The sequence below is a fragment of the Pinus tabuliformis genome, chromosome 6 (genome assembly GCF_031772625.1).
Source record: "Pinus tabuliformis cultivar Carrire ecotype Pingquan chromosome 6, CPIR1, whole genome shotgun sequence".
Taxonomy (NCBI): Eukaryota; Viridiplantae; Streptophyta; class Pinopsida; order Pinales; family Pinaceae; genus Pinus; species Pinus tabuliformis.
Window position 1 is genome coordinate 1,927,434,515 of NC_142292.1, and position 72,089 is coordinate 1,927,506,603.

The following is a 72,089-nucleotide window of genomic DNA, read 5'->3' on the forward strand; positions in this document are numbered from 1 at the left end:
CTGTTTCTTGTTGCAGAGTTCTGGGTTCTGGTTACTATATTCTAGTGACACTGAATGATCAAATTGATGGGTTGTCAAAGTGATTGATTTATTCGGATGTGGTTTGTTCAGAAAGTGATTGGTTGATGCAGATTTATTTGATGATTGAATTATAGTTATGATGTTTTTGGTGGATCCAGTCTGAAAATTTATGAAACATTGTCCTTGGAGGAAGAAAGAAGGTCGTAGACTTCTGTCGGTTGCAGCCTATGTACTAGTAAACATATTAGCTAGTACAAGAGTTAGGGGGTTGTAGCTCCCTTCCAGGAGAAGCTGGATAACGAGAGAATATTGTAACCTTCTACAGGTAGAAGCCTGCGTACTGGTATAAGTCTGCACTAGTACAAAATTGTACACAGATTTTCTTATTATTAAAAGAAGACAAAGATGAAAACAACAGGTGGTTTTCACCCACAGTGGGTTTCCACCTTATATCTTGGTGTTCATGTGTGTTTCTTATGTGTGATGCTTTATTCTTCTTTTACTGCAATGTCTAATAAATCTCTAATATACTAGTTAAAGTTCAATGCATGATAAATTGGGTAAATCAAAAGTTCTCTGCATATACGCTGGTTGCCATAAGTACAGTCGCGTATACACGCTAGTTCACTTAGCTGAAGTACCATATACAAAACTGTTTGAAAAATTAAATTATTGATCTGATAATACTGATTCACCCCCCCTCTTAGTATTATTTCCAACACAAACAATGGAAAGGATGGTTGACCGGTTGTCCATCACAGACAGACCTGAACCACAGATATGGAACCCAAACTTAGAGGGCAGTAGCAACCCCAATTCCGAAGCAAGCAAAGAGAGAAAAAAGCACCGAAACAACTAGTGGAACAACAACAACAGATCCAAACTCCATTACAGTAGAATTATGTTCAAGGAGTGGAAGAAGAAGAGGAGGAAGATCTAGTAATTGAACAAATCATTTCTTCACTGCAGATGGTATGCCTATATTTCTAACCGAAGATGAGGAATATGAAGAAAGTTCCGACATTCTAAAGGATGAGGACTACATTTTAGCAAATGATGTTGTTCTGGAGACCGAATCTGATGATTATCAGCATGGTTATATGAATGCTTTGAGCGCATAGTAGAAACAATATTCCTTGAGGAGCAGAGATATACTGATCAGTCCTATTCAGAAGAGGAAGGATGTTCATTCAAAAAATGATCTCTCAAACAATAAAAAAAAAGGAAAGGAGCATGCCTATCAGAATCCTAGCAGGGTAAATCAGCCATCAAAAAGTACAGCTACAAAAGAGAAAGACAATAAGAAAAAGGATAGTGCAACGAAGGATAAAACAGATAAAAGGGACATCGGTGTCAAAGAGGTAGAAAAAGTCACATCTTTTAATTTAGAAAGTGAAATTGCAAAATTGAAAGTGTCCATTCCTTTAATCGAGCTTGTTAAGAATAGCCATTACAAACACCATGTGTCTAGAATACTACAAATTGATCCTTTGTCCAACATGGTGAATGTTGAGTATGATCATCCTGAACTTATTTTTGGTCCAGCTATAGAAGGTTAGCTAGGAGATAGTGAAGTATGGACCTTTTGTTCAAGTCTTAAACTGCATGAGTATATTCTTCATAATGCTATGCTTGATTCTGGAGCTTCCCACAATTTGATGCCCAAGGCTATCATGGAAAAGCTGGGCCTAGATATCACCCAGAAATATCATGATTTTTATTCATTTGATTATGGTAGAGTTCGTTGCATTGGTCTCATCAAAGATTTGGTGGTTTCCTTAGATCAAATCCCAGCCATGAATGTTTTGATGGACATGGTAGTAGCTGATATACCACCTCGATTTGGTATGCTGTTGTATAGATCATGGGGAACCAAACTCAAAGGCACTTTACAACTTGACTTCTCTTCTGATACAATTCCTGTTTTCGGTCAATTGAGGAAGTTGTACTAGGAAAAGAAGATGAAATATATGATCACTAGTAAATAGAAGCCCATCAATCATCTGATAAATGTTGTACATACATATTTAGAATCTTTTGTTTTGTACACTGATAGTGGATTGAATGGTGTAGATATTCAACTCGTTGAAATAGATGATGTACCAAAAATTTCCAAAGGTTTTAGAGCAGTTCTTAATCAAGAAAAGAAAAAAGTGGCAATTCCTTTTGAGCAGCCTGCACAAGAGCAGAAATTCAGTGAAGAATAGAAAAATGAAGCAAACAACAAAGGTAAGATTGAAACAAAAGAAGAATTGCAACATCTGGAAGATGAAGACAGCCTGTGGAGAATGGACTTCAATGGTGATTTGGGTAAAGATGCTGCGGGTATTGGAATTTGGATTCGAATTCTTGTTTTTCAACCAGAAAAAATTCCAAGTAATGTTAGAGTGTGTTCCTATAAATTAGCTTTCGATTGCTATAACAATGAAGTGGAGTATGAGGCATTGATTACAGGTCTAAAGATTTTGAAGAAGCTAGGTGCAAAAAGGATTTCTATTTATGGTGATTTAGAACTAGTGATTAAACAAGTCACAGGAGAATATCAAGCGAAGCATCCGCAGATGAGAGCTTATAGGAAAGCAGTCTTGGATATCTTGAAAATGTTTCCAGAATACACATTGACAGCGGTGCCAAGAAGTCAAAACATCATTGCCGATTCACTTGCTACAGCAGCAAGCAATCTGAAAATTCCAATGAATTCTAGCAATAAATTTGAAATTCATGTCAAACATAGGCCTACTATTCCCGATAATTTGAGATATTGGAAAGTTTTCTGGAATGACAATGAAATTAATTCATTTTTGCAGAATGAAGGGAAGTTCAAGGATGCTTACATTGACGATGTTTGTGATTCTGATGAACAAGACATTGAGGTAAATCAGATGGATGTTTTACAGCTGAAGTATAATGTTATTCCTAGAGGTCTTATACCTTTAGAGGATTTGTTTGTTCAATATGATGTGGCGAGAAAACAAACCCTGGTTCCTACTAACAAAGGAGTTGAAGATGTAAACATTGGGACAGTGGAACAACGCAATCTTGTTAATTTATCAGAAACATTATCTCCCTTGTCAAAGGCTAAGTATGTTAAGTTGCTTTCTAAATTTTCTGATGTTTTTCAGTGGGATTACTTAGATTTGAAGGTGTATGACAAGAACATCATTCAACACACCTTTCCTATCAAGCCAAATCAAAAACCATTTAGACAAAATTTCAGGAGGATCAACCCAAAGCTACTGCCATCCATCGAGAAGGAGGCAAATAGATTGTTTAAAGCTAGTATCATTGTTCCAATTATATTCTTTGATTGGGTTTCAAATTTGGTCTCGGTACGAAAAAATACTGGAGAGATAAGGTTGTGCATTGATTTCTAGAACCTGAATAAAGTATCCCTGAAAGATAACTATCCTCTTCCTAAGATGGACCACATTCTGCAAAGAGTAGTTGGAGCATCATGGATGTCACTACTAGATGGCTACTCAAGTTACAATCATATTTTGGTGCATGAAAAAGACCAAGAAAAAAATACCTTCACAACACCATGAGGGACTTTTCAGTATGCTAGGATGCCATTTGGGCTGAAGAATGTCGGGGCCACTTTTCAGTGGGCCATTGATATAGCTTTCACTAATGAAAAGGATGTTTTCTTAGTGGTTTACTTAGGTGACTTGACAACGTTTTCTGGTTTTGATGATGAGCATTTACACCACCTGAGGATTGTTTTTCAGAAATGCAGAGAGTTAGGGATTTCTTTAAATCCAAAGAAGAGGCTTTTTCCCATGGAGGAAGGTAAGCTCCTCGGTCATATAATTTCAAAAGATGGTATTCACATTGATCCTTCTAGGGTGGAGGCAATTCAACAAATAGACTTTCCGCACAACAAAAGGGAGATCTATGCCTTCAACGATAAGATGAACTTCTTACACAGATTTATACCAAATTTGGCTGAGCATTTATGTGAGTTAACTAATATGTTGAAGAAGGAAAGCACTATGAAATGGACCAAGGATGCCATGAAATATTTCAGTTTGGTAAAACTTGCTTTGACCACAGCCCCTGTTTTGATCAATCTCGATTATACTCATTATTTTATTATATTTTCATTTGCATCTAAGCTCACTTTAGCTGCGGTGTTGATGCAAAATAAGGATCAGGTGGAGCAACCCATTGCATTTTTCAGCCGGACTATCAGATATGCTTCTCTTCACTATAACATCATTGAGAAACAAGCTTTGGCTCTTATAAAGGCATTGAAGGATTTTTGAGTTTACATTCTGCATTCGCATACCAAAGCATATGTTCCCAAAGTAGTTGTCAAAGATGTCCTCATGCAAACTGATCCAGAAGGAAGAAGAGGTAAGTGGATAGCAGCGATGTTAGAGTATGATCTTGAGATTAAGCCCACGAAACTAATCAAAGGTCAAGGCTTGGCAAAACTCATGGCTGAGTCGAATATTCATGCTCTGGACGTAAATATTATTGCACCAATGTCAGATGACGAAGATGGTGGTACACTCATTCAGGTCTCATATATGTTTCTCAATTCACCTTGGTATTCTGATATAGTATATGTTCTTCAACATCTTTCTCCTCCTCCTGGAATGTCGAAAAGTAAAGGTAGATCACTAAACCTAAAGTCTGCAAAATTTTGCATTTTAGATAGTGCTCTCTATTAGAGAGATCTAGGAGGGGTTGTTCTTAATTGTTTGGTTGAAAATGAAGCTCAGCAGGTAATGAACCATTTTCATAAAGGAGATTGTGGGGGTCACTTGTTTTGGAAAACAACAGCTAATAAAATATTGAGAGCAGGGTATTATTGGCCATCTTTGTTTAGAGGTTTATATAAAACAGTCATGAGCTGCCACGAATGTCAAGTTTTTCAGGGAAAAAGGAAGTTGCTTCCTCTTCCTTTGAAGCCAGTTGTAGTCAATTCACCTTTCCAGTAGTGGGGGCTTGATTTCATTGGTGAAATTCATCCTACATCATCAACATAGCACGGATGAATTTTGATAGCTACCGATTACTTCACGAAATGGATGGAAGCCATTCCGACAAGGCAAACTATGGACACAGAAATTATTCAATTTTTAGAGTCCAATATCTTGTCTCGTTTTGGTTTCCCTCACAAGATTATTTCAGATAATGCAACAACATTTAAGTTGATGAAAATGGTTTAGTTTTGCAACAAATACAACATCACATTAGGTCATTCCACAACATACTATTTGCAGGGAAATGGACTAGATGAGTCCTCAAATTAATCCTTGGTAAACATTATTAAGAAGATGTTGGAGGCAAATAAAAAGAATTGGCATCGAAAGCTTATCAATGCTTTGTGGACCGACAAAGTGAGAAGTAAGAAATCAATAGGTATGTCTCCTTTTGAATTGGTTTATGGTACTGATACAGTGTTTCCTACATCCCTTGCAGTCCCGGTCATGAGATTATTGCAAGAAGCCGGCAGTGAAGAATATGATATTCAATGCTAGATCAATCAAATGATTCACCTTCAACAAACAAGGGAAGAGGTTTCTTAAAATACTTTCCGGCTGCAAGAGAAGATAAAGAAAATTTATGACCACAAAACCAAGGCAGAAAACTTTCAGCTGGAAGATGTAGTGTTGCGATGCGATACATGAAATGAAGAAAAAGGGAAACATGGTAAGTTTGACAATCCGTGGAAAGGAACTTATAAAATATCAGCCTATCGAGGACAAAATGAAATTTTACTAGAGGAAATGGATGGTCGAGAATGCTCTGGAGGACCAGTGAATGGTAGGCTCTTGAAACACTATTATTTCTTATGCAGCTTGCTGAAGTTTTTTCATTGTCATTGTATATACCAGCTTAATTTCCTTGCAAGATTTGAAGTACAATGTCATTTGAGCTTAGGGCCCAAAGTGAAGGCTATAAAGCTTAAATGCTTGGTGCTACTTTTAATTGGTTTTCAAGTCAGTCTAGAGTTGGTTGTGAGTTAGTTTTTAGTTTGTATCGAGTCAATTTTCAACAATTTCAAAAAGTTTTCAGTATTTCATTTGTTTGACCATATTGGCCCAATAAGTTAGGCACTTGGTCTATGGTGTTCTTGACACCTCCAAGGAGATGCCATCCCAAATAAGGCCAACGTTAGTGTTAGTTTATGCATACTTCCATCAGAGATCAAATCTGATCTTTGCATTTTCATTGTAGGTGTCTCCTACTGAAATTTTTTAATCATTCCACTAGGTCGTGCCAAAATGGTCCACTAATGGTTGTCTTCTTCTCAGAAAATCAAATTTTCCCTCATGAGATATATTTTCTGACCCATCTCCATGTTGCATTCAATTATGGTTTCAGTTATGTTATTTTTAGAGTCAAAGCAATCATGTTTCCATTAAGTCTTAGGTTTCATTTCCAAGGTCAAAAGCATAGTATTAGTGCAAATAAAGGGTAGTAAAGGTATGAGAAAGACCAATAAACAAAGAGTGATTGGTAGCAAGTCATGGTTATTGTACAAAGTTCTTATTTCACTGATGTAATTTTCATCTCAAAAACAAGTTTTTGAGATGAAACCAGATTATTTTAGTTTGTTTATATTTTTTTGATGTAATCCAAGTCATTATATGTAATAATTGTTCCCATAAGCTGCCCAAGCCTTTCTTCTTGCTTCAATAAATGAGCCATTGAAGAAATCAACTCAGTCTAAGAATCATCCACCTGAAAAAAGACAGAGGAAGAGAAGCATCAGACAGAGATTTGAAAACAAAATAAAAGTTGCAAATAAACATTATGAAATGGGTTTTTATCTAAAGAAAAATAAAAAATAATCCTCTATATAAAATTTCAAAAGCATTTTTCAAACTTCATTAGCTCTTTTTCACCCTAAGCTCTCCTTGGCAAAGAGGAAATTGAGTGAAGGTTTGAAGAAATTAGAGGGGCGCATTTGCTGAGGATGCTACGCGCTAGGTAAAGTCGTTACACACCTGTGTAGTGAGGGGCGTGTTTGCCTGAACAAGCCAAAGTAAATTTCAACGGCGTTGTGTGCCTATGCGTGGAAGGGCGCATTTGTTGAGGACTTTGCGCACTGGCACTTTGTGATGTGAGTTTGGCCAAAGGAGCCTAACAAACCCTAGGAGCACTAGAACACCATTTACCTCATTTTCTTAAGCCACAAAAGCTTCAAGTACTTGCAGACATCAAGTAAGTGGCCAAATATCTCTTTTTCTCCATCAATTAAGCAAATTGGCACCCTAAATTTTAAAAACCTAGCAAAGATCTCTTGTATGTTTCCAAAATCACCTATTTGATCAGAGTTATAACACTTTGTCACCTTCCAAATCATCCTAACTGTATTTCACTCCACCTCCTCATTTTTTCACTCAACTTGACATATATATTAGTCCCTCAAATTTTGACCTAAAAAGCATGGCAGAAAACAATAGTTCAGAAGAAGGTGAAAGACAGCCAAGGAGGCTAGCCATGAAAGGAGGGAGAATTATTAGATTTGAACCCAATGATACTACAAAAATTATGGCATCACCACTTGCAGTATCATGTTTCAAGTAGATGGGTTGTTTTGAGTTTTGGCAAAGGGTTGAAAGGGTGAATTTTCATCAGCAGTTAACCAAGTAGTTCATCCTCAATTTGCAAAACAATCGGGTCACTTTAGTCGGGGTCACATTCACTATATCTCCTGCCATCATATCACAGGCCACTAGAATTCCAAATGCAAGAGAGAAATGGTTCAAGAAAAGAAATCTGCATCATAGTTTTTATGAGCTATATCTTAAGACAAGGTTCAAAAATGATAAGAAAAGAATTTTCCCTTTCTCTTATCTTTTGGACAAATATGTTCCATTAATGAACATCATCATGAGGTATTTCACATGTGAGGGTAGGTTTTCCAGACTATACTCATATCATATCAGGTTTCTCATGCACTTCACCAGGGTAAGAATGCTCAGTTTTCCATATTACCTTTTCAGAAGTATTGACAAGATGACATATATTGATCAAAAAAGGGATCCAACTCATCAGATACAGAGTATTTTCCATCATTATCTTATCAAAATGATAGTCTTCCATCGCTTAGATCAACTAAGCATTGCTTGGGAGACCTTCATAGCTAATGAAATATTTAATGAACCACCTACTCAGCCAGCTCCCCGCATTCCTCCGTCATCCTCCACATCCTTTTACTTCTTCTCATTCACCAAGACTTACTTATCACTCATCCTCAACAGATCATTCTTCACTAGCCACCTCCAAACCATCTATATCACCATTTCATGTAGCCATTCATTCACCCAATATAGATGATGACAGTTATGAGGAACATGATGAGCATGACGGCACTGAGGGACATGATGTACACAATGAGCATGGTCAGAGCAGTGTACCACAGAGGAACAATTTTCATCCATTTAATTTCACCTATCAGAGGGAAAGAGGTAGGATTTTACCCCACGGAGAGTGGGAGGGGCCTTGCCTTCGTCATCAAAATTACAGGTTAAAGGGAAAGAGAAAATGTTGGAGAAAGCAGAGGTCAAACAATAGCATGAAGAACATGACATTGACAAGGAGTTTCTCCTTGTGGACACTAGGAATGAGGAGGGAAACAAATATTCTCAAGGTGCCTTGAGAGAAAAGGATGCCAAATTTAGGGAGCTTGAGGTCAATTTACAGAGAGCCCAATATGTTATCTCCTTTTCTGAACAAGAGAACAAGCAACTAGAGGTTAAGCAGGAACTGATGCAATCCAAGTACATCAAGGCAAAGATGGAGGCTCAGAAAGCCAAGTTTAAGCTTGATGAGGATTATGGAGATTATGGAGAGCCTAATGATGAACAGGGACAAAGAAAAAGGCCAAGAACAAGAGGATTGAAGATATCCTTAGAGCTTGAAAGGAAAAAGGAGGAAGAATTGGAGGAGTAGCTCACTTTAAATGAGAAATTGGTCAAGGAGACAGCTGAGAATAGAGAGTCTTGGCTTGACAAGGTGAACACACACATGGAGACCCTCTTGGACAAAGAAAATAGAGATGTTGAGATACAAAGGAAGATGGCCAAGTATTATGCACGAAGGGACCAAGTGGCAAGGAGCAAGCTCAAAAGAGCTCATGAGAAAATTGAGAAATTGACCAAGCAAGAGGAGAAGTGGAGACTTGACCTACCTGATGAAGCATACCTACATGCCTCTAACCTTTAATTAGTCATAAAAACACATTTTTGGGCATGATGGACCATTTTTGAGCTTGAATGAAGTTGTTGTGTTTTTCAGTCCATTTTTTGCACAATCACGGAAGGCAAACATGCAGTGCCTTGGGCATTGCACTCTTTTTTGGGGAATCCAATGAGGAAATGGTAAGAGTTTTTGGATTCACAATGATGAGTACATGCACCATGTGTATTTGCTAAGGTTTTGGAGCAGAAATTGTTGACCAAAAGGGCCAACAACCCTCAAAAATGACCTTTCTTCCCTCTTTTTGGCCTGGGCATTGTGCGCTGTCAAGTGTTGGGAGAATTGACTTTTGACAGGGCAAATGAACTCCAAATGAACAAATTCAAGATGTTCTAGAAAGTACACTTGAAGAGATTTCCAACAAGCTATTTTGGCTATAATTTGGACACTGGGAAGCAATTCAAAAGTTCACCTGAAGATGAAGGTCACGCCTGGCATTGGCATTGCACGCCTAGCACTAGCACTGCGCATTTGACATTTTGTCCAGATTTTCACCATTTTGTCCCAGTTTTCACTTTCACCTTGGAAGATCATAATTTTATCCATGTAAATGATGAGTTGAATGTAATTATCATGTTTCTAGTGCTTACTAGGTTAAATAGAGTAGTAAATCAAGTTCATGAGTTGTAATGCATTAGTTTGTTTGGATTAGGGATGAGTCACTTTGACAGCCCTATTTTCTTGTTAACAGTTTAGATTTTGTTAGGAACAGCTCCTCCTCTCATGGATTCAACTCCCTAAGCTTGGGATGAGTTTTTTGGGGTCTATATGATGCTTTTCCTCAGTCATTGTAATGGTTGGACTCAGTTGGAGGATTATGCTTTGAGTAGACGTCATTTTGTATCAGTTTCAGTAGGAGATTAATGAAAAGTTGCAGCTATTTCTTCGGGATCCATGTGGTATGATTTTCAATTCAGTTTTCTCTATTGTGATCATATGTTAGAATGTATTATGTACTTCATCAATAATTTCATTGCTTTTAAGTGGATGTTTTCAAGTTGATAGGCAAAACCCATAACTTTTATTCTCTGTTTTGGGAAAAATTTCACAGTCTATGTTTTCTTCAGTTTAGGAAGAATCCATGTTGTTTACGTGCTCTTTCTAGCTCCTCACCTCTCTTTAATCACCTCACCCATGAAACCCTAGAGTGTTGAACCTTGCACCTACCTTGCCCCTTCGAACACCCTTCAGTTTTGACCTAATTTCCTTGTCCTAACTGTTTGGCACCCCCAACTCTAGCAAAACCATTCAAAATCAAATCAAAACTTGTGCTACTATACCTAACCTAATATCACTTTCTAGATCCAGTCAATTTGGTTGAGATCCTTATAGAGAGAGCCCTCTCCTGGCCCAATAAGGATAGCTACTTGGCTAAGCGTGGTTTGTGGTTACTCTGACATTTCCTTCCTTCAGCATGAGGTTCAATCCAGGTGCTAAAATAGTGGCGACCATACTGGGGAACGAAAGATCAGAAATTAATCACCCCAGTAAGATGTTTTATTTGAATTCTTAAGCTTGTGGATGATGAGTTTTAGAATTTAATCATAGGCTGAATTGGAAAGTTGTAAAGCAATATCTTAATTTTCAAAATTAGACATACTGGCTTCCCGAAAGTACACCAGATCTAATCCAGATCCGAATCCTCCAACCATTGTCAGTGATCCTCATAAAATTGGGCGAAAATATAAGAAAGTTGTAGAGAAATCTAGTTTAGTTGGAGAACAATCAAGTGAGGATTTCATTCCTTGGGTTAATTCACTCCCAGGAAGGTTAGACACTTCACAAGATATTGACTTTGATATTAATTTTGAGCAGAGTTTATTTCATAGTAAATCTTTAAGTTGGATTGATCAGACAGTTGTTGATTCCTATATATCTTTTCATCACCCCTTTGAAGACTTGTTTTCACACAATAAATCAGGGTCACAACTGATTCACACTCTTGATCATTTGCAGAGCCTCTATTCAAACTTAAAGACTTGGGTGCAAAATAATATTCATAGGAAATCTTTCGATTTTCGAAATACTTCCATTGTCTCTACTACTGCTCAAACTATGTCTCATCCTCTGCCTTCTTCTTCACAGATTCTTCACACCACTCAAGCTATCGTTAATCCCCCTTTGATTATACCGAATATCCCAATCCTTGTTTTAAATCCATCATATCCCCCACCTCTAGTTATGGCTGCCTAATATGCACCCCTTGTTTGGCCTCAAAATCCCGGTGCTATGCCCCCTGGTTATCAAACCAAAATACATTTCTTCGATGGCACCCAAACTATTACAGCTCAACAGCATGTAGAGAGGATGAATGATTTCTTTGACCTCCATGAAGTTGAAATCGAAGATGCGATGATGAGGCTATTTGTACAAAGTTTTGGAGGAGAAGTTCGGAAATGGTTCAGAGCCCTACCAACATATTCTATCACTACTCTACCTGCCCTTCAGAGGTAGTTCCTAGATTGGTGAGAGGTGAAGAAGAATCTGCTTCAGATTTTGTCTGAATATGAGAACATCAAAAGAAATGTTGGCGAAAGTGTGCAAGACTATTGTGTGAGATTTAATGCAGTGTACAATGCTATCCTTGCAAATATCAAACCACCAGAGGGATTGGATTTGCTTAAGTTTCGAGATGGTTTTGATGACGATATGGCATATCAGTTGTGTGAATGTGATCCTACAACTCTAGGAGACATGCAAAAGAATACTGTGAGCGTAGAAGCGAACTTGCTGGCCAAAAGAGCAAGAATGAGATCAAAGAAGAGAGTGACAATGAAAGAAGAAGCATCTACTTCATATGTAAAAATGGATACATTGATTCGAGCAATGGAAAGGATGGTTGACTGATTGTCCATCAAAGACAGACCTAAACCGCAGATTCAGAACCCAAACTTTAGAGGGTAGCATCATCCCCAATTCTGAATCAAGAAAAGAGAGAAAAAAGCACCAGAACAACTAGTGCAACAACAACAATAGATCAAAACTCCATTACAGTAGAATTATGTTCAAGGAGTGGAAGAAGAAGAGGAGGAAGATCTGGTAATTGAAACAAATCATTTCTTCACTGCAGATGGTATGCCCATATTTCTGACTGAAGACGAGGAGTATGCATAAAGTTCCAGCATTCTAAGGGATGAGGACTACATTTTAGCAAATGATGTTGTTCTGGAGACCGAATCTGATGATTATCAGCGTGGTTATATGAATGCTTTGAGCACACAGCAGAAACAATATTCTTTGAGGAGAAGAGATGTACTGACCAATCCTATCTAGATGAGGAAGGATGTTCAGTCAAAAAATGATCTCTCAAAAAATCAGAAAAAAGTAAAGGAGCATGTTGATCAGAATCCTAGCAAGGTAAATTAGCCATCAACAAGTACAACTACAAAAGAGAAAGACAATCAGAAAAAGGATAGTGCAACGAAGGATCAAATAGATAAAAGGGACATCGGTGTCAAAGAGGTAGAAAAAGTCACATATTTTAATTTAGAAAGTGAAATTGCTAAATTTAAAGTGTCCATTCCTTTGACCAAGCTTGTTAAGAATAGCCATTACAAACACCATGTGTCTAGAATACTGCAAATTGGTCCTTTCTCCGACATGGTGAATGTTGAGGATGATCATCCTGAACTTATTTTTGGTCCAGTTATAGAAGGTCAGCTAGAAGATAGTGAAGTCCTGCCCTTTTATTTGAGTCTTAGGCTACATGAGTATATTCTTCATAATGCTATGCTTGATTCCGGAGCTTGCCACAATTTTATGCCCAAGGCTATCATGGAAATGTTGGGCCTGGATATCACCCGAAAATATCATGATTTGTATTCATTTGATTCTGGTAGAGTTCATTGCATTGGTCTCATCAAAGATTTGGTGGTTTCCTTAGATCAAATCCCAGCCAAGAATGTTTTGATGGACGTGGTAGTAGTTGATATACCACCTCGATTTGGTATGTTGTTGTCTAGATCGTGGGGAGCCAAACTCAAAGGCACTTTACAAATTGACTTCTCTTATGCTACAATTCCCATTTTCGGTCAATTGAGGAAGTTGTACCAGGAAAAGAAGATGAAATATATGATCACTAGTAAAGAGAAGCCCATCAATCATCTGCTAAATGATGTACATACAGATTTAAAATCTTTTGTTTTGTACACTGATAGTGGATTGAATGACGTAGATATTCAACTTGTTGAAATAGATGATGTACCAAAAATTTCCAAAGGTTTTACAGAAGTTCTTAACCGAGAAAAGAAAAAAGTGGCAATTCCTTCTGAGCAGCCTCCAAAGGAGCAGAAAGTCAATGAAGAATAGAAAAATGAAGCAACCAGCAAAAGTAAGATTGAAAAAAAGGTAGAATTCCAACATCTGGAAGATGAAGACAGCCTATGGAGCATGGACTTCGATGGTGATTTGGGTAAAGATGCTGCAGGTATTGGAATTTCGATTCGAAGTCCTATTTTTCAGCTAGACAAAGTTCCAAGTAATGTTAGAGTGTGTTCCTATAAATTAGCTTTTGATTTCTCTAACAATGAAGTGAAGCATGAGGCACTATTTACAGGTCTAAATATTCTGAAGAAGCTGGGTACGAAAAGGATTTCTATTTATGGTGACTCAAAGCTAGTGATTAAACAAGTCAAAGGAGAATATCAAGTGAAGCATCCGCAGATGACAGCTTATAGGAACACAGTCCTGGATATCTTGAAAATGTTTCCAGAATACACATTGATAGTGGTGCCGAGAAGTCAAAACATCATTACTGATTCACTTGCTATAGCAATGAGAAATCTAAAAATTCCAATGAATTCTAGCAATAAATTTGAAATTCATGTCAAACATAGGCCTACTGTTCACGATAATTTGATATATTGGGAAGTTTTCTAGGATGACAATGAAATTAATTCCTTTTTGCAGAATGAAGGGAAGTTTAACGATGCTTACATTGATGATTTTTGTGATTCTGATGAACAAGGCATTGAGGTAAATTAGATGGATGTTTTACAACTGAAGGATAATGTTATTCATAGAGGTCTTATACCTTTAGAGGAGTTCTTTGATCGAGATGATGTGGCAAGAAAACCAACCTTGGCTCCTACTGACAAAGGAGTTGAAGATGTAAGCATTAGGACAACAGACCAACCCAAGCTTGTTAAGCTATCAAAAACATTATCTCCCGAGTCAAAGGCTAAGTATGTTAAGTTTCTTTTTGAATTTTTTGATGTTTTTTTGTGGGATTACTTAGATTTGAAAGTGTATGACAAGAACATCATTCAACATACAATTCCTATCAAGCCGGATCAGAAACCCTTTAGACAAAAGTTGAGGAGGATCAACCCAAAGCTGCTGCCATCCATTGAGAAGGAGGTAAATAGATTGTTTAAAGCTGGTACCATTGTTCCAATTAGATTCTCTGATTGGGTTTCAAATTTGGTCCCGGTACAAAAAAATACCGAAGAGATAAGGTTGTGCATTGATTTTCGGAACCTACATAATGTATCCCTGAAAGATAATTATCCTCTTCCTAAGATGGACCACATTCTACAAAGATTAGTTGGAGCATCATGGATGTCATTACTAGATGCCTACTCAGGTTACAATCAGATTTTGGTGCATGAAAAATTCCAAGACAAAACTGCCTTCACAACACCATGGGGGACTTTTCAGTATGCCAAGATGCCATTTGGGCTAAAGAATGTCAATGCCACTTTTCAGTGAGGCATCGATATATCTTTCGCTAATGAGAAGGATACTTTCTTGGTGGTGTACTTAGATGACTTGACAATGTTTTCTGGTTCTAATGATGAGCATTTACCCCACCTAAGGATTGTTTTTCAGAAATGCAGGGAGTTCAGGATTTCTTTAAATCAAAAGAAGAGTCTTTTTTCCATGGAGGAAGGTAAGCTCCTCAGTCATATAATTTCCAAATATGGTATTCACATTAATCCTTCTAGGGTGGAGGCAATTCCACAAATAGACTTTCCACGCAACAAATAGGAGATCCAAGCCTTCAAAGGTAAGATGAACTTCTTACACAGATTTATACCAAATTTGGTTAAGCATTTGTGTCAGTTAACTAATATGTTGAAGAAGGACAACACTGTGAAATGGACCAAGGATGCCATGAAATCTTTTAGCTTGGTAAAAATTTCTTTGACCATAGCCCCTTGTTTTGATCAGTCTTGATTATACTCATGATTTTATTATATTTTCATTTGCATCTGAGCACACTTTGGCTGTAGTGTTGATGCAAAAGAAGGATCATGTTGAGCAGCCCATTACATTTTTCACTCAGAGTATCAAAGATGGTGCTCTTTGCTATAACATCATTGAGAAACAAGTTTTGGCTCTTATAAAGGCATTGAAGTATTTTCGAGTTTACATTCTGCATTCGAATACCATAGCATATGTTCCCAACATGGCTATCAAATATGTCCTCCTGAAAACTAATCCGAAAGGAAGAAGAGGTAAGTGGATAGTAGCGATGTTAGAGTATGATCTTGAGATTAAGCCCACGAAACTGATCAAAGGTCAAGGCTTGGAAAAACTCATGGCTAAGTCAAATCTTCATGCTCTGGACATAAATCTTATTGCACCAATGTCAGATGACGAAGATGGTGTCACACTCATTCAGGTATAAAATATGTTTCTCAATTCACCTTAGTATTCCAATATAGTATATGTTCTTCAACACCTTTCTCCTCCTCTTGGAATGTCAAAAAGTAAAGGTAGGTCACTAAACCTGAAGTCTGCAAAATTCTGCATTTTAGATAGTGCTCTCTATTAGAAAGATCCAGGAGGGGTTGTTCTTAATTGTTTGGGTGAAAATGAAGCTCAGCGGGGAATGAAAGAATTTCATAGAGGATATTGTTGGGGTCACTTGTTTTGGAAAACAACAACTAATAAAATCTTGAGAGCAGGGTGTTATTGGCCATCTTTGTTTTTAGATTTATATAAAATATTCATGAGCTGCCACGAATGTCAAGTTTTTCATGGAAAAAGGAAGCTGCTTCCTCTTCCTTTGAAGCCAATTGTAGTCAATGCACCTTTCCAATAGTGGGGGCTTGATTTCATAGGCGAAATTCATCTTACATCATCAACATAGCACAGATGGATTTCGACAGCAAGTAATTACTTCACCAAATGGATCGAAGCCATTCTGACAAGGCAAGCTACAAACACAGTAATTATTCAGTTCTTAGAGTCCAATATCTTGTCTCATTTTGTTTTCCCTCACAAGATTATTATAGACAATGCAGTAGTGTTTAAGTCGAAGAAAATGGTTGAGTTTTGCAACAAATACAACATCATATTGGGTCATTCCATGACATACTATCCGCAGGGAAATGGACTAGCTGAGTCCTCAAATAAATCCTTGGTGAATATTATTAAGAAGATGTTGGAGGCAAGTAAAAAGAATTGGCATTGAAAGCTTGTCAATGCTATATGGGCTGACAGAGTGAGCAATAAAAAATCAATAGGTATGTCACCTTTTGAATTGGTTTATGGTACTGCTATAGTGTTTCTTGCATCCCTTGTAGTCTCAATCATGAGATTATTACAAGAAGCCGACAGTGAAGAAGATGATATTCAGCGCCGGATAAATCAAATGATTCACCTTCAAATAACAAGGGAAGAGGTTTCTCAAAATACTTTCCACCTGCAAGAGAAGATAAATAAAATTTATGACCACAAAACCAAGGCATAAAAGTTTCAGCTGGAAGATGTAGTGTTGTGATGCAATGCATGAAATGAAGAAAAAGGGAGACGTGGTAAGTTTGACAATCCATGGAAAGGACCTTATAAAATCTCAGCTATTGAGGATAGAATCCATTTTTATTAAAGGAAATGGATGGTTGAGAATGCTCAGGAGGGCTAGTGAATGATAGGCTCCTGAAACACTATTATTTCTGATGCATCTTGCTGAAGTTATTTCACTGTCATTGTATATACCAACTTAATTTCCTTGCAATATTTGAAGTATAATGTCATTTGATATTGGGGCCTGAAGTGAAGGCTATAAAGCTTAAATTCTTGGTGTTGCTTTTACTTCATTTTCAAGTCAGTCTAGAGTCGGTTGTGATACATTTTTCATTTTGTATCGAGTCAATTTTCAACAATTTCAAAAAGTTTTCAGTATTTCATTTGTTTGACTGTATTGGCCCAATCAGTTAGGCAATTGGTCTACTGTGCTCTTGACACCTCCAAGGAGCTGCCATCCCCAATAAGGCCAATTTTAGTGTCAGTATATGCATACTTCCATTAGGGATCAAATCTGCTCTTTGAATTTTCATTATAGGTGTCTCATACTGAAATTTTTTAATAATTCCACTATGTCATGACAAAATGGTCCACTGATCGTTGTCTTCTTCTCAGAAAATCAAATTTTCCCTCACAAAGTATATTTGCTGACCCATCTCCATGTTGCATTCAGTTATGGTTTCAGTTATGTTATTTTTATAGTCAAAGCAGTCATGTTTCCATTAGGTCTTAGGGTTCATTTCCAAGGTCAAAAGCATAGTTTCAGTGCAAATAAAGGGCAACAAAGGTATGAGGAAGACCAATAAAAAAATAGTGATTGGTAGCAAGTCATGGTTATTGTACAAAGTTCTTATTTCACTGATGTAATTTTGATGAAATCAGCTCAATCTAAGAATCGTCCACCTAAAAAAAGACAAGGGAAGAGAAGCATCAGACAGAGATTTGAAAACAAAATAAAAGTTCCAAACAAACATTATAAAGTGGGTTTTTTCTAAAGAAAAATCAAAATCATCCTCTATATAAAATTTCAAAAGAATTTTTCTAACTTCATTAGCTCTTTTCCACCCTAAGCTCTCCTTGGCAAAGAGGAAATTGAGTGAAGTTTTGAAGGAATCAGAAGGGCATGTTTGTCGAGGATGTTGCGCACTAGGTAGAGTCGTTGTGCACCTGTGCAATGAAGGGCACGTTTTCCAAAGCAAGCCAGAGTAAATTTCAACAGCCCTGTGGGCCTGTGCGTGGAAGGGCGCGTTTGTTGAGGACGCTGCAACTAGAACCTGGTGTTGTGTGTTTGGTCAAAGGAGCCTAGAAAACCCTAGGAGTGCCAAAACACCATTTCCCTCATTTTCGCAAGCCACAAAAGCTTCAAGTACTTGCATACATCAAATAAGTGGCCAAATACCTCTTTTTCTCCATCAATTAAGCAAATTGGCACCCTAAATTTTGAAACCCTAGCAAAGCTCTCTTGTATGTTTCCAAAATCACCTATTTGATGATAGCTACAGCACTTTGTCACCTTCCAAATCATCTTGACTATATTTCACTCCACCTCCTCACTATTTCACTCACCTTGACATATATATTAGTCCCTCAAATTTTCACCTAAAAAGCATGGCAGAAAACAGTAGTTTAGAAGAAGGGGAAAGACAGCCAAGGAGGCCAACCAAGAAAGGAGGGAGAATTATCATATTTGAACCCACTGATACTACAGAACTTATGGCATTACCACTTGCAATATCATGTTTTGGGTACATGGGTTGTTTTTTGTTTTGCCAAAGGGTTGAAAGGGTGAATTCATAAGTAGTTAACCAAGCAGTTCATCCTCAATTTGTAAAACAACCAAGTCACTTTAGCTAGTGTCACATTCACTATATCTCTGGCCATCATATCACAGGCCACTAGAATTCCAAATGTAAGAGAGAAATGGTTCAAGCAAAGAAATATGCATCATAGTTTTCATGAGCCATATCTTAAGACAAGGTTCAAGAATGATAAGACTATACTATACACATATCATATCAGGCTTCTCATGCACTTTACCAGGGTAAGAATGCTTAGTTTTCCATATTACCTTTTCAGAAGTATTGACAAGATGACATATATTGCTCAGAAAAGGGATGCAGCTCATCAGATGCACAATATTTTCCATCATTCTCTTATCAAAATGATAGTCCTCCATCACTTAGATCAACTAGGCATTGCTTGGGAGACCTTCATAGCTAATGAGATATTCAATGAACCATCTACTCAGCCAACTCCCCGCATTCCTTCATCATTGTCCACTCATCCATTTACTTCTTCTCATTCACCACAACTTACTTATCACTCATCCTCAACAGATCATTCTTCACCAACCACCTCCACACCATCTACATCACCATTTCATGTAGCCAATCGTTTAGCCAATAGAGATGATGACAGTGATGAGGAACATGATGAGCATGATGGCAGTGAGGGACATGATGTACACACTGAGCATGGTCAGAGAAGTGTACCACAGAGGAACAGTTTGTAGCCATTTTCTTTCACCTATCAGAAGGGAAAGAGGCATGTGTTTACCCCACGGAAAGTGGGAGGGGCCTTGCCTTCATCATCAACATTATAGGGCAAAGGAAAACAGAAAATGGTGGAGGAAGTAGAGGTCAAACAGTAGCATGAAATACACGACATTGACAAGGATTTTCTACTTGTGGACACTAGGGATGAGGAGGGAAACAAATCTTCCCAAGCTGCTTTGAGAGAAAAGGATGCCAAAATCAGGGAGCTTGAGGTCAATTTATAGAGAGCCCAATATGTTATCTCCTTTTATGAGCAAGAGAACAAGCAGCTAGAGGTTAAGCAGGAGTTGGTGCAATCCAAGTACATCAAGGAAAAGAGGGAGGCTAAGAAAGCCAAGTTTCAGCTTGATGAGGCTTATGGAGATTATGGAGAGCTAGATGATGAACAGGGACAAAGAAAAAGGCCAAGAACAAGAGGATTGAATAGAGCCTTAGAGCTAGAAAGGCAAAGGGAGGCAGAATTGGAGGAGCAGCTCACTTTAAATGAGCAATTAGTGAAGGACATAACTAAGAACAAAGAGTCTTGGCTTGAGAAGGTGAACACACACTTGGAGACCCTCTTGGACAAAGAAAACAGAGATTTTTAGATACAAAGGAAGATGGCCAAGTATTATGCACGGAGGAACCAAGTGGCAAGGAGCAAGCTCAAAAGAGCTCATGAGAAAATTGATAAATTGACCAAGAAAGAGGAGAAGAGGAGACTTGACCTACTTGCTGAGGAATCCCTACATGCCTCTAACCTTTGACCATTCATAAAAGCACATTTTTGGTCATGATGGACCATTTTTGAGCTTGAAGGAAGCTACTATGTTTTTCAGTCAATTTTTTGCATAGTAATGGAAGGAAAACGCAAAACACCTTGGGCGTTGCGCTATTTTTTGGGGCATACAATGAGGAAATTGTCAACACTTTTGGATTCACAATGATGAGTACATGCACCCTGTGCATTTTCTAAGGTTTTGGAGCAGAACTAGTTGACCAAAAGGGTAAAAAACACTCAAAACATGACCTTTCTGCCCTCTTTTTGGCCTGGGCACTACGTGTTGAGCAGTGTTGGGAGAATTGACATTTGCAGAGCAAATGAACTCCAAATGAAAAAATTCAAGATGTTCTGGAATGTAGACTTGAATAGATTTCCAACAAGCTATTTTTCGCCTAATTTGGACACCGGGAAGGCACTCAAAAGTTCTCCCGAAGATGAAGGGTGCGCCTGGAATTGGCACTGCGCGCCTAGCACTGGCGCTGTGCGTTTGTCAATTTGTCCAGATTTTCATTGTTTCTTCCCAGTTTTCACTTTCACCTTGGAAAATCATAATTTTATCCATGTAAATGATGAGTTGAATGTGCCGCACGCAGCATCCATTTCAACGCATCGAACTGCTTTTGTTCCGGTACTGCGCTTTCAAACTTGTCCAAGAATTCATCCACTGCTATCAATCCATCATAAGTTGGCAAATCTCGGGCCTGGGTTGTTACACAATGCAGTGATCTAATCATCATGTTGCAATTTAGTGTTGTCACTTTGTTCAACCGATTGTGCCATCGTTCGTCTTCTTCGTCTGAGTCCGTGGTGTAAGAACTCGCGCGCTCCCACGAGATCCTTCCAACTACGGTGGGATTCAGAAAATCTTCATCTCGCGCAGTTATCTTGTAGATACAATCCAGCTCATCGTCGCTTCCATGATCGTGCACTAGTTCGGTGTAGCATGCTCCTTCGGTTGGGTCTAGCAGAACTACTACACGTAGGGACTCTTTCTCGAATATCATCTTCCGCTTCTTCAGGTTAATGAATCCATTCATATCAGTGGCCCAGTCTATTCCTAGCAACACGGGATAAGGATTGATGTCATAAAAAATCTCTATTAATTCAAAGTATGTATGTGTGCTCATGCCTTTGATATCAATGGTTACCCCCTGCAACCTCCCCATGGGCAAAATCTTCTGTTGGTTTGCCATTCGTAATTGAATAGGGGACCACTATAACACGAGCTTGCCCATACATTCCCATGTCTATTTTGGTAACACATTCACATCGGACCCTAGGTCTAGGATTACCTAGTCCATTTAATATTCACCAATCGGCGTTGTCAATCTCATTTCCCTCCTAGTGCGCAATGCATGCTTTCCCAATTTCCGGACCACACACAATTCCCCTGATCTCGCGCACTTGGTGATCAACTCTTGTAGTCCCTTAATTGCCTTATTATCGTGCAACAATTTCATGCATGTCTCTAAAATAGTAGTAAGCATACAAGGATCCATCCCTGGCTCTGGCTGATCCTTACTACCTGAAGTAGAGGCCTCTGCGAAGCTCTTCTTAGCTTTCATGAATGTCTCTTTTGCACGTTCTAGGTCAAACTCAGGTTCCTTTGTAGGAGCTTTGCAAACCCATGCATCTTCCTCGAGCTACTTCCCCTTATCCTCCCCTATGGTCGCACCGCTTCTAAGCACCATATTCACATTTTGGTCTTCTTCGTGCGGTTCAGATCTCATCATTTGGATATTTTGAGTCAGAGTAGGCTAGAGTACTCCTTTCTCGCACATCTATGCGATCAACATAGAACAATCTATCATTTTATGATTAAACTGATCGGAATATGAACAAGAAATTCTCATTGGATTAGTACAATCGTGAGTGTAGTGCCCTATTCCTTCGCAATTGAAACAAATAAACTGTCCGCGGCCCCTTCTTGGGCCCATCCCTCCTTGTCCTCGACCTTGCCCTTAAAATCCAGCGTGCGCCATCCCCATGGTTGGGTCAAGGCCTCGCGTTTCTGTCTGCATTCTATAAGATGGGGTCTGCTCCATCATCAACTCGTAGTTGCAACACGTATGCTCATCATGGCCCACCGACCTAAAAAATTTACAAAGCAGCTATCGTGGAGTCTGTGTATACTTCTATAACAGATGACAATTGTCCATTATGTGTTTTCTTCCAATCTAATAGATCGCGCACCATAGTGGGGGTGTCGCACTTGGCCCTGCTTATGCCTCTGGTCTCAATGGTATGGGCCCCCCTCCTGCCAAGTAGTTCGCAAATACCAGATAGTGATCCTTATCGTGGCCTTGGCCTTTCCATTTTATACACCACACTTCCTTGCGCGCCTCCAGCCACGGTTCCCTATCCTACTTCAAGCTCTACATTTCGAGGAAGAGATTCTATAGCTGCATGTGAATCTGTTGACCTCCTAGCCCTAGATCTTGTATCAGTGTTTCATGCAACCTCATCGCCATTTCCAATGCTTTAGTCTGGGTTGAAAGCTTTTGGTGTGACAACGCCATCCTTAGGTGGAGTGTTAAAGACTTCTCAAAACACGCATGGTGTTGCGCATCCGTTAGCATCATATTAGCCTCATGGATCGTACTCTTCAGCTACTAATCCAGATCCCATGGGGTCTCACCTAGAAGCATCGCAATCTCCCTCAATCTGATGATTGAATATGTCTCTGATTTCGACTGACTAAATTCTCTTTTCAGCGCATTCTGGATCTTTGCTATTCCTGCATTTGGGTGATCACTTGAGTGCTTAATATACCACGTCAATGCGCAATCCTGCAACGTTCTTACCAATGTAGCCTTCTTAATGTTATCGTCTGTAACCCCTTGTGCTTCCCACACTTCTCTGACCATGAAACAAAACTGATCCGGGTCCTCATTTGCTACTCCTCTGAATACGATTAGCTTAATCACGCTCGCCATACTGAACTACTGGTTTGGTGCAAGTGGTGTGGGAAAAGATGGAGGTGAAGGAGGTGACATGAATGGTGGCATAAGTGGAGATGGTAAATGCAGAATGCATTGCCTTATAAAACTGACTGCACTCCTTGGAGAGACCCAAGTGAGCTCTTCCTCGCTCTCTTGTGAAGGTGAAATTAAGGGACTGTTTCCTAATTCCCCACTACCTCTGTAGACCTTTCTGCTCCGAGTCGTTCCAAACATTAATGTATTTTCATCACCCGTTTTTCACATAACAACATCCTAATCCAGGTATTCAAAGATTTGATGTACTTACCTCACAGTCCCTTGAGAAAACGCCTTTCTGCCTCGCTACAGCTCACATTCGTGTCTATCACAAATTTAGTGATAAACCCCCCTATTACCCGGTCGAGCCAATGGTCCATAGCTCACACGATCTTATCTTCTAATGCCTCTAGTCTATGCACTAACTCTGGAGTCCACACTATTGGTTGATCGAGCTTGTACCTCCCTTGGCTATCGGCTAACCTCGCGATCTAGTTATACAGTTTAGATGGGAAGGACGCGAAGAAGATCTCATGGATTTCCGTATATATGTATCGATCCAGCCACCTCTTCTTGAATATCTGCAGGGTTATGTTTTCCTATGTCACGAACTTGTGAAGCTTCTTGTCCAACCACTCTTCAATTTCTTCCTTCATAGGGTTCCAATGGCATGACATTAGACATCGCTTAGGTAGATCCCAGTCCCGGCAACAAAACCATTTGTTGGCTTGACGGGGCCTAACCCAAGTTCAGAAGTGATTTAGCTAAACAAATCCCAAAACTACCCACCCTTTTGGCAACAGTCCACAGTGCATAGACTGAGGTCTCACTTGAGGTAGTGTGGGAGGGTCTTGGAACTAGGTTTCCACACCCTAGGGATGTCTTGATGAGGTTTTAGGAAGTTCTCGAGCCCAACTTGTGCACCTGCGCTGCTCCGCACAATCGTCTAACCTTTGCAACTAGTGCGACTGCTTCCGCGCAGCTCTGTAAAGAGCACGAAGAAGTGCTACCTAGATCATTGATCTTCACTATGCTATTATTGTATATCTTAACTTAATTGTGTGTACCCCATATTCTTATTAACCATTCAAAATTCATAACAAGTGCACGCAATCATAAAACTATAAAGCGATGAATAAACATAACAGAAGCATGAACACACATATCTATGAGCAAATGCACAATATTCTAGAATCAACTTCTCTTTTATTAATCCTTTGTTGAGATACAATCCCAACTCCGCCCTATGCACTCAGCTGCAGGGGTCCGTGCACACAGTTGTAGACTCTACCAGGCCTCTGCGCACATAGTTGTAGAGCCTCTTCCTACTACTACAACCCAAGACTCGGACTTACAGACTCAGAGCTTAATCTCTTAATCAAAACCCATATTACTTCTCAGAGCTAAAAACTGCCTTCTACATTTAGAGCCTCGCTCTATTTATACATTCCCATGGTCCGTGGACTATGGGTAGGCCGAAACTTTCTATATTAAATTACATTATTTTAGGGCAGACAATCCTAGACTCTCGCGCTCTGCGCTCGCATTTTGCAGGGTCTTTACATTACATTGACCAAACTCGGGCTTTAAGCCCGAAAAGCCAGTTATGGGGGGATCTGCTGCCTAACAAGAGGAGACTTGACCTACTTGTTGAGGCATCCCTACATGCCTCTAACCTTTTATCATTCATAAAAAGACATTTTTGGGCATGATGGACCATTTTTGAGCTTGAATGAAGTTGTTGTGTTCTTCAGTCCATTTTTTGCACAGTCATGGAAGGAAAATGTGCATGTGCTCTTTTTTGGGGCATACAACGAGGAAATGGTCAGCACTTTTGGATTCACAATTATGAAAACATGCACCTTGTGCATTTTCTAAGGTTTTGGAGTAGAACTAGTTGACCAAAAGGGTCAAAAAACCTAAAAAAATGACCTTTCTACCCTCTTTTTGGCTTGGGCGCTACGTGTTGAGCAGTGTTGGGAGAATTGACTTTTGCAGAGAAAATGAACTCCAAATGCAAAAATTCAAGATGTTCTGGAATGTAGCCTTGAATAGATTTCCAACAAGCTATTTTCTTCCAATTTGGAAACCGAGAAGGCACTCAAAAGTTCTCCTGAAGATGAAGGGCGCACCTGGCATTGGCACTGCGTGCCTAGCACTGGTGCTGCGTGTTTGATAGTTTTTCCATATTTTCACTGTTTCTTCCTAGTTTTCACTTTCACCTTGGCAAATCATAATTTTATCCAGGTCAATGATGAGTTGAATGTAATTATCATGTTTCTAGTACTTACTAGGGTAAATACAGTAGGTAAATCAAGTTCATGAGATGTAATGTATCAGTTTGTTTAATTTAGGGATGAGTCACTTTGACCACCCTATTTTCTTGTTAGTAGTTCACAGTATGGTAGAAACAAATCCTCCTCTCATGGATTCGACTCCCTGAGCTTAAGATGAATTTTTTTGTGTCTATATGATGCTTTGCCTTAGCCATTGTAATGGTTGGACACAATTGGAGACTTTTGTATCAGTTTCAATAGGAGATTAATGAAAAGTTGCGGCTATTTCTTTGGGATCCATGTGGTATGATGTTTAGTTCATTTTTCTCTATTGTGATCATATGTTGGAATGTTTTTTGTACTTCATCAATGCTTTCATTGCTTTTAAGTGGATATTTTCAAGTTGATAGGTAGAACCCATAACTTTTATGCTTTGTTTTGGGAAAATATTCACAGCATATGTTTTCTTCAGTTTAGAAAGAATCCATGTTGTTTACATGCTCTTTCTAGCTCCTCACCTGTCTTTAATCACCTCACCCATCAAACCTTAGAGCACTGATCCTTGTGCCTACCTTGCCCCATTGAACACCCTACAGTTTTGACCTAATTTCCTTGCCCTAACTATTTGGCTCCTCCTGATCTAGCAAAACTCTTCAAAATCAAATCAAACCTTGTGCTACTATACCTAGCCTAATATCAATTTCTAGATCCATTTAATTTGGCTGAGATCCTTACAGAGAGAGCCCTCTCCTGGCCTAGTAGGGCTAGCTACTTGGCTAAGCGTGATTTGTGGTTACCCTGGCATTGCTTTCCTTTAGGATGAGGTTCAATCCAGGTGCTAACAAGGACAACATTGCCATATAGGGAGCACCAGTATTTCCAAAAGAAGGAAAAGGACTAGGATTCCGATCCGAGGTGTTTCCTTGACTGGTAGACTCTAAAAATGTTTTGATTGGTATCAACCTAAGACTACTAAGGAGTATTTCCACAAGAAGGATGTTGTTCTGCATCAATTAATTAATTTCAGAACATTAAGAAAAATAAGTAAAAATGGGGTAATCTAGGCAAAATGGTTTATTAAGTATTTGTAAACCATTATATACACCTTAGCCGAAACCAAGGACTTAACATATGGTGGCCAATCTCCCTGAATGTTGAGTTTGGTGTATAACATTTACAAGGCAGTTGACTTGGTTACCTATGGCTAAAGGATAGCAACCTAATGGGGTCTCCCAATACATACACGACATTAAGGGGAGCACAAGTACGTGTTAGCGTTGTCTAATGAAAAACTGTTTGATGAGAGAATCCCTATATACTTATCATATTAAAGTGCCTTGGATATATCTGAAAGTACTAGAGAACCTTCTATATACTTCCACACTGGGACGAGATTTCACCATCGGGATACACTGCAGGAAGTTAACAACAACTGCTGTGTTTAAAGATGTTGGAACACGTCTCTAGCCTAGACCTCTAGATATTTGTGTTAAGTTCCAAATGATCCTTAGGTCCATTGAGGTAAATTTTAGTGTTTATCTTCAATTAAGTTTTGGTTTTAAGGCTCAAAATGATGTCACCTGAACACCTATGATGCAAGTATATGAGAAAAGGAAAACTTTCAGTTACAATGAAATCTAGACTAATCAAGGGGAGAGATTTCAAACGATGGCGAAAAAAGCAAAATGCATCATGCAAAATGCCTTCCACTAACTTTCACTTTCATCTTCCAAATGCAATGCCAAAAGTAAAAAATATTTTCACTTTTCACCATCCTAAATGAAACTTTTCGAAAGAAAAATGATTTGAACTTCACTAAGATGCACTTATAAGAATTATGCTTTTCTTTTTGTTTTGAATGATTTGATGCACCCAATACATATTTTAGCTTTCAATCACTGAAAAATGTAATCTATTTTCAATGATGAATCTCAAAAAATAACTTTTCAATGCAACTAATCTAATGCATTTTCACGAAAGGTAAATTTCTGAATACAAGCTAAAATAAATGAAAAATGATGTTTTCAATTATTTCTACAGAAAACAACGCTCAATGAATCAACAAAACAAACATCTCAATGACATCAACAAGAAGCAAGCAATGACCAATTGACCAGAAACCCTAGAACTCAGTAGTATTTCATTTTGAAGCAAATGAGACAAATGTTGCAAACTAATCAAGACAATCAATCAAAAAACTAACAAATCCAAGCATATAGGATGGGAAAAGACCTATAGGGCCAAGACACACTAGATTATAAAGAAGAAACCCTAAAAATTCTCACATTCAAGGATCATCGCTACTTTATATACCCAAACCTATGATGATGGGGTTATCATCACTGCTTTGCATATCCAAACCCGCAATGGTCGGGGACATCATCACCACTTTATATAGAAAAAGTAGTGATGATTTTAACACGACCAAATAATTAAGATTTTTTTTTCATCGCAACTGAAAAGGTAAAAACAACAATTCCATCACGAATGTTAAGGATAAACCTGTGATAGGCGAGGAAAATGGGAAAAAAATATAAATATTCCTAGAAACAATCCAAACTTACCACTCTAAGGTAGTAATTAGTGACGGTATATACCAGATTGATGCAGACAAGTTGAAAAATCGACCATTGGTCTAACTACTCAAAGGATCTAATTGAAGGAATGGATGGAAAGGGTTATAACCTCCCCAGTTGAGTCACCATTTTGTTTTCTAGGCAATCCTCTTTGGATAGAGACGATCCCTCTAGCCCAATGAGTGGGAATAGCAACCTACATGACAATCTACTGGACACTTTCCTAAGTAACAATTGAAATGAGAGACGAAGAAGATGGCCTACCTCGTTCTCCTTTGTTGAAGACCTTGAATCAACTGCGTCACGGGATTGTTCCTATTGATCACAACATCCATACACTTGCATAAGAGATCAAGACACAACAAGGCATGCAAATACAAATAGCATATTCAAAAGTAACCTACTTAACAGATCAAGGAGCATTAGGCTAAATGATACATGAACATACATATTTAGGGAAAATGAACCAGCAGTTGTATATTAATAGAATAAAGGAGGAAGCATACAACCAAGCCTTGATGTTAGTAGGCTCTTCTTGAATGAATGTCCAAGTCCAAGCTAGGCTCTCCAAGCACTCCTTCTCCAAGCGAAATGAATAGCATATAGGCACAATCTTAGCATAAGGGTGAAAATAGACAAAGATCAACCATATGTGAATGGGAGAGGATGAATATATAGGCAGGGAAAGGAAGTTAGGATCTCTCCAAAGATATTATTATGACCTCATATCAAGGAGGTCTCTCATATGGATAAGACCAAGAGGCCAAGTTGGGAGAACTCAACCTCATCTACCGTGAACAACCTCCAACTCGCCACTCTATAAGCTTATAGATCGGGAAGCTTCTCAACCTCTTTGCGAAAATTGGATTTTTGGAATCATCGTGGTTATATAAGAAAACAGAGCGATGGCATCATGGGTCAAGTATAGTGAAACCAGCGCCCATCACGTTTTTTAGTACCATAAGAGCGATGATCTTCAAATTAGGGTTTTAGAGCCATTTCCTTCAGGGGAAGCTCAAGGCATTTTCCAATCAGTGTCCTAGGGAGGATCTAAGTTGCATATATGAATGAGTACACTACATGATGGTCATGTTTCAGGAACTCTAGGGTCTGTCATAGGGAAGTGCAGGAGGTGTGAAAAAATACTTTGTAACAGTGACTGCATGGAAGGGGGTGGCTGTATTACCTGAGGGACTATGTAGCAAAGAAGGGAAGGGAGGGGATGTATTTGTTTTGGTCAATAGCAGTGCCAGATGGAACCATATGCACATTGGGAATGTGCCCTAAAATAATGAGCTGGTAACTGTTTACTGAGACGACAAGTGATGTAGGATTATAGTGTTGGACATTGGATGCAACTTTGAATTTGCAGTGGATTTTGGACTTCCTCTGAAGGAGGTAAATCCTGGTATTATTTTGAGGGTGGAGGTGTGAGCCTCTAGATTCCCTTTTTGTGGATGTAGGCATCATGTCCTTTTATTTTCTAATTGAGAAAATGTGCATATGTGTATATGTCTGTATTATCGTAAATAAAATATCGTGCTAGAGTTATAAAGCTCCATAGAAAATATGATTATTTGTTGGGTGAAGAAAATGTGCATATGTGTATATGTGTGTATTCTTGTAAATACCATGATGAGTTGTGTTATAAAGCTTCAATAAATAGTATGTTCGTCATGTTTAGCAGATGGTCATTGTAATTTTGTAACGAGCTATGTTATAAAGCTCCATGGGAATTATGATTTGCTTTCAACATTTTTTGGTTGTTGGTGTCATTGAACACTGAGGACGACATTCCCCCAAGGGGAAGGGTTCTATAATAGCCCTGGTTAAAAATGCATGTAAAAATATATAATACCACAGCCATGGGACACATATTCCACACTAAATGGTGGGAAAAACATCCTAGTGGGTGTCACTTCGGTTTATTATGGCTAAGGAAATTTCCGAAGGAAATGGAAATTTCTTTGGAAAGGAGAGAGGCAATTATTTGGAATTTTATTTATGAAAATAAAGGAAATTAGGAGAAAATGAAGATGAAAGGTGAAAGGTTGCATGTGAGGAGTAAATTGAAGGAAAATAATGGAAAATGAAGAAAATAGAGGCCTCATTGATAAAAAGGCTTCTGAGGATGAGTGTGTAAGCTTGGCCAGTTTAGTTTTGCTGAAGCTCTCTTCTATTCTCTCTCTCATACTCTTGGATACTTAGAGTTTTATTGGAGTGCTCTTGGAGAGTGTGGCATAATTGGAGTTTAAGAGAAAGAAGGCAAAGGAAAAGCATGAAAGCGCAAGAGGACATCGGGATCAACATCTACAACGGGTTTTGCTTGCATATATCAAGTTACATGTATGTTTTCCTCACTAGGTTTGGAATGCATGGTTTATGCAAGTGGTTTATTGGTCATGATCTGTCACTGGCATGGAGGATTTCCTAGATTGAAAATGGATTTACCTAGCCTTGCCATATCCTAGATAGCCATGGTGTTTTGGCTTCATTTTCTTTATTTTCTGGTTGGTTCTCATGTTTCCTTAGCTTGGGTTGAGTTACTAGTTCTTGGAGCCCTAGTTGGAAAAATAATCTTGAGCCCTGTAACAACTTGGGTTGAGTTATTAACCCTGGAACCTTGGTAGGAAAAATTCTCTAGATCCCTTAGTGGGATGATTTACTAGTCCTAGAGCCTTGGGTGGACAAACACTCTAAAACTCAAAAACAACTGAGGGTTGAGTTGCTAGTCCTGAAGCCTTGGTTGGAACAAACACTCTGGAGCCCTAGAAGGCTTGGATAGAGACTAATATGGTGATGGTTTGGTGATTTTTTACTGTGAGGTGGAATCACTATTTCATGATTTGAGGTGGTTGGCCTCTAGAAGCCTTTGATGGTTTTGGATTGATGTGTTTATGAGATCACACATTCATGCTTGGAATATGTCATGGGGGTGACTGACTAAAGAGATTTTTGGCTCAGCCATGTCTACAGTCAGGTGGTTCATAGAATTCCCACAGCTAGTTGGCCTTTGCATCAATAATATGAGGTTATTTCTCCTTGTTATTTTATGATTATTATAGTAGTTATATGTGGATCATATGGATGTGATTTCCTTGGTATTTTTGTTGCTATTATGCTAGTTATGTATGTGTTTTACGAAAGTAGCTATTTATGGCTCTCATCACTTATTTACTTGTAAATAAATGAACAATGTATCTATGACCTAATGGGACGTTTCTTTGTTTTGTAGGGCTAGAGGGTAGTTCTCCTTCATCTCCTCTTTCTTCACCCAAATCTTCTTATTTCCTTTCTTCCTTATAGAGGGTATTGGGCCGTGCAACGGGTATAAATTTACACTCGATTACACTATCTCTTTCCTCCTTTTTATGCATTTGTGCCATGATGTAATAAGGGTTTGAGGAGATTTCAATAAATAGTTAATGAAACTGCTTTTGATGTGACTTGACTGTCAAAACTAACTTTCGTTGTTTTTTATGCAGAAATTAGTGAACGAAACAGTTGTTGTTTAAACTATTGAACAACAAAGGCTAAATAGAGAAAACAGCGCACGTCTTGTGCGGTCAAATAGAAAAGTGAATTTGGAGGATCAACAAAAGATGAAAGATTATCTGATAATAGCATTTGGTTGTGAATTTCTCAAGATTTCCTGATCCTGAGGAATCACATTTATCTCTTTTTCTCTTTGACTATAAGAGGGGAGAAATGAATAGAATAGGGACTTAACTTTTCACTTTTCACCTCAGTTGTAATTGTAATACATAGAATGTTATTTTAAAGGAGACATTGTGCTATAATGACATTTAGATTTGATGGATAATATATAATTCATGTTTTTGTTCATTCGCAATAGTCTGAAGTAATCAAGCAGTAATCACTGGCAGCTTGGGCCTGGCTACTGGTGGATTTCACTGTTGTTCCCTTTGTTATCCTTTTACTTCTCTTTTGCTGCAAGTTTAATTACTTTGTTTTGTAGCTTTGCGATTGATTTACTTTCACCAGCATTGAGTTTTTGTATCCATTGCATTAGTTCTTATTTCTGTTGATTGGTTTCATCTATTTAATGTCATATATTGATTTAATTATTAGATAAGAAGCATTTCCTCTTAATTTAAATCCAGAGTGTTATTTATTAGATCAAGCATATTGATTTTATGCAGAAGTCTAGATTTTGCTGAAACAGTTCTGTTATCGCTACGGTGCACTCTATTGATGTGATTACAATTAGAACTTTCTAATTAAGATTGAGTTTTGGTTTGATTAAGACTGAGTTTTTATGTTTGAATAGGTTAAATTCCTTGAAGTTACAAGCTTGATATTTATGGTTTGATTCATTTACTCTTGTATTGAAATCAATAAGTTATTTTAAAGTATTACTCTCTATAGATATAACGATTTCCATCACTTGCACACATTGTGTACACTCTTGAAACAAAAAGACTTACCCAGGTCGATAACTAATGTGAGGCATTTAGGAGTTCTAAAAGGCACCTTATTTTCCCCCAACATTTTGGTTTCATTGCTAGGGAGAGTGTTTCCATTTCATAGGAGGTGATGTGTGTTTTATGTTTGCGTGCTGCGAAAGAATTGGATATTAAAAATGAAAGGTAAGAACCTGTGTATGAGTAAGTAAAGTGCTTGCTCCCTCGCCCGCTTTTCAGCACAATTGCATAGGAATAGATGTTTGATGTTTGTTTGTTGTGAAAGAACTGGGTATTAAAAACAAAATGTAAGAACCTGGGTACGAGAAAGTAAAGTGCTTGCTCTCTCGCCCGCTTTTCAGCTAAATTGCATAGGAATTAGAGTAGAAATAAATGTTTGAATTTCTAAGTGAATGACTAAGAAGAAAAGAGTAGAAAAATGTTTAATTCCTCCGCCCAGATCTGAAAAATCTAAGGGATCGATGCCCCTTGGATGATCAACCTTCATCGACAAAATCATAAGGAAAGCTGAGTCTCAGTCATCAGTAGGACCCTGAATCATTTCTACAAGAAATCCTACTATGACCCTTCAGGCCGCAACATCACCATATGCAGTTGACGCTGAGATTCACAGCAAGACTAAAGGGTCTGCACATAGTTTTCAGAACACTGAAAATTTGCAATTTAGCCCTTTACAAGAAGGGAATTCTTGCAATCTCCGTGAAGGAGAAGGAGAAACAGGTAGCATTGAAAAGATTAATTCATCAGAACCCAAATCTCCTGAAGTAGTAGTTGAACAGAGGACACCCAGTATTCTGGACCAAGGTAGTGCTGTTAAAATCATTTTAAAAGTCTCTTCTGACTCCCCTAGGAACAGATCTCCAACTCCAGAAATCCCTGAAGAATATTGGCATATTTTTGACCAAATGGCTCATAATCAGCAATAGCCCTAGACCTCTACATTACAATACCCTATTGTTGATACAATTGTCAATGCTCCCATGAAAGCTATACCATTACACAATATTCCTACCTTTCATGGGTTAACTTCAAAGGATCCTGATGCATTCCTTTTCGAATTCGATGTTTTATGTAGGGGATATGATTACACTACCGACCCCTAGAAACTGAAGTTGTTCCCCTCTACTCTGAAGGGAGCAGCTCTGTGTTGGTTTATGGGGCTTGGTGGAGGTACCATTAATGACTAGGATCAAATGAAAACAACATTTCTAAAAAAATACCAAGATTTTTTCCGAACTAGAGAACTGAAGGATGAAATTTTTCAAATGGTAGCTAAGACTAACGAGACCCTTGAAGAATATGTAGAACATTTTCAATATAATCTGCAAATATCTCCTTATGCAAATTTGCCTCCTGAAGTTCTTAAAACTACGATGATCAAAGGTATGAAAGACCAATGGGTAGAAACATTAAATTTAATGGGGAAGGGTGATATTTATCAAGAGGATTATGAAAATATCGTAAAATTGTGCATCGGGGGTTCTAGAGGAAGTACAAGGCTGAAACCAACCAGGCATTATGCAATTACCAGAGACAGCAAACCCTCAGAAGGAAGCATTACATGAGTGGAAATCGGCAACCTACTAGAAGATTTCAAGACTGATATCTTGGGGACCCTGATGACACAATTCGACATCATGCAAGCCAAACAAAAACATGCCGAAGCGGAGCAGAACCTCGCCATTTTCTATCCACGTTGCAGAAAGAAATAGAACCATAGAGAATGTCTGCTAGATATGATACAAACATGTGCCATTTGCACTAAGGATCATGCTACGGAAGGTTGTCCATCACTTCCTGGATTAAAAGCAGTTTTCAAGGAAGCAGAGGAGGAAGCAGAACCAGTATATCTAATGAACTAGCGCTGTCAATGGAAAGCACGTCCGACAGGTATGCCTACAGAACCCTCTTCGTTCTTTCCTTCCTCGCAATTTAATTCTCAGCAGTATCTAGGGGCAGCATGGCAGAACCAGCCACCTTTCTCTACTTGGCCACCTCAAGCATTTTCTATGCCATCATGGCCCAACCAATCAAATCCAAACAATAATTGGCCAAATCCCTCTTACCCTCCACCATTTTGGCAGAACAACCCCTATCCCTCTCAATGCTCTCCTTCTACCTCACAAAATCAGAACTGGCAACGATCTGCAAGCCAGCGTACAGGAAGAGTTCCTCTACCACAACCAATGTTACCAACACCTTACACATTGCAACAAAATCCTCAACCTAATATATGACCACAACTCCCAGCTCAACCCAACCCAAATCCAAACAACAGACCAATCCAGTTAGTCCAAATTATTGAGAGTCTAGACCCTGAAGCTGAGATGATAGAATGTAATGAACTTAAGTTAAGATCTGGATGCATAATTTCTCTAGATGAGGACAAAAATCTACAACCTGAAGTTAAAGAAACACATCCGGATAAGCATTCGACTGTAGATGAGCAACAAATAAAATAGGGAGGAGATACAGTCAGGCAGAAAGATCCTAAGCACATTATAATTACTTCTCTCCCATTACCAGAAAGATTGATAATACCTCGACCTATTGAATATCCTGACTTTGATCTTCTGGGTGAACTCAAAAATCTCTGTATAAAAATACCCCTCCTCCAAGCCATTCAAGACATTCCGATATATGCTAAAACCATTAAATAATTGTGTGTAAATAAGTCTATGAGGAAAACAAAAATAACACCAACTGTCCATGTCATCGGAACTTTGTCTAATTTATTACTAGGAAAAGAGACACCTGTAAAATACGAAGACCCAGGAAATCCCATTATCACAGTACAAATAAATGGCTGCTCTTTTCCCAATGCTTTAGTTGACTTAGGGGCAGCCATTAACATTCTCACAACAGAAACTTGTGAAATGCTTGGCATCACAGCCTTAGAACCAACCACTACCTTGCTGGAACTTGCCGACCGATCAGTCATTAAGCCAGAAGGAACATTACAGGATGTGATGGTCTCTGTGGACACTTGGGAATATTCGACAGATTTCTTGATTATCAACCCTAGAAACCAGCTAGATGGACATCCCTTAATACTAGGAAGGCCTTGGCTAGCAACAGCTGATGCTTACATAGGCTGTCGAACAGGCAGTATGACCATAACCAGAGGAAGTGATGTAAAGAATATATCTCTATACCCTTCTGCTCAACCAAGACTAACCATTGTAAAAACTAGGAACAACTTGTAACATATTTAACAAAAATATTCATTCACCATTGACTGTGGCAGATGCACTTGAATTCAAAAACCAAACAGAAGATGATGTCATTAACACCTTTATCAATCACCTTGTTGTAGTGTCTAATTTGAAATGTCACATGATTAAAGCAGCCCTTGAAAATGATGGTGAAGAAGATTCCTTGAGAGACATCAATGACCAACAAATACCAACAACCACTGTCTATAATAGCAAGCTGATTTCCAGGGAAAATCTTAATAGTAATCTGAGTGATGACTAGCAACAAAGACTCATCCAAGTCCTTAGGAAATACAAAGGGGATTTTGCATGGGATTACCCAGACATGAAAGGGATTGACCCTCAATTATGCATGCACCACATCTACACTAAAAAAGATGCAAGACCCATTTGACAGTCGCAGCGTAGATTAAATCCTCATCTAAAGGATGTTGTGAAAGAAGAACTTCAAAAATTGTTAGATGTGAATTTTATTTATCCTATATCTGACAGTAAATGGGTTTCTCCATTAGTAGTTGTCCCCAAAAAGAATGGAAAATGGTGGATATGTGTTGACTATAGAGAACTCAACAAAGCAATGCAAAAAGACCATTTTCCCCTTCCATTTATTGACCAGGTCCTAGATACATTGGCAGGAAAGAAGTTCTTCTCTTTCTTGGATGGCTTCAGTGGCTACAACCAAATTCAAATTTCCCCTGAAGACCAAGATAAAACTACTTTCACCTGCCCTTGGGGATTATTTGCTTACGAGGTATTGCCTTTTGGATTTTGTAATGCACCTGCTACATTCCAAAGAGCCATACTCAGTATTTTTGCACAATTGATAAATGAGGATTGGAAATGTACGTGGATGATTTTACACCCTATGGGGATAACTTTGATAAGGCATTACAGACATTAGAGAAAGCCCTAGAATGGTGTTTTACTACTAGACTTTGCATAAGTCATGAGAAATTTCATATGATGATGACAGAAGGTCTAATTCCTGGTCATTACATTTCAGCAGCTGGAATTCAGGTAGATCTAGCAAAGATACAGGTAATCATCTTATTAGGTACTCCCTACACTCAAACAGAGGTATGTAGTTTTATGGGATTTGCTGGATATTATCGTAGATTTATCAAGAAATTTTCACAAATTGCTGCACCATTATGTGCCTTGATAGGAAATTTTGATTTTATATGGACTGGTAAATGTGACATTGCCTTCACAGATTTGAAATGGTTAGTCTCAATAGCACTAGTATTACGAGGCCCGAATTGGGATATACCCTTCCATGTTTCATCAGATGCATCAGATACAACTATTGGAGTGGTTCTTGGCCAAGAAGAAGACAAGAAGCCCTACGCTATATATTACATGAGCAAAAAATTAACTCCTGCTGAGTTGAATTACACAGTAGTAGAAAAGGAGTTTCTAGTTGTTATTTATGCTATCAACAAATTTAGACACTATATAACTGGATACCCTGTAGTTCTGTATATTGATCACTCTGCTATTAAATACTTAGTGAATAAACCCATTAAAAATGGAAGAGTGACTCATTGGTTACTACTTTTGCAGGAATTTGACATAACTATAAGGGATCAACTAGGGAAGGAGAACCTTGTGGCAGACTTCCTCTCCCGAGTGCCAAGAACAGACGATACAGTGGCAGTGGAGGACCAATTCCTGGATGAACATTTGTTTGCTATGGGTGTAAAAATGCCATGGTATGTAGATGTGGCGAATTACTTAGTACTTGGAAAATTGCGCAAACATCTGACACCCACAGAAAGGAAATTGGTTATGCAATGTAGCACTCATTTCTCCTAGATTGGAGAATACCTTTTCCACACGGGAGCTGATATGCACATCCGCAGGTGCATCAGGGAAGATGAAATTTATGATATCTTAAAAGCCTGTCATGATGGACCTTGTGGTGGACACTTTGCAGATTGTAGAACTGGACATAAAATTCTACAGATGGGCTACTACTGGCCCACTATTTTTAAAGATGCTAAGAAATTTGTCCATGCATGTGATAGTTGCCAAAGGATGGGCCACTCTGGGCAATCTGATGAAATGCCCATGCATCCACACCTAGTGATAGAACCCTTTGAGCGTTGGGAATTAGATTTTGTTGGGCCGATCAAACCATCATCCAACCAGAAATCGTATATATTGGTTGCAACAGAATATGTAACTAAGTGGGTGGAAGCAGTAGCGTTACCAAGAGAAACAGAGGAAACTGTTATTAATTTTCTTTTTGAGAAGTAATTACTGATGGGGGGGCGCAATTTGTTGGGTCACAAGATCACTGCTACACTGAAGAATCATCACATCACACACATCATTAATTCTCTGTATCACCCGCAGGCGAACGGGCAGGTGGAGAGCGCCAACAAAGTTATCAAAGTTATTCTAACGAAGATAGTCTCATCACATCGACGACACTAGACTGCTCGACTTCCAGAGGCCTTGTGGGCATATCGTACAACTTGGAGAAACACTACTAGATACTCTCCGTATCAAGTGGTATTTGGTAAGGAACCCCTTTTTCCCATAGAATTTAAGATACAAACACTAAAGAATGCCCAGGAAGTAGGACTGGATTTAACTGAAGCCCAAGTTAATAGGTTATAACAGATGAATGAATTATATGAAATTTGGCTACTGGCTCTACAACGTATGACACTTATTCAACAGCAAAGAGCCAAATGGAATGACGCCCTAATTAAGAAAAAGACATTTCATGAGGGCGATTGGGCACTTCTTTACCATTCCAAGTTTCAAGACTTCCCTGGAAAACTGCAGACTAGGTGGTTAGGCCCCTATGAAATAAAGAAAGTGCATGACAATGGCACTCTAATGCTGGCCACTATCGATGGGTCTAGTTCTTCTTTTAAAGCAAATGGGCATCAGGTGCGCCTCTACCAAAAACCACTTACCAAATAATATTTATATCGGCAGATACATGATGACCCCACGATGCAATTTTTAGCTGCAAAAGGAAATCCTCCAGCAGCTTCATCTTTATACAATTTATTTCTTCTCTATAAAATATGTAAATATGATTGCTGATTTGATTTTCTTTTTCTTGTTCTCTACTTGTTTTTCTCTTCGACTTATTGAACAGCTGGTATTCAATCTATTGAACAATACTTTCTTTCTTTTCGTCGTTTTGCTGTTCAATTTATTGAATAGCTGTTGTTCAATCTATTGAACAACACTTTCTTTCTTTTCGTCATTTTGCTTTTCAATTTATTGAACAACTTTTGTTCAATCTATTGAACATCACTTTCTTTCTTCGCATTGCTTATTGTTCATTTAATTGAACAACTATTGTTCAATCTATTGAACAACACTTCTTTTCGTTTTGCGTGTTTTGTTGTTCATTTAATTGAACAACTATTGTTCAATCTATTGAACAGCTGTTGTTCAATCTATTGAACAACACTTTTTTTCTTTTTGCGTTGTTTCGCTGTTCATTTAATTGAACAACCACTATTCAATCTATTGAACAAAACTTCTTTTCATTTTGCATGTTTGTTGTTCATTTAATTGAACAACTGTTGCTCAATCTACTAAACACCACTTCATTTCTTTTTGCATGGTTTTGTTGTTCAATGTATTGAACAACACCTCTTTTCTTTTTGCGTTGTTTTGTTGTTCATTTAGTTGAACAACTGTTGTTTAATCTATTGAACAACTGCTGTTCAATCTATTGAACAACACCTCTTTTCTTTTTGTGTTGTTTTGTTGTTCATTTAATTGAAAAGCTGTTGTTCAATATTTTGAACAGCCACAGTCCAACCTAATTAAACAACAAAATTTTTATTTTTGTGTAAATGCTCTTCACTTATATTAGCCTTATTTTTCTTTTTTTTTTATTTTTTTTTCTTTTCATGGCATGAAGTACACTACTTTTTTGAGGACAAGAATTTATGGATTCTATTGAAAGGGGTTAATACCATTAATGTTATGATCTTTAACAAGACAACTTCTTGATGATAGATTCTTTTCAAGAAAAAGGACACAACTATATATATATATATATTACTTTACTGCATTGTTTTATTCTGCACATGATAGAGATTGATCATCTTAACACCATGCTGGTTCCACCCTTCCTAGTTATAATCTTCTCTATCTATAACAAATAATACTATGGGTATACTTTTTCTATTGACATATCCAACTTCTTTCACCATCCCTTCTCTTAAGGACTATTGAGCCTCCCTCTATTTATCATAAAAATTTGTAATAACAACAAAATTTTGTTTTCATATGGAGGATAGGGGGTCTCATTATGAGCTAGCCTACCATGTTCATAAGGTTGTAGCAAAGTTACATTCCCATTATGGCCACCACACCAAGGTTATGATCCATTGGATATCCAAATAGTCCTTGGAACAGGAGGTCTCATCACGAGCCGGCCTGATCACTTTTGCTACATCCCAGTGAATGGCAGTGTGGTTATCTAGTTACCAAGCTAGCACACTGATCTCTCCTGTAGAATAGCACTGGAACTCTCTATTTATAAATTGATTATCCTGGCTCATAGGGGTTAAAAAGTAACCTTGCCAACGCTATGGATGCCTACTGGCAATAAAGCCTCTGCTTATGGTATTGAAGTTACATCTTATCGTCAATTATCACTATAATACCCTACTCTTATTCTTTCTTTTATTGGAGAAATTATTTCCTTAATTGTTCCTATTTAGAACCTTTATGCATGAGATACTATCTTTTGATCAATCATACCATTCTCGGCTAGAATACCATCAGCAAAATATATTTTTTCCATATTGTTGTCCTTTTATTTCTCGCATAACTTATCATCAATTTAAAGTGTCCTATCTCTTATTCATAATTATCTTTACACACTCCGCTCTCATTACAACCATACCTCTAGTCGTCCTATCATTGACATGCGTACTCTATTTCATTTACTACATACTTTCACTCCATTGCCTTGTCGTCATAACAACTCTTTCCCTATCTACTCAGTCGTAGGTGATCTCTCTTTTTAAGGAGGGGGAGGATTCCCATTACACCTTTGCATGCATTGTATTTATTCCGCTTATTTGATATGTTGCTGAGATATCCCATGATCAAATGGCATGTGGCAGCATGATAGTCCTCGAATTAATATTATTAATTCTCATGGAAACTCTGCTTAACATTATGAAATTTAGTTGTTACATCTACTTGTTGTTCTATTGTACCAAAGCAATTGTTGTTCTCTGCTGCGTTTTCCTATTGTGTTAATCTTTGAAATTGTAGGGCGAATATTGAAAGAATTCGAGCATTATGGGTGAAAAATTAATTCGCCGAGAACCCTTAGTGTTGGATATTTCTAACAGAGCTAGGGAAATTCTGGTGCGTGTAGGATGGATATCATGTTTCACTAGACTTTAGGCCCCCAGCAAAGAAATCGATATTGAGTTTTTACAACACTTACAAGATGGGTAGTCCATGGTAAAAGGTGTAAGGATAATAGTATCAGAGGCTATGATAGCTGAAGTTTCTGGGTTTTCGGTAGAAGGAGCAGTATGGCCTAAAAAGCACATAATGTTGCATGATGTGGTGGATATTTTCAGAGACGCAGGCGAGGAATTAACACGAAAAGGAAAGGGCATTCAACCGTCTTCTCTAAGAGAACCATGGTACGAATTGGCAAGTGTCGTCCAAAAGTACATCACCTGTGATGGTCGACGGGTGTGGTAAAACCATGACAACTTAAAATCTTAGCCGTTTTAAAGCAGAAGCTTACTATCAATTTACCTTTTTTTTTAAATTCATTATTGCATGACACAGCTGATAGAATAAGACGGGCTAGACATCCTAAGACTATAGTTAGTCATCATGGTTTGATCCGACTAATTATTAGTCACAGTCTTGTCCAACAAAAATTAATTTGGGATAATTTTATAGTGCCACTAGAGATAGGGACAAACCCTGTAGTCCAAACCCCTACAACCATGGAAATTGAATAGAAGAACCCTGTTCCAAAGAGGAAATGAACTGCTCATACAACAATAGGACCCCATAAGCACAGGTGTTCAGTGAAGCTAAACCCAGTTCAGAGGACTTTTGTAGATCCTCAGGGTAGCTTCAAACGACCATCAAAACCATCTACTCCAATCAATATATAGGACTCTAAACCATAACCAAAGGAAGAAGGTAATTCTGAAGCAGAACAAGAGGACGAACCTAATTTTGAACAGGAACAGGAGGAGGAACCCAATTCTGAACCTAAACAGGAGAAGGAACCCAATTCTGAACCAGAATAGGAGGAAGAACCTAATTCTGAATAAGAACCCGAGGAAGAATGCAATTCTGACCCAGAACAAGGGGAAACACAACATTCTTTCCAAAATGATGACGAACCAAAAAATGAAGCAGGGTCTTCTCAAACACCACCTATGAGCCCCAAAGATAATTTCTTGTAGGACTTTGAGGACGGGATGGCCTAGGTTCTTGAAAATTTGAATGCATATATGCAACCTGGAGGATCTCTTGACCAAAATCTGAACAAAGCTCAATTCTCAAAAGATTCTTTTCACACAAAATTTTTTCCTTCCCTAGAAGCTACACACTAGGAAGAGGAAGTAGACACAGAAATGATTCATGAATCCGATAACCAGTCAGGTGACATGGTTATCGTGGAACATAGCCAAGACGAGCACCAAGAACCCTTAGATACAAAGGGTATTGATCAACCTGTTTCTACAAAGGATGCTCCTCAGAAGAAGTGAGTAGCCGAAACAAAGTTAAGGAAGCTGAGAAAGAAATACTAAAAGCTTCAGAAGACGATTAAGCGGCTACATCGAAAATTGAAAGAGACTACAAATAAGGAAGCTTAGAGCACTACTCCTGAGTTAGTCACTGTCACCACACAAACATAAATATGTGAAGGTAGGGCAATAGGAACCTAGACCAAACCTATTTCTACTCAGACAGTGGTCACACAAACAAGCTTTCACATACAGTTGATAGATAGGTCTACTCAAACCAAGGGTTTACCCTCTCACAAAAAAAGCACCCAGACAGAAGAAATAATAAATAATGCTCCATCATGCAGTAATCATATTCTTTCAGAGTTATAGCAGGAGCTCATACAAGCCCAGCTTTCTTTAGAGAAAAATAGGAAGGAGACAATTCCTCTGCAAAAGTATCAGGAGTTGTAGAGTCAATGTAGAGAATTGACCATAACTGAGAATGAAAATTTTTATAAGTTCAGGAAGGAGGTCCAAGAAAAGAAGAGGAAAGTAAAAGCCAAGATAGATAAGGTTGTGGGCCAAATCGATGCTATTTTCTCTTTATACTCTGATGTCTTATCTTGCAGTCTCATGCCACAAATTATGCTCTATTTTTATTGGAAAGATATTTGTTGTTGAAGATTAAAGTCGTTAAGGTCAGCAAGTCAGTTGAATTGAAGACAACTGATGAATTCATAAAATTCTGTAAGGAGCATGGGATAAAAGTCCAACGTCTTCTCTGTGAATTTTATTTGCATAATTTTTTATTAGAAGGGGAGGTGGATAATAATCCTAGCCCTTTTGTTGTGGACATTCAGTTCCATACCTTTATTTCTTTCACAGCAAACCAACTCAAGTGGTCCAAGGCTTGTAACACCTTTCAAAGGAAATAACATGGACTAGATTTGTGGGTAAGGAATGAGCCTACTCAACCCTTGCAACTTTTTTTGAAACACAAGAGGCTCATGAAACAGGAGGGAGTAATTCAGACTCTGGGGCCTATACATAAAGAAATTGTGCAAACGGGAAGGGTATATTTCTTATGCATTCAGGAAAGATCCTTGCTTGCATCCAAATAGAGATGGATTGTCTCAACCAATAATGTCAAGGATAGAGAACCATTTAATTACATGAATTTTAAAGCTGTCGTAGGCCGTTTTGTCACATATAGTAATATTATCTTGAGGGAAGGACCATATTGGCTGGGATTTCGATTTAGGAGTCTTATTATTTGGTACCATCTGTTGGGTGTGGATCCTGATTATCTTTCGTACTCAAAGGTTTCAGCCCAATGTATACCCCAGGAAGACTGTACAACTCTACACGCGGGGTGCTAATCCCCCCTGGCTGGGGGGTCTGAGGGCCAGCAGTCCCTCGGCGGGGCTTCGAAGGCAGCGCCCCTAAAGCTAAAAATAGATGTTATAGACATTTTTGTGCCTCGCGACATGGAGCATGAAATGTCAATAATTACAGGGATCCTCAGTCCCTAAACATGTTGTTCTTACCCCTAAAAGAACAAGGTCATCAAACAACAGCACTTCCAATCAGTTCTCCACCTGAAAACACTTCAAAACAGGCTAATTTTGGATCATGTCAGCTGCTCCACTGAGCATCTGCGCTGGAATGCAATTGCTCCTCCTTGTACCTGCGCTGGAAGTCAAATCTAATGAAGGCTACCTGCGCTGGGCGAGATTGGCCAAGTGGCACAGTCATTCTGCAAGGTGTCAACTGCCCAGGAAGCTTCCAAACTGACACTTGGTTCATGAGATTCGCCCTGTGATGAGTAAGAGGTACTTGATCACCATGTGTAAGCAAGGATCTCCAAGTGGACTCAAGAACTGAAGATTAACTGAAGAGGGAGAGGACACAAGGCAGCTTTATGTCAGTCTCAAGCTGACTCATCCTTTCTCCTTCTACCCTATATATAGAGCTCTTCTATGAGGTCTAAGGAGGCTGGAATTTTGTGTAAAGTAAGGAGGTGCTGTTGGTTTACAGTTAGAGCTATTGGGTGATTGTTTTACTAGAGGTGAAGAGGAGAGTTCTTGCTGCTGGGGAGGTGCTGCTGGATTGGAGCCATTATTGGTTGTAACCTTCTCAGAACCCTGTTACTTCTATCAATAAAGTTTTGCATGTTCTCCTATATACTTGTATTGCATTGATGTATTGTATTTACATGTATATTTGATTCATCCTAATCCATGCTTCAGTTATGAGTACATGTATCTTGTAGTTTGCTCTCTTGTTTGTGCAGGATCTGTGTGTGGCTAGACCGGCAAAGAGAGCAAGGAGCTGGGAACAAGAGACAAAGAGAGAGGACAAGGATCGACTAAGCGAAAGACACCAGGTTGGTTAATCTTTCTTCATTCTCTCTATACTTTCATAAAGGAAATCATCAAAACTTTACTTTCAGTTGTTGCTAAAGACTGTCACCTTTAGAGTAGGGATAGGGTCATCCGCATCAGATACTTTTCCCCACAACAAACTGGCGACTCCGCTGGGGAGCCTAGTATCTTGTTGGTGTTTGTAGTATTTTGCTATTCATTTCTTGAAGAAAAGAGTACCAAATCGAAAAGCTTTTGACTATATCAAAAGCGAAGTAGAGGGACTGCTACTCTTGCTCATTTGCTGAGCAAATTCAAGATTTAAAGAGCTTATCTACAAAAGACTCTTTACTCTTTGTGATAGATCTTCATCCTCTTGATCATCCCTTAGCCTGTACTTGACCTATAGCTTTTTATTTCAGCAAAAACAGTGAATTTTTGAGCTTTTTATGACCCGGAAAACTTTGTAGACGTAACTCTCGTGTCCCAGAGCAGGCTGTCCACAGGCAGTCTGCATTACAGCGTAGGTGCTCCCTTCGGGAACTGCGCTGAGAGTCAAATTGGCAGACTAGAACCTGCGCTGGTCCAGTTAGCCATTGTCTAACTCAGCTTTCCCTTTGTGTCTTGGCCCTGTTTTCACTGATTTTTTGCTGATTGCTTGCTGGTCATTGTACTTGCTGTAAACCACTTCTCCTTGACATTATTCCGCCTCAGTTGTGTGATGAAACTGTGAATGTTCTTTCAGTATTTCTTGCTTCAGTTACAGTTTCCCATTGTGAAAAGCGAACCAGTATAGTTGTGACCTCTTAGATCCTGAACTGTAAAAGTGTCTTTGTGATCTTAAGAGCTAGTTTTATTACTGTTCATGGCTGTTTGAGTTTGTTTGTTTTTCATCTTATGGTTTGAATTCGTATATTTTTTAGTGTTAAAACAAGTACCTATAAGGTGTCTTTTCATGTTGGACGAAACTTGTTTGTTTACACTTCAAATTGAATTCGAAAATTATACAACAATTTCCTTTTGTCTACATCAACATTAAGGGAAAAGAAAAGAAATACATGCATCTTGCATTTGCATTTTTGATAAGTTTGTGTGTCTGATCTAGGAGAAAGTGCATTAGTTTGTGCTTTGTGCTCTGTGTGGAAAGATATTGTTTTTCTCTCCCCTCAGTAGTTAGGATTTTCAAAGCTAAAAAGATTGTAAAAGCTTGCTTATCATTTTAGCTGCACTTAGGAATTTGTACCAATACATCTCGTGGTGATCCTGAAAGACAAACTGATAAACAAGATCAACTTAAAATATATTGAATGAATCTAAAAACGCATTGTAACATAACGCTCACAATAGAGGTCTAGGTAGAGACGTGTTCCGACGTCGTTAAACGTAGTGACTGTCGATCTCTACGAAGGTGGGTGATTCCTCCTGAGGGACGATAGCACTAATACGGACTTGAGCTCCCGCGTACCGTCGCGTATATTGGGAGACCCCTATAGGCAATTATCCTTTATCCTTAGGAAGCCGTGTCGACCGCCCTACTGATCGCGATGCAGTGAACACAGCATTCACGAAGATCGACCACCCGTACCGTAAAACGTATTCTGTGGTTTCACGAAAGGTTTGGCACACCCTCTGCCTAGATATCCAGAGCAGTTTCTTTTGGCCCTTTTCAAACTCTATAACTGAAAAGGTCCAACCGAGCATTTGTCACTTCGGGCTCGTTAATACATCGAAGGCGACTAGAGTCATCTTTAGCTTTTTCTCGACTCTTAAAACATGAAAAAGCAAAGTTGTGTCTAAAAGCGTCTAATAAAATTCATTCAATACGGAAACATAATTCCCCTTTTTTGTATTTTAGTTGATCAAGTAATCCGCAACCGTGGAGGAAAGTCAATTAAAACTCCGTCGTTCGGGGAGACTTACGAGTCAACCACCTTTGTCTCCGGAACCGAGAGTAGTACGGACAAAGCGAACTCGCTGGACCAGGTCAAAATCTCCTTTTAAAGTTAGAACGGAAGTTCCAACAACATCTGAGATTCTGGTCACTCCCAATATTTCTGGAATCCCTGCCTCTATTGAAGAAGTTCAACAGCAACAGAAAGACAGTGGTACTGATCCTAGTCTGAAGACAAGTACTTGCATAACTGAACCAGTTCCATCTGAAACCGGTCCACAGAGTCTTGTTGTTCAAACGACTGTCGCTGTCGAAGCAACCCCTTCTTCGGCACCAGAAATCTTTTACGGACCTGACGGTCTTCCTCTTCCTCCTGGTCTGATTGCAATAGAGGAAATCGTAGAGGACCAGCAAGCAAATACTCCAATTCATTTTGGAGTAGGTACCCCTCTTTTTCCTTCTGCAGCAGAAGTTTGTCTATTGCCACCGGAAGTTCCTGAAGAATCGTTAGGAAGTTTATTGGATAGACTTAAAATGTCTGAACAACCGTCGACATCTAGGACTGTGCCAAATGACACAGCAATAGCAGAAGCTCCTGCTGTCACTCCAACGATGTTTGCCGGCATACCATCTGTCCCAACTAGTTCTCATCAACTAGAAGGAGTCCACCCAGGGACTATTATGACAACTTGGTCTGTTCCAGTTTGTTCTTCCGGTATAATACCCGGTAATTCTTATGTTGAAACTAGACAAATTGATCCCTTTGGGAATCAGTTTGGGCCATCCAGTCCTCAAAGGCAATCTATACCCTTGAGCTCCGGATTGTTACCGTATGGGGGGCAATATGCCCTTTCACTTCCTCTTCCGGGAGGATACCCATACGGCAGTTTTCAACCACATTCAAGTTTAGCTGAAGCAACGATGAGAGGTTGGGTACCTATGTTACCCCAACAACCAAGAGTTGTATATTCCATGCAACAATGTGTACCTATGTCTAGTATCCCGACGACGCCAGCAATTGTAACCGTGTCGCAAGTTCAGTCGATGCCTGTTGTATGTCAACCCCAAGTTGTAATGCAACAGCCAATTGACCCTGCAACACAACCACAATCGCCAACTGCCGGGACGACACAGATACAAACGGGAACCATAACCCCGCATCTTGGTCCGTCGGTTAGTGTCGCACAACAAAACATGGCTTCACAACCATGGATGGTGCAATACCAACAACCTCAGTTTCAACAGGTGTACCAGGGATCTGAGCAACAGATCTTTGCAAATAGTGGGCAACCCTATATTCAGAATGGGTTAAAGCAACCACTTTACAGTGGCCAAGCCCACCATCCATATCAGTCATATCAACATCAGTTGCATTATGCTGGTGTGCAAAGGCCTACTGCTCAGGCAATTCCATCGTATCCTGGGTACGCCTCGCCAAACCTGAATCAGCAGTTGCCATTCGTGGCGACCCTAGAATTACCAGATTTACATCGATTAACAAACGATCCAATCGCCTATGCCCATTGGTGGCCAGCGATTCCTCACAAACTTCCTTCGGACATTCCTAAATTCAATGGAAATCCGGGCGAAGACCCGTCGAATCATGTGATGACATTCCATCTGTGGTGTTCGTCGAATACCTTGAATGATGATTCAATAAGGCTTCGCCTTTTCCAGAGGACATTGACTGGTCCGGCGGCTAAATGGTATATTGAATTACCTAGAGCCTCGTTCGACAATTTTAGTTCCCTAGCCACGACTTTCTTAACACACTTTCAGTTACCTATAAGGTACGAAACTGGAACAGAGATCTTGACCAATTTCAAGCAGACAACAGCCACACATATATCAGATCATATACATGAGTGGCGCCGTCGGCGCAGAATGGTAAAGACCTATGTTCCAGATCAGCTATTGGCTGAGTGGTTTATAAAGTCGCTTCTGCCTGCTATAACAGAAGATGTGGCCAAGGGAGGCGTCGTAACAGAGGAGCAGGTTATTGCTCGTGCTCAATATTTGGACTTAGTATATACTCAGTCGGGCACGCTCTATGATAAGATACCTGACGCCCCCAGACCGGAATTTTCAATCCCTCCTCCTCCCGGATCAAATAGTGACTCTCATGCCGGTGATGGCGTGATTGGAACTGCAAACGCTAAGTCGACAAGGGATTCAGATAAGAAAACCTGTAAGACTTCGAATCAAAAAGCAAATCAAGAGATTCTTGCTTCGGAGGTAAATGCTGTATCTACGGATAAAGGCAAAAACTCCAATCAACCAGGAAGCAAGAAGAATCAAAACAAAGGGAAGAAGAAGAAACAAGGAGAGTCATCTCCTCGAAAAACCTCTTCAAGCCCTCCTCGAGATAGGAAACCACCTTATGGGTGTCAGATATGTGATGAGGATCACTGGACGAGAGAATGTCCATACAAAGCTGATCTTAAAAGATTCTTAAAGAGTTCGCAAACTCCAGCTGTGTTAACTGATCCGTTTCCCGATCGAGGAAAAAATCTGGTTGGTAGTGGAAATGCTTCACCGTCGCAAGTGCTTATGTTATCGATATCGAAGCAACAGAATGATGCTTTGATTTCGACAAGGAACAAAGATTACGGGAATCCACAGGTGTCGAACGATAAAGGTAAAGATCAACCTAGCAGTTCGACAACAACTTCGGCAGAAGTTGTACCCCCCATCACACATGAATTAACAATAAAACCGCCAAAGGGAGTAGTACACAAGTCGACATTTAATCCTCGTGCCAGAGCGGCACAGCATTATAATATAGTGGAAGATTTGGCGCAATCGCCGTCTGCTATGTCGGCTCTTGAAGTACTACAAAATTGCCCATCCCAAAGGCAGGCATTGTTATCAGCAATTGGTGGGGTGGATCCTAAAGATTCCAATCTTGTATCCTTTGATCACAAAGGATATGATCCTCAGTTACCAGCTCAACTAGCTTTCCTCGTCCAAGTGAAAGCCCTCAACAAAACTGTTCACCGAACAATTATTGATGAGGGGGCATCGACATGTATTATGTCGATGAGTTGCTGGAAAACTTTAGGATCTCCAACCTTGTCGCGATCATCGACAACATTAAAAGCATTCGACGGAAGGACATATACCCCTTACGGTATCCTTAGTAACTTGAGAGTTGAACTAGGGGGAAAAACAGTAGAAATAGATGTTGAAGTCATCGATGGCAATCTTGACTATAACATCCTACTGGGAAGACCATGGATTTATGCCATGGAAGCTGTTGTGTCGACCTATTTTAGGAAAATCGCATTCCCCTTTCAAGGAGAGATTACGATCATTGACCAACAAAATTTCCTCCCTAATGGTTCACAAGTTACAGGAAGCATTCCTCTGATCCATGGAAGCGACCATTCGTTTCAAAATATCGGAGTAGGTCTCCTAAAAGACCCTGCCTTAATGGGTACTTTCGCCCTACCGCCTCCAATTAATCTGGCGGGAGTGGCCACGGTGGAAACCTACAAAATGAAATCTAATCCAATCTTCTGGTTGGATTCGGAAGATTCCTAGATATTTGGTCGGCTTCGAGGATAGTTCCTATCTCAGGTCAACCTCGTTAAAAAATGAAAAACCATGAGGATAGTTCTTTTACTATGTCAACCTCATTAAAAAATGAAACAATCCCCTTTCCAGATCTCAATGGTAAACCTTCATTCCAATCAACAAAGTTGAATGCAATGAAGCTTGGGGGGCATGCACCTCGGTTGCATTATTATGCTGGGGGCATAACGAGCAGTTTTAGCACATAGTTCATGCTCGTTAAAAAATAAACGCAAGATCCGAGCAGTTTTAGCGCATAGTTCATGCTCGTTAAAAAATAAACATAAGTTGTGAGCAATCTTCCCTTAGAGTTCAAGCTCACCCAGAAAAAATGAACCGGTAAATAACCTTGGTAAATGTAACCTTTGACAGCCATATTAAAGCCCTTGGTCGTGTTCTTGCAGTCTCACCTCCATCCGTTCATTTGGCCAATCGTTCATCTCCATATGTTTGTTTACCCATTTTGAGGAACAGCTGCGAAGAGTGATGCCACTAAGCCATCCTTGTGACACTGCCGTGATTGGAATATTCCAACCTGTACCTGGAATCTGCTGCTGCCCTGTTAATCACTCGTTCCTCGAAAGACGAGTCGTCTTTAAGCTCTTTTCACTGACTCGTAAAATATGAAAAGATTGCCGAGTTTTGGCCTTCCAGCTCGTTAAAGCGACCGGAAAGCTATCCCTCCTCTAGATTTTAATCTTTTTGGACTTGAGGGATTATTGCACAAAAAGATCGAGCGCTTGTCTTGTTCGGCTCGTTAAAAGTACTGAACACTCATCCCTTCTGTATTGTTTTATACTTCTTCGGACTTAAGGGATTAGATGACGAAAAAGGAATTTTGGAGTTAACTTTCTGTACCTTTTCAGACTCTCTAAAAATGAAAAGGACCGAGTTTTCCTTGTCGTTAGACTCGTTAAAATGATTAAATAGCGACAAACTTGTCTTTAGACGAGAACGAGTTTCCCTATCGCTAAGCTCGTTAAATCATAGCGATGGGCTTGCCCGAAGGGCAGGTTATAGAACAAGCATATGTTATCCTCCTCAAGCTTGACAAAAATAAAGAGGTACTGGTCAGAAATGACTGGGGAAAAATTGGGAGAACATCAAAGTTTAATGGTAGCAAGTCACTCTTGAACATGACACTTTTCCTCCGTACCACATCGGGTTGGGTTGTTTCATTCACCGGTCTCATCACCATGGTCCTCGCCAAACCATCCACATTTGGGGTAATGCTACCGATCCATCGCATCAGTGTCGTTATATGTTCAAGAGGGGTCATTCTGAAAGTGTCAACCGTGTCCCATCCACTGCCATACATTATCCTTCATCCATTCATGATCGCCACCCTAAATCATATGTCACAGTTTGTTTTCACCTCCACTAAAATCATTAGCTCCGTTCCGTGTCATTGATGTGGGATTCATTAAGGCCCTCCTTTGACGGATCGCTTCTTGTCAACTTCAGCTCATTATCCAAGAAGTTGATCTAGGAACAACCCCCATCAGTACTTTGAAGCTTGCATGCCTCAATGGCAAGTTTCTCACTTCCGGCGACAGGTATACATCAATGACCTTCGACCAGAAGATTTTGCGTGGCGTTCGACGCCAAGTCCGTTATTCACGCCACGTGAATTGTACTGCAGTACCTTGAGGGTCATTATCATTATCGGTGATTCCTCTCGCGCTTGTTAACGGTTTTCATCATTGACCGGTAATCAAGCGATGTCTTTCCATGTTCGACTTCAGCAAAATTCTCACATGGATCGACTTGTACTTATAGTGAAGATCGAACGAGTTTGAAGACCCCGGACCTAGTTTCATCCATCCGGGCTGCGATATATATTCAGGAAATATAAAAGCATTTGTCATGTACATCATTGCAGCAGATGATCATCCTACTCAAAGGATGATAATTTCAGCAGAAAATTATCAGTCTACCATCAGACGATCGTCTGTTCTATGTACCAAAATGTATTTATAAAGCTGAGCATGGGAATGCCCGCCTCAGCTAGATCATGAAAACAGAATGAAAAATAATGTATTGTATTGTATTGTATTACAGCGCGCCTCCTCAACACTGGAATGAACTTCGGACCCTCTAGATAAAGCATTTCACCCGATAAACGGCCTCATACTTTAGGGGGCAACTGTTATAGACATTTTTGTGCCTCGCGACATGGAGCATGAAATGTCAATAATTACAGGGATCCTCAGTCCCTAAACATGTTGTTCTTACCCCTAAAAGAACAAGGTCATCAAACAACAGCACTTCCAATCAGTTCTCCACCTGAAAACACTTCAAAACAGGCTAATTTTGGATCATGTCAGCTGCTCCACTGAGCATCTGCGGGAATGCAACTGCTCCTCCTTGTACCTGCGCTGGAAGTCAAATCTAATGAAGGCTACCTGCGCTGGGCGAGATTGGCCAAGTGGCACAGTCATTCTGCAAGGTGTCAACTGCCCAGGAAGCTTCCAAACTGACACTTGGTTCATGAGATTCGCCCTGTGATGAGTAAGAGGTACTTGATCACCATGTGTAAGCAAGGATCTCCAAGTGGACTCAAGAACTGAAGATTAACTGAAGAGGGAGAGGACACAAGGCAGCTTTATGTCAGTCTCAAGCTGACTCATCCTTTCTCCTTCTACCCTATATATAGAGCTCTTCTATGAGGTCTAAGGAGGCTGGAATTTTGTGTAAAGTAAGGAGGTGCTGTTGGTTTACAGTTAGAGCTATTGGGTGATTGTTTTACTAGAGGTGAAGAGGAGAGTTCTTGCTGCTGGGGAGGTGCTGCTGGATTGGAGCCATTATTGGTTGTAACCTTCTCAGAACCCTGTTACTTCTATCAATAAAGTTTTGCATGTTCTCCTATATACTTGTATTGCATTGATGTATTGTATTTACATGTATATTTGATTCATCCTAATCCATGCTTCAGTTATGAGTACATGTATCTTGTAGTTTGCTCTCTTGTTTGTGCAGGATCTGTGTGTGGCTGGACCGGCAAAGAGAGCAAGGAGCTGGGAACAAGAGACAAAGAGAGAGGACAAGGATCGACTAAGCGAAAGACACCAGGTTGGTTAATCTTTCTTCATTCTCTCTGTACTTTCATAAAGGAAATCATCAAAACTTTACTTTCAGTTGTTGCTAAAGACTGTCACCTTTAGAGTAGGGATAGGGTCATCCGCATCGGATACTTTTCCCCACAACAATAGATGTAAAATTTCCTTGTAAAAGTCTAGTAATTTCTAGTCAATCTAGGCCATTCATTAGGCAGATGATCTGATGGTAGAAGTTATGTTTAATTTAGGGTTTTTTGCCCTAGAAGGCAACCCTTCACTATATATGAGGCAGTTGTATTGTTTCTATGTATATCTGTATTCTGACTGAGGAAGAGAGATGAGATTGAGAGCAAAGAGGGTGTTACAGTGGATCTGCTATAGGTTGTATCTCTTCAGTTTGATGGAAAATATAAAAGGAAGGACTGGTTGTTTCTCCATGGACGTACCCCAAACTGGGTGAACTATGTATATTTGTGTCTCTCTCGTTTTATGCATTTTCTGTGTTTATATTTCTACAATATTTTATGTGTTCCAATGCTCCTAATATATATTTTCTAACAACTGGTATCAGAGCCAAAGGTATATTTGGCTGATAAACTCGTAGGAGAGAAGGGTTCTTGGTTTGAATGGGAGCAATGGCAGAAGATGGTAGGTTTAGGGTCGAAAAATTCAACGGCCAAAACTACCATCTGTGGAAGATACAGATGGAAGATTATTTGTATCAGAGAGATCTGTACCTACCATTTAGCGGAAATACAAAGAATCTGACAAGTATGACAAACACAGAATGGGATATTCTGGATAGAAAGTCACTTGGAACAATACAGTTGTGCCTAGAGGCGTCAGTAGCATTTGATATTTCAAAGGAAACGACAACACAAGGTTTAATGTCAGCATTGGCCAAACTATATGAAAAGCCCTCAGCCTCAAATAAGGTATTTCTTATGAAGCATTTATTTAATATGAAGATGTCAGAAGGTGGATCTGTTGTAGATCATTTAAATGATTTTAATACAGTTACAAGTCAGTTAAGTTTTGTAGGGGTAAATTTTGATGATGAAGTTAGGGCTCTGTTATTTATGTGCTCATTGCCAGAAAGTTGGAATGGTTTAGTTATGGCTGTTAGTAACTTTGTCTTTGGATCTAGTACTTTAAAGTTTGATGATGTTGTCGGTGCAATCCTTAGCGAGGAAATGCGATGGAAAAGCTCCGGTGAGACATCAGGTAATGCTTTGACTGCAGAGACTAGGGGAAGAAAAATGGAAAGAGGAAAGAGCTCTGGATATCGTAGTAAGTCAAGAAAAGGCAGATCCAAGTCCAGATCAGGGATAGTGTGCTGGAAATGCAAGAAGAAAGGACACCTGGAGAAAGACTACAAGTCTCTGAAGGGAAAAGAAGGAGATGTGCAGCAAGCAACTAATCATGAAGTGAATGTAACAAATGATGTGTTGCAAGATGCTTTGATTCTTTCATTAGAAAATATTATTGATGCATGGGTGGTAGATTCAGGGGCCTCATTCCATGCCACATCTGATAAGAAATATTTTCATGACTATGTTCAAGGAGATTTTGGACAATTCCGTTTGGGTGATGATAAACCTTGTAAAATTGTTGGAATGGGTAAGATTCTTGTAAAACAGCAGAACGGAAACCAATGGCTACTAAAGGAGGTAAGGCATGTTCCAAATCTGAAGAAAAATATGATTTCAACAGGGCAGTTAGGCGGTGAAGGTTTAATGGCAGAAGTGTCCTCAGACACATAATTTTATTAATCAGAAAAAATAATTACATAATTGATTTGCAAGAGCTTACACCCGAACAACACAAACACTCTTGCAATGAGCTATTTATAAGCTCCATGTCCTAACTACCTCTAATTATGGATCACTTAACAAGTGTCCATTTACAATAAATGCTATTCAAACCAACTAGCTAACTAATCTCCTAAAATAGAGCCTAAGATACGACACATTTGGAGAGTCATATCTTGTTACAACAATATGCTAATTCTAAAAGTCTCCATTAAATAATTAAACATTCTAGAATAATAATTATTAATTTAATATCTTAAATTAATAATTATTTTATTCTAATTTTATAACCTATGATAAAATTGTATTTTTGGATCATCTAACATTCCCCCCTATGATCCAAAGATACATTACAACAGATACCAAGTTCATCCCTAAACTTAGTAAATTTTATTCTGCCAAGCGGTTTGGTGAAAATGTCGGAGATCTGATCTTCGGAAGGACAATAAACTGGTTTGAGGACATCTTTGGCAGTGAGAGACCTGATATGATGATACTTGGTGTCCACGTGCTTTGTCTTTGAATGAAAAACTGGGTTCTTGGCAAGTTTGATGGCTGACTGGCTGTCAATGAACAATGATGTAGCTTCTCCCTGAGAAATGCCCAAGTCCTGCAAAATTCGGCGCAACCAAACAATTTCACATGCTGCTTCCCATGCTGAAATGTACTCTGCTTCTGCTGAAGAAGTGGCCACTGTAGCTTGTTTCTTACAACTCCAAGATACTGCTGCTGACCCCATATTCATTAAATAGCCTGATGTTGATGCTCGATCATCAATACTCCCAGCAAAGTCGGCATCAGAATATCCACCAAGTACAAAATTTTTAGTCTTTGTGTAAAGAAGACCAAAATCTTTTGTTCCTTGGATATATCGAAGAACTCTTTTGGCTGCATTCCAGTGGCTGTCTCATGGTTCCTGCATAAAACGTGAAAGAATACTGACTGCATAAGATAGATCAGGACGAGTATTTGTCAAATAAATCAAGCTGCCAATCAACTGTCTGTAAGTTGTACTGTCCACCTTTTCCCCCCCTTCAAATTTTGAAAGTTTCAAGTTTTGCTCCATGGGGGTAAGAACGGGCTTGCAATCTTGCATGCCAAATCGCTGAAGAACCTCTGCTGCATACTTACTCTGAGAAATGAAAATATGATGTGGACATTGGAAGACTTCAACTCCAAGATAGTAGTGAAGTAATCCCAAATCTGTCATCTTAAAACCTGCTTGTAACTCCTTTTTCACCTGTGCAATATGATCATCATGGTTGCCAGTAATGATCAAATCATCTACGTACATAACAAGAATTACCAGATATTTTCCTTGTTGCCGCACATACAAAGTATCATCAGATTCACTTCGTTGAAAACCAACTTTCTTAAGGTATTCATCCATCTTTGCATACCAAGCTCGGGGAGCTTGTTTTAATCCATATAAAGCCTTGATCAATTTGCAGACTTTATGTTCTTGTCCTTCAACTTCAAAACCTGGTGGTTGGGTCATATACACTTCCTCCTGTAAATCCCCATTGAGAAAATCACTTTTCACATCCATTTGATGAAGTTTCCATCCTTTTTGAGCGGCCAATGCAAGTGTTAATCGGATGGTGTTCCATTTAGCTGTTGGAGCAAAATTTTCTTCATAATCAATGCCTTCCTGCTGCGCAAAACCTTTGCGACAAGTCGTGCTTTATACTTGTCAAGTTCACCCTTCTGATTATACTTAATTCTGTAAACCCATTTACAGCCGATGGGTTTAACATTTGCTGGACAATCAACAAGTTTCCAAGTGTTGTTATCAATTACTGCTTGATATTCTTCAACCATAGCCTGTTGCCATTCTTTATTTTTTACTGCCTCTTTGTATGTGGAAGGTTCAGTAAAATCATTTGCTATGAAGGCAAAATTGCCTTCACTTCTATGTGCTCTTCTGGTGCCAGTTTTATTCTGTTCATCAGGCTTTACATCTTTCAAAAGTTGAACTGCCCATTTTGGAAGTTGGTGCTCACTTGTTTGTGCTTCTGTAAAGTCCCCATCATTGTAAAGAGGATTAATATAAACTGATGTACGTTGTTCAGGTGAAGAATGTGGAGACTCACTGTCTGAAGAACTACTGCTGCTTGGAGATGCGGATGAACTGCTAGAAGACCCGGATGATGTTGTTGATGTAGATGGACTGGATGACTCATCTTTAGAGGAAGGAAAATCAAGTTCATACCAATTTGGTGAAGTTGGTTGACTTTGCATTTTTCCATTTCTTTTACTTCCCTTAGTTTCTAATTTGTGAAGAAGACTTTCAATTTCTTCAGCACTCTTACTCTCCGTTTCATCAAAAATGACATCCCTGCTCACAATGAATTTTCCATTGGTCAAAAGACGATACCCTTTCTTCTCATCAGAATAGCCAATCATTGTGCATTTTAAACTTCTTGAGTCAAGCTTAGTTCGTTTTTCTTTTGGAACTAAGGCATAACACACTGACCCAAAAACTCTAAGATGTTTAACTCGAGGTTTGAAACCAAACCAAGCTTCATAAGGTGTGATTCCGTCTAAAGAAGCAGTTGGAGATCTGTTTCTTAAGTAGACAGCTGTATGTATTGCTTCCGCCCAATATGTTGGACTTAACCTCTTGAAAGTTAACATGGATCTCGCCATTCCTAACAAAGTGCGATTCATTCTTTCGACTACTCCATTTTGCTGTGGAGTGTAAACATTAGTGAGATGTCGTCTTATGCCATTTTCACTGCAATAAGTTTTGAATTCATTTGAAGTGAATTCTCCCCCATTATCCGTCCTGAGAGTACCTATCTTTTCTTTGACTTCATTTTCAACAAGTTGGCGAAAAATTTTAAACTTATCAAATGCTTCTGACTTGTTCTTCAAGAAGTAAACCCAAGTCATTCTGCTGAAATCATCAATGAATAGTAAAAAATACTTGCAACCACCAAATGAGGTTTGTAGTGGACCACAAACATCACTGTGAATTAGTTGAAGCCGCCTGTTTGCTCGCCATGAACTTGTTGGAAAACTTTCTCGGTTTTGTTTGCCATAAATGCAAGCTTCACATTTTGCATTTTCCCTTTTGAATGTGGGAAGTCCTTTAACCATTCCTTGTTTCTGCAATTGAGAAAGACTCTCAAAATTCAAATGTCCATATCGTACATGCCATAGTCTGATAGGTGAAATACCTGTAGTCACTGCCCCTGCAAAATCAGAATGCCTTGGAATAACTGTCCCTTTCATCCGTAACAGTTTTCCATCTTCATAACCTGTCATAATTGTTTTCAAGTTCTGTTTCACTGAATTAATCTTCACTAAACCATCTTCCATAATCACCTGATGTCCTGCTTGTCGAATCGTGACTAAAGAGAGCAAATTTTTCTTGAAACTGGGTACATACCATACATTGGAAATCAATTTTTCTCCAATGTCAGGGAGAAAAACTTTCACTACTCCTTTTCCATAAGGAGTATGTTTTGTATCATCAGCAAGAAAAATTGAATTAAGTTGGCATTCTTGAAAATTCCAGAAAAAATCACGTCGACAAGTCATGTGTTGAGTTGCCCCGGAATCCAAGATCCAGGCATCTTCATAGTCACTTCTAAGATGAGATGAAATTTGTGATGCTGGTGAGGAAGTAAAAACATATTCTGAGCTGTCGTCATCTTGATCATTTGCAAATTGTGCTGAATGCTGCTGAAACTTGGGAATTCTACTAAGTGAAGTTCGACAATCTTCAGCATAATGGCCAACTTTGTTACATCTTCGACATACAATTTGACTTAAGTCTCTTCCTCGTCCTGAAGATTGTCCTCTACCTCTGCTTTGACCTCTATTTGGAGATTGTCCTCTACCTTGACTATTATATCCTTGTGCTTGAAAATTGCCTCTTCCTTGGTTGTTTCCTCTACCTTGAAAATTATTTCTTCCTCCTCTGTTAAAATTGTTGCCTCTACTTTGGCTTCGACCTCGATTTGCTTCATTCTAATTCCATCGGCCTCTTCCTCGAGAACTATCTGCTGAAGACTTACTTGTGCTGGCTTTTGTGAGAAAAACATCTTCACTAACTTTCTTCTTCTTCCCAAAAGTTTTATCATGTTGACTTAACATTTCACAAAGTTCATCAAACTTTAGTTTTTCTAATTTCCCAGTTACTTGTAAAGTCTCTAAAAAATGCGTATAGGAAGAAGGAAGCCCAGCAATTACAATTGTGACCATAAAGCTATCATCAATTGCGGGAAAACCAGCATTAATAATTTCTTGCTTAATATTCTTAAGTCTGGAGAGATATTCAAGAATATCACCATCTTCAGTTAATTTCTGTTGCAACAATTTTAACTGTAAATCAACCTTCTTTGATTCTGGCTGAGTATCAAAGAGGTCTTTAAAAGTTTTCAAGGCAGTCCATGCATCTGTGGCATTCTCTATATGTACATACATTTCATCATTCACAGACGATTTAATAAGAGCTAAGGCTTTAGCATTCTTGATTTCCCATTTTGCCAGTGGATCTGCATCTGTGGGTTTATTCGGCTTTACATCGCCATCACATATTCCTTGCCATAATTCATTGTAAATAAGTGTGCTTTCAATAAGACGATGCCACGTTTTATAAGATTTAGTGCCTTCTAGTTTGTCGGAATCAGAAAATAAGTTAATCAACTTAGACATTTTTAGCGATGAAGAGACGCACCAAGAAGCAGAACAGAGAGTACAAGATAGTCAGCACAACACACCACGCAAAAAACACGATCTATCGGGGCTTGGCCTTGACCCTCGAATAGTCGTCAAAACAGGAGAATATTGACTGAGCTTTGCACTTGGCTCTAGTCAATTTCTCAAATTTTTACAGGGCAACTTTCAAAATTTGACTTTTTACAATGGTGCTTTGCACAATCTGGTAAAAAAAAAAAAATTTCCCCCCCTCAAAGCAAAAAATACTTTGAGTTACAATTTGATAATCCCAAAAAACTTCTTAAAAAAAACAAATTACCCAACACACCTTATCTCTCCAATTTACAAAATCTCCTTATTACTCCCAAAAAAAAAAAATAATAATTACAATCACCTTATTTCTCCATCAACCATAAACTCCAAAATTAAAAAATCATGAGATTTTTCCAAAATACAATATGCATTATATAAATGCACCCTTTAAGAACTTAATGGAACATGGCTTCATGATTTATATAATACCTCATCTTCAAAAAGTGGCTTCATGATTTATATAATACCTCGTCTTCAAAAAGTGGCTTCATGATTTATATAATACCTCGTCTTCATGGTTAACGTAGAAGAATCAAGAAATGATTTAACACACCATAAAGGTAACTTCTACCTTATTCGAAGGAATGAAAATGACGTTTGTTGAAATCACAATGTGTTTGTTGAAATCACAATGACGTTTGTTGAAATCAGAGTGGCTTTGCGACTCTGCGCAAGTCCCTCAAGAACTTTCAACGACACAGTGATTTGACCGTAACCTTTGGATCACTGAGGAAGCTGCGCCCTGCTGCCACCGTATTCAATTATCTTTTTGAAACCATTAACTCTGTCCCGGATTCAATTCTCAATTTTAACGCCACAGAAAACTCAGAAAACCGCATGCTCTTCAACACACTGTTGCCACATCTTCCACACCGCTGGCGGATTGAATCAGAAGGGATCCGGCAATCCGAACATCTGGCATTTCTCTCATCGGCCTCGGAAACTTGCTGAAACTCTGCACCTCATCACATTGAAGCCGAAAATATACCTGCAAAGCCTCTTATGCAAGGGAACACAATACGCTCGCATGCATCAACGAATCAACAGTAATGGCTAACGCTGGTGGGAAATGTAAATTCGATATACATAAATTTAAGCTTCCTATAAGATGGGGATGGAAATACATTCGAATGGTTGATCAGTTGACAAACTTGAACTACTTGAAGATTTTTAGTTTTAGCTTTTTCAGGGATTTAACTTCAGAAACGGATCAACTAACAAAAACACCGCCGCAATGAACTTCTGCATACGCAGAGCGTCCAAAGCTACAGCCAACCAGTCAGAGTGATCAAATCACACTTAAAAAAAGCTCGTTTTCCATCAAACTGAAACTAATTCGCCAATATTTCTTATGAGCAGACCTTCCACGGCTTTTAATGGAGATATTCGATCAATTTGAAACAGATTGATAGCAAAAAATTTTTGGCAATTTGCAGATTTTTAAATAAAACAACTCCAGCAACACCAGAAACAATGTGCAACAAAGACTACTCGCTTACTGGTTTTTTTTTAAATCCACACTGGTTTGCTCACGCTGGCCTTTTGCAGTGAAATTTGATTTGAGTGCTGGTCTCCAATTTCGAATCCGTGGCCCTGGACAATCTTTTCCTGATCACTTCAATGGAGTTGAGTTTTCCATGATCTCATAGAACTGGAATCTCCTCCTCAGATCAACTGCAACATTACTGGAGCTCTGATACCACAATAATGGCAGAAGTGTCCTCAGACACATAATTTTATTAATCAGAAAAAATAATTACATAATTGATTTGCAAGAGCTTACACCCGAACAACACAAACACTCTTGCAATGAGCTATTTATAAGCTCCATGTCCTAACTACCTCTAATTATGGATCACTTAACAAGTGTCCATTTACAATAAATGTTATTCAAACCAACTAGCTAACTAATCTCCTAAAATAGAGCCTAAGATACGACACATTTGGAGAGTCATATCTTGTTACAACAATATGCTAATTCTAAAAGTCTCCATTAAATAATTAAACATTCTAGAATAATAATTATTAATTTAATATCTTAAATTAATAATTATTTTATTCTAATTTTATAACCTATGATAAAATTGTATTTTTGGATCATCTAACAAGGTTGTGTGACAACTTTCACAGATAAAACCTGGAAGGTCACTAAAGGATCCCTGGTAATAGTGAAAGGAGAAAAGGTTGGTACATTGTATTTATGCAATGGTATTTCTAATTCTGTTAATGCTTTAACCTCTACAGGAGAAGATACAGCATTATGGAATCATAGGCTCAGGCACATGAGTGAGAAGGGGATGCAGATTCTTCACTCAAGAAATTTGTTGCCAGGTTTGAAGCATGTTGATTTAAAATTCTGTGAGAATTGTGTTTATGGAAAACAGAAGAGAGTCAGATTCCTTAGAGTTGGGAAAGAAAAGAAGAGTGAAAAATTAGAGCTTGTACATACAAATGTATGGGGACCTGCTCAGGTATCATCTCTTGGTGGCTCTCGTTCTTATGTTACTTTATTGATGGTGCAACCAGAAAAACCTGGATTTATTGTATTTGAAATAAATCTGATGTATTTGATACTTTCAAGAAATGGAAAGCTTTGGTTGAAAATGAGACAGGGAAAAGGTTGAAGTGTCTCAGATTAGATAATGGAGGTGAATATTGCAGCAAAGAGTTTGATAGGTACTGTTCAGAGAATGGAATTCGTTGAGAGAAGACAATTCCAGGAACACCACAAGAAAATGGTGTGTCAGAAAGGATGAACAGGACAATCATGGAGCGTGTAAGGTGCATGAGATTGCATGCAGGATTGCCTTTACAATTTTGGGCAGATGCTGTAGATACTGTTGTTTATCTAATAAACAGAGGGCCTTCAAGTTCCTTGGATGGTGGTATTCCAGAGGAGGCATGGACAGGTAGAAAGGTAAACTACTCATTTTTAAAGACTTTTGGTTGTGAAGCTTTTGTCCACATTAATAAAGAAAATAAAACAAAGCTTGAGGCAAAATCAAATAAATGTACCTTTATTGGATATGGTGTTAATGATTTTGGTTATCGCTTATACGATTATGAAAATCACAAAATCATTAGGAGTAGAGATGTAATATTCAATGAAAAGGTCTTGTATAAGAATCAGTTGTAGGAAAAGAAACAAGAAAAAGAAAACATAGAATACACAGTGCTTGACGATATCACAGGAAAAGCGATGGTTCCTAAAAATCATAATGATCAACAACCAGAACAACAACCACAATAGCAACAAGCACTTCAAACACCTAAAATTGGTGTTAGAAGATCTACCACGATAAGTAGACCCCTTGAATGATACTCTCCTTCATTATATTATGTATTGTTGACTGATTCTGGTGAACGAAAATGTTATGAAGAAGCAGTGCAGGTAGAAACCAGGAAGAAGTGGGAGCAAGCCATGAAAGAAGAGATGGACTCCTTAGCAAATAACCACACTTGGGACTTAGTCAGGTTTCCTGGAAGTAAAATAGCATTACAGAATAAATGGGTTTACAGGCTGATGAGCCCCAAATTTTGGTAACAATTTGGGCTCATTTGGCCTACTTACCTTGCTCAACCCTTCATTTTTTATCACTTATGCATCATTTCTTAGTATATTCGTGTTATTTGTAGGAAGAAGGGCAGTCATTATGCCTATGTGGCTAATACATGATGATTTCAGGTTTTTTGACATTAAATGGAGCAAAGACCACGCAAATGGAGACAAGGAGACAGCCAAGGTGGCATTGCGGGTTTATACGGAGGTTGTCCACAGCCTTGAATGACCTCCATCGTGATCTCCACCCCAACTCCGAGCTCCAACAACTATCACCACCGAGCTAGAAGGCAGCCAACGGATTCTACAGGAACAGCAGTTTACTCTTAGTTGGACAGCCAAGCTCCACTAATTGAGGAGGCTAGCTTGGCCCTCATCATGTATAAATATTAAGGCTATAGCCTTTGATGAGACTCTTGAACTTTTGTTGTAGATTTTGGATTATGAGCTGTAGCTCTGTTTTTGCTCTTTGTAAGCCAATTTTGGCATGTTGTTAGACTTATGATTATGATCTTTTAATAAAAGGCAGGCAGATTTGGATTCGATTCTGAGTTCTTAGGGGAGCTATAGCTCTCAGGTTAGGGCCCAACCTGAGAGCAATAGACCTCCTTTCCTTTGTATTGTTACTTGTCTTTCTTTTATCATTGCATTTCTTTCCTTTACATGCACTTGAAAAATACAGTTTGCTGAGTTGACTGTTTCGGTTTGGTTATGTAGGTTAGTTTCATGAATACAGTTGTTTCAATAGTTCATAATTAGCGTAGGGAGATTGAAGCTACATTGATTTCGAAAAAAGGTTGAATGCATGCTCACTTTCACCTCTGTTTGGGTACCGGAAGTGTAGACCGTGCCAACTGCCAAAAACACTGTTTTAACATATGCATGCAAGTATTGATGTAGTGTTTTCGACTGAAGAATTGTCCATGCGATTTTATCTTGAGTAATGACTCTTTGGTTCAGCATCATGCACGAATTCCCTTCAACTTACATTGATGTTCTTTGATTCCTAATAAAACAGTTAGAATAGGTTGGTGAACTTTCGTTTACATGCAAGATAAGGGTGATTTGTTTCATTTACACTACGCAGCACCACTTCATCGTGTTCTTATCCTTCTGAACCATGCCTAAGCCACCTACTCATCCTCTGTTTAGCTCATTTGCCCTCCAACCCTTCTACTATCCATGTTGCCTCAACTTTTCGGTCTTCCATTGCCTCTACCCTTCTATCGACCAACCAGCTCTATCCACTCTCTCTCCATCTCATCCCTCTATCCATAGGTCATCACAAGCTCCTCTTTCATCTTACCCATCCATCCATACAGCTCCTTCACTCCTCCATCACCCGAAACTCCGACTGTAGGACATCCTGTAGAAGTTAGCAGACTTCCTGTAGAAATCCCGAGTTTCCTGTAGGATCCCCTGTAGACATCCTGTAGAAGCCTGCAAACACGGTTGCCAAGCACTTGAACATTGTGGACTTCTGTGGAATGATGTGAGGGATCCCCTGGAACCCCTCAAAGTCCTCCTGACCTTTCCCAAGCCTTCCTCCCTTTGAACTACCCCTGCACAGTCAAGACCCAGTAAGAAGCACAACCATAATAACTCCACCCACTTGAGCAAAAATACAAAAATGTGTTCTCTTCAATGGAAGTAGTTTAAATTTATGCATCTCATCTCACTAGAAGTAATGGCATCATTTCTAGAAGTTGCATTCCCACCATTGCATCATAACGATTAAGCTAGTCAGATTAGGGTTTACTAGGGTTTCCATGTTTGGTTGCCTTTTCAGTTCATTCTTGCAAAGTAGGTTAATTTCCTTTGAGATAGCCTTCGTTCATCATTTAGAAAGCTTCTTCTGAGAACATATAGAAGTTGGCTTGAGCCCTAGCGGACTTGTGCCAGCTGACCAAGTGACAGCTGCGACAAGAGCTAATACTTGTGCATACAACACTGTCGCTTCCAAGTTTGTTACGAACTACCGGGTTGATAAAATTAGAGAAGGAAGCTCCAGGAGTTGTAGCATTATTGCTACAATACTGGAGCCCACCATCTTTTTGGCGCCGTTGCCGGGGAAGCATCAGAGTATTAGTAATTGTTGCTTTTCTTCTATTTTCTTACTCTTGCCTTCTGCCAAGTAGTTTATTTCATTTCCATTCTGGAAAAGTAGCATAGACATTTCCTGCTTTCATAGATTAGCATTTCAATTCCACAATTTCATTTCTGCAAGCGTAGATTAGCATTTCAATTTCGCAAGCGTAGCCTAGCATTTCATTCCTGCAATTTCATTTGAGCAAAATAGATTAGTCCTTTCCTGCTTTCATTTCAATTCCGCATTTTCATTTTAGCAAGATAGTTAGTTGTAGATCAATCTGTTTCAGTTTTTGCAGGTACCAAAGAAAAAAAAAACAAAATCAATCAAAAAGTCTTTCCATTTCATGCCTCATAGGAATCGAGATAAAACAGGCAAATTCCTACCCAACACCCCCACCACATCACTGAGTCACCCTTCTCTCTTCTTCGGTGACAGTGATCCAGAAGAACCTATAGGTGAACCTCCTGAGATATACGAAGATCCTATAGTAGAAGAAGAATTAGAGACCATCCCATATGAAGCTATGGCTGACAATAGAAGAGAAGATGAGAAAATAGAAGGTGCCTTCCCCATCCAAGAAACCAATGAAGATATGAAAATGAAAAACATTAGTCCCTCCGCTCTGCCTCACTTCCATGGACTGACTACTGAAGATCCTGATACCTTCCTGTTTGAGTTTGCTATCCTTTGTAGAACCTATGACTATACTGACGATGAGCAGAAGCTGAAACTCTTCCCTTCCACTCTTAAGGATGCAACATTACGCTGGTTCATGGGCTTACCTGGGAATAGTATCACCACTTGGGCTCAGATGCAGCAAGCTTTCAATACCAAGTACCGGGACTACTGTAGGTCCAAGGAAACCAAGGGAGAAATATTTCAGATGACCATGGGAAATGATGAGTCCTTAGAGGATTATGAGGAGAGGTTCCAACTTAGCTATAAGCGGGCCAGGTGCACACTTGACCCTGAATCCCTCAAGTTGGTCCTGCTCCGAGGAGTCCCTGAAGACCTTTTAGATACCCTTCACATGTTAGCTGGGGGAGATATTTACCAACTGCCTTATGAGGACATCAAGACTGTGTTCAGAAACCACTCTAGGGCAGCCCGGAAACGAGGTAGAGGAAACCTTCTCTCAGCTGGTATCCCTTTCTCCAAGCATGAGTTTGCAAATCAATTAGAAGATCTTAAGAGTGAGGTGAGACAGACCATTGCCATGCAACTGGACACATTCAGGATCGAGCAGAAGAAGGAAGAAGCTGAGAGGGCCCTGGCTATCTTCTGCCCTAGATGTACAAGGAGACACCCTAAGAACGAATACCCATTGCATTCGGTTGAAGTGTGCTTCGTTTGTGAGGAGGACCATCCTACAAATCAATGCCCAACCTTACCTGGACTTAAAGCTATGTACCAAGGGACAGAAGCTCCCACTGAACCTCTCTATTTCCTCAACCAAAGGAGGCCACAAGGACCTAGACCTTACCAGCAGGGGATGCAAGGGGCACCCCAAGCTTACTACAGCCCCAACCAATCGACTCCTATGCCTTCCTGGGGTCCCCCTGCTAATCCTTCCTGGTTTATGCCTCCTCCATGGTCTTATCCACCTCAGTACCCTACTCAACCCACTACTCATTCATATCATTCACATGCCTAGCCACATCCTCAGTGGAATGCACCTCAGTCGGGGTGGAGGCCCCAGTACAACGCTCCTCCCGCCATTTTGCCTCCACCACCAGTTCAACCTCAACCATTACCTCCTGCTCCTCCAAGGCAACCTCAAATGCCTGCTCAACCGAACCCGAACCCCAACAATAAACAGGCCCAGCAGGTATACACTGGGGAAACATCATGCCCTACCTATGCTGTGGAGATCCAGGAGATCAATCTTCGATCTGGAAAGACTCTTCCAGATCGCCAACCTCCTCCCCCAGAGGACGAGGAGGACAAATAGGAAAGTGAACCAAAGGCTATTCCACCCTTTCCTGAGAGACTAACAACCACCACACAACCCAACCCAGAGGAGGATGAGCTTCTGGGAGAACTCAAGCAGATGTGTGTGAAAATACCACTTCTCCAAGCCATCAAGGATGTGCCAATATACAACAAACTGGTTAAGGAAAAGTGTTTCAAACACCCAGGTAGGCGAAAGAGAGATGCTTCAACCATCAATGTCTTAGGACAACTGTCTAACCTTATGTTAGGACAAGTCATCTGCCCAACGTACCTAGATCCTGGGAGTCCTGTAGTAGATGTCCACATCAATGGCACCATCATACCTCACACCTTGATTGATCTGGGGGCTGCCATTAATGTGATGACCAGGGATACCATGCTCAAACTCAATCTTCAAGGTTCCTTGAGGACGACCTCGACAGTACTGCAACTAGCAGATCGCTCCACTATGACTCCCGAAGGGATTGTGGAGGATGTCCTGGTCTCTGTCGACTCTTGGGAATACCCTGCAGATTTCTTAGTTCTGCAACCCAAGGCAAAGCTTACTGGATATCCTCTTATTTTGGGAAGGCCTTGGTTAGCCACTGCATATGCTTACATAAGTTGCCGTGGAGGAAACATGACCATCAAAAACGGTCCTATGTCCAAGCAGCTAGTCCTATACCCTCCTGCCCAACCCTCTTTAGAGCATGACTTACCACTGTGGTTGGAGGAAGGAGAAGAGGATGAGGTGTACTCAGCACCTTTGTGCACCCTAGATACCACTAGAAGAGACCCCCCAACCGAGGATGACTTGATTGAGACTTTGATCCAGAATCCACCTTCCAGTGCACTATCCTTAGAGAAACTGGTGGAGGACGCCCAAGCCAGCACCTTAGTGGACCTTTGTGCCACCAACCCTGTCACTCCCAGAGTCAAGAATGTTGAGTTCGGCCCTGAGAGAACGTTAAAGATCAGCTCCTCCCTATCTCCTTCCCAGGAAAAGGAGCTGTGTAGCCTGTTGGCCAGCCATCTAGATGCTTTTGCTTGGAGCTATAAGGAGATGAAAGGAGTCCATCCCTCGGTCTGTACCCATCACATATACATCAAAGAGGGCTGTAAACCAGTTAGGCAACCTCAGAGGAGAATGAATCCAGCCCTTAAGGACATTGTCAAGGAAGAATTGCAAAAACTGTTGGATGTCAGATTCATTTACCCCATCTCAGATAGTGAATGGGTGTCCCCTCTGGTGTTGGTTCCCAAGAAAAATGGGAAATGGAGAATCTGTGTGGACTATCGAGAACTGAACAAAGCTACCAAGAAAGACCATTTCCCTCTACCTTTCATAGATCAAGTGTTGGATGGACTGCCAGGAAAGAAGTTTTTCTCTTTCATGGATGGGTTTAGCGGGTACAACCAAATCCAAATCAGCCCGGAAGACCAAGATAAAACCACCTTCACTTGTCCTTGGGGTACCTTTGACTACCGAGTTCTTCCCTTTGGGCTATGCAATGCTCCTGCTACCTTCCAGAGAGCTGTCTTGAGCATCTTCTCGGAGCTGGTCCATGATGCGGTGGAAATCTATATGGATGACTTCACTCCTTATGGGTCCAACTTCCAGGAAGCATTGTCCAATCTAGGAAAGGTCCTAACCAAATGCATTGAGATGAACCTGTCCCTTAGTCCTGAAAAATGTGAGTTCCTGATGACTGAAGGGACTGTGCTAGGTCATACCATTTCTTGCCAAGGGTTACAAGTGGATCCTAACAAAATTGCTCTCATCAAGAAGGTTCCACCTCCCCAAAAGGTAAGGGATGTTCAGAGTTTCTTAGGATTAGCAGGGTATTACCGGAGATTCATTAAAGACTTCAGCAAGCTAGCCTCGCCATTGTTTGGCCTGTTGGCAAAAGATGTGGAGTTTAAACGGACTGACGATTGTCAGAGGGCTTTGAATGAATTAAAGGACAAGTTGGTGTCAGCCCCAAACTTGAGAGGTCCAAACTGGGCCCTACCTTTCCACATCCACACTGATGCCTCGAACAAAGCCATAGGGGCAGCTTTAGGACAAGTTGAACAAAAACTTCCATATGCCATTTACTTTGTTAGCAAAAACTTGTCCAAAGCCGAGCTGAATTACACCGTAACCGAGAAAGAATTCTTGGCTGTGGTCCATGCATTGAAAAAGTTCCGACATTATATCACTGGCTATCAAACCTTTGTACATACTGATCATACTGCAATTAGATATTTAATGAATAAACCAGATGTGAATTCTCGTATTATTAGATGGTTACTTTTGTTGCAGCAGTTTGATTTGACCATTGTTGACAAACAAGGTAAAGAAAATGTTGTTGCTGACTTTTTATCTAGATTGGATTTGTCTGCAGATGAGGATGGAACAGTGGATGACCAGATGCCCGATGAACATCTGTTTGCTATCTCAATACTCTCTCCATGGTTTGCTGATATAGCAAACTACCTTGTTTCAGCACAGTTCCCTCCGCACCTATCTTCCAGAGAGAAGAGCAGAATCATCAGAAAAAGTGCCTCATTTACTTGGATCGGGGGCAATCTGTTCAAGCTTGGCCCTGATCAGATCTTAAGGCGTTGTGTAAGGGAGGAGGAAGTCTTTGATATCCTCCTCACCTGTCATGATGGGCCTTGTGGAGGACATTTTGCAGCAAAGAGGACTGCCTTCAAAATCCTGCAGGCAGGCTACTATTGGCCCACACTTCATCAAGATGTCAGAAGATATATCAGCCAATGTGACCGATGCCAAAGAATAGGGAAACCGACTCCAAGGGATGAGATGCCTCTCCAACCTCAAGTGACTCTTGAGCCATTTGAGAAGTGGGGTATGGATTTTGTGGGTCCAATCAACCCTCCTTTGAGGCAAAGGTCTTACATCATTGTGTGCACTGACTACCTGACAAAGTGGGCAGAGACTAAAGCAATCAAGGCAGCAACAGAAGAAAAGGTGGCTGAGTTCTTAAGAGAAAACATCTTCTACAAATTTGGCTACCCAAGAGAGCTGGTCACCGATCAAGGGAGCCAGTTCACATCCAACTTGATTGAAGACTTGCTAGCTCACCACAAGATCAAGCATAGGACTTCCACCCCCTATCATCCACAGGCAAACGGGCAAGTGGAAGTCACCAATAGAGCATTGGAAGGGATTTTGACTAAGGTGGTGAGCAGCAGTAGGAAAGATTGGGAAGATCGCCTGGTTGAGGCCACATGGGCTTACAACACCACCTGGAAGACCACCACCGGCTTCACACCTTATGAGCTGGTCTATGGGAAGAAAGCTTTGCTATCCATTGAGTTTGAATACAACACTTTGAGGATGGCAGCTCAGCTGGACCTAGATCTCAGCCATGCACAACAAGAAAGGTTATTGCAGCTGAATGGACTGGATGAGCACCGGATGCAGGCCCTCCTTCACTCAGAAGTGGTTCAACTTCAGAGAAAGGTGTGGCATGACCAACACCTCCATGACAAGCAATTCCAGCCGGGAGATTGGGCCTTGTTGTATGACTCTAGATACAAAGATTTCAAGGGGAAGCTGAGAACCAGATGGCTAGGACCATATGCAGTGGAAAAATGCCATGACAATGGATCTGTTCTTATTCGAACCATTGATGAAGAAGCCATCCCAATGCTTGTCAATGGGCATCGATTCAAGATCTACAGGAAACCTCTCTCAAGACAAGAGTTCATCAAAACTATGGAGAAATCAGTGTTGGTCATAGAGAAGGGTTCTGCCTTTGCTTTGGGCATACCCTGAAAGATCTAAAAATAAATAAATAAATAAATAAAATAATAATAATAAAGATCCTTGGGTGAAAACCTTTCTGAGGCTCCCAAGGCAGGTGGTAGGGGTGAAAACCTCATTGAGGCACCACTATTATCTTTCAAAAAAAAGAGATTTGAGAAATATCCTTGAGTGAAAACCTCTCTGAGGCGCTTAAGGCATATGGCAAGGGTGAAAACCTCATTGAGGCGCCCCTGCTATTTTTCAAAAAATAAAATAAAAATGAGACAAAAAGAAAAGAGAAAAGAGAAAAGAAGACAATAAGCAAAAAGATAGGGACAGCAAGTTTATAATGTGAAAATGCATGCAGATTGCAGGTGTTCTATGAAGGTGAGGAGGACTCTTAATGCAAAGCCAAAGATCCTTATCATGCTGCCAAGGGACCTCACCAGCACCTCCTCTAAGAATACTCATTTCCTCCAAGGTATGTGCACAATGTCATCATGGCTTGAGTTTTCTACAGGAAGATGCAGACTTTCTACAGGAAGATGCAGACTTTCTACAGGAAGGTGTAGACTTTCTACAGGAAACACAACTTTTCTACAGGAAGTTCTGTATTTCTACAGGAAACTTCCTGTAGAAGTTCGGGACGGCCCAGAATTCATTTTATGAGGAGATCTAACGACCAAGGGTCGGTTTGGACGCATGCAAGCTACTGTTGGCACCCTTATACATTGCTGTCACCTCTTTCTACCATCCCTGTCAACATGCAATGAAGTTACCTGCACCA